This window comes from Saccostrea echinata, unplaced genomic scaffold (assembly GCF_033153115.1).
Source record: "Saccostrea echinata isolate AGI-Se365-2 ecotype Australia unplaced genomic scaffold, CSIRO_AGI_Sech_v1 ptg000033l, whole genome shotgun sequence".
Lineage (NCBI taxonomy): Eukaryota > Metazoa > Mollusca > Bivalvia > Ostreida > Ostreidae > Saccostrea > Saccostrea echinata.
This window is the reverse complement of record NW_026889782.1, coordinates 4,188,652-4,260,740: the sequence shown is the minus strand read 5'-3', so window position 1 is coordinate 4,260,740 and position 72,089 is coordinate 4,188,652. Positions and strand designations below refer to the sequence as shown.

General features: G+C 34.0%; 1 protein-coding gene across 1 annotated transcript; it reads right to left on the bottom strand.

The window, feature by feature from the left end:
• Positions 1-27,210: 27,210 nt before the first annotated feature.
• Positions 27,211-53,048, bottom strand: LOC133198034 (sushi, nidogen and EGF-like domain-containing protein 1). Its single transcript, XM_061334189.1, has 16 exons — positions 52,842-53,048; positions 52,335-52,467; positions 51,503-51,625; positions 51,068-51,162; positions 49,577-49,701; positions 49,033-49,190; positions 45,813-45,929; positions 44,012-44,109; positions 43,438-43,582; positions 42,720-42,919; positions 39,739-39,808; positions 36,553-36,675; positions 33,363-33,479; positions 32,972-33,100; positions 27,814-27,893; positions 27,211-27,378 (listed from the first exon to the last, which is right to left on the bottom strand). Exons 1-16 carry the CDS (start codon positions 53,046-53,048, stop codon positions 27,211-27,213), a joined length of 2,088 nt encoding a protein of 695 aa, XP_061190173.1.
• Positions 53,049-72,089: the final 19,041 nt, after the last annotated feature.

Below are 72,089 nucleotides of genomic sequence, written 5' to 3'. Positions count from 1 at the left end.
CATCTGCAATATCCCTGAAAACTTGCTAAGATACTTAAAATGTTTGTAGCATGCTTTAACTACTTTAATTTTATTTTTGGAAGTTTAGAATAATAGAAAAGCAAGTTCATATATAAAAATGAAATGTAAAAGATCTTAATAATGAAGATTCATTTACACAATGTGATAACACATTGAAGTCAATTCCTCGCCTGACTTGCTTGTAATTTATCTTCATAATGGAGTTGATTCTATGATGATCACTTTCAATCATTTAAAAAAACTTCTTCATCTCAAACTATCTGAAGGTCATCCATCTTCCCAACTGCCATTCACCCAAAGTGTACCGAAACTTCTGACCTGTATAATATCCAAATTCAAGATTAAAATAAAAAAAAATCTCTTCACAATATTGGTCTCTTTAAAAAATGTGAGAAAATAATTTTAAATACTTTTCTAAAGATGGAATAATGTAGTGAGTACCTAACAATGTTTAAAAACATTTTGATCTCTGTACAGTGATAACATATGAAAAAGTCATGTCCCTTGTAATTGAAAAAAACTTCCATTCTTAAGGACATTACCCAACATAGAAATAATGTACATTTGTCTCTGGCACAACCAATCCACAAGAGACATTTCCATACTTAGCACCATGCATTAGCTCTCCACTCTTTGTTTCTACAAAAGATAAATTATGAAAAGGTAATTTTTTGACTGTTAAGTCAGATTAATTATTTTCCAGCCAGTGAGGAATAGAATATTTGATTTCCTTAATAATCAGGGACATATTATTCATGTTTACAGTACCGACCAGACACAACCTAACAGAAAGCGAACCCAAAGCGCACCCCGGGTTCGCTGCCTGGGTTCGCTTCGGGTTCGCTTGGGGTTCGCTATAGCGGACCCCGAGCGAACCCGGAACGCACCCCGAGCGAACCCGCAGCGGACCCAGAGCGAACGCCGAAAGCGAACCCCAAATTCAGTAGCGAACCCAGCAAGCGAACGCGCGTTCGGTGTTGCGTAACTGATCTGTCAATCAGGATTAGCGATAAGACGTGTTAACCAATCAGCGCGTCGACCGATCAACATACCAGTTTGTCATTCGATGTAAATAAAACATTCTACAAGCAAAGCGTGTTTATGTACAGTGTGAAATTATTAAAAACACGATTAAAAAAATATTTATATTTATAAATTAATATCTAGGTAGCATGTTATATTCACACATTTATTTTCTTTATTTTTTATTTTCAAAATCCATTTATTTATATTGCGTAAATTTATCAGACAAAAAGTTCTTTAATGTATAAAAGAAAATAATGGTTATCACAATTGTTACTAAAAAAAAAAACAAAAAGAAAAAAAGTATTTTGACAAATTATAACATTTCATTATCTCAAGATACTGCACAAGAGTATGTATATGTACATGCTTTCATTCAATTATTTTATTTTAATAATGTTTAAATCCAGATCAACATCAACATTATTAATCTTCTTAATTGAAAAAAAAGTAAAAAAAAAATAAAAAAAAAAAAATAATAAAAATAAATAAATAAATAAAAAATAAAGAAAGAAATAAAGAACAGCATAAATGTACATGTACAGTGTGTCCAATCGTAAACTACTATGGTATTATTTTGATTTATCTTTTACAAAAAAATAATGTAAAGCTTGATTTACCTTTTTTTCTTCTTTTTTTTTTATTATTTTTATTATTATTGAAATAAAAATAAAAAAAAAAAAAACAACGTGCGATTTACATGTACATTATTGAACGAACTAATTATCGGTAGTAAATAAGCAATATAATAAGTCGTACAGTATTGTATTCTTATAAATAGCGTAACTTGAAATGATAAAGCATATTTAAGGTGTTTAACGATTTCTTTTTTCTGATGATGGGTCCCATTAACTGCTTATTGTGGTCAAGATTTTTTATACCAATACACCAGAAATGTACATTTTTACAAAAAAATAATTAATTCCCAATACTTACATAAATAATTAGTCGACAAATGTACACGACATGATTGTCGGGGTTACTTCTTATCCCTGATACTTATTATTATTTTAATTTCTGCAGATGAATGAATTTAAAAATAAAATGCTGATTTTTGAATTCATAGATGGAAAGATGAATATAAGTATTCATTCATTATTTAGGTCACTTTTAAAATTTTTTTTTACCCCCATACTGCATATTATAAAATCCAATAGAATCAAAACGCACAGTCAACCTATATCATATGATAGAACATGCTGCATTCGATCATAAATTACATTTTTACGTATCAAAAAGATAAAAAAAAAAATTCTAAGTCGGAGAATTACATTAATAATTATTTGTTATCTAAAATACCTATTAAACCTTATTTACATGTAGTTTCAAAAATATTTTTTCCTATAATTTTTTTGTCACTTATCCGAAGTCGATTAATTGCAGCAGTAAATATTTTAAATCTAAAATATCTATTAATAAGTTTTTTGTTGTTTTTTTTTAAATATCCACTCCTAAATATTTTTAACTATTTTGTGTAAAACCTGGTCGTTCGTGTATGTTGTCAACAATAACATTGCAGCCAATGCACATGCACTTGTATCGATCGCCACAAAAACAACAATGATCGATTTCACTGCTGTATTTGGAATAAACAAGGGGCGGAGCTTACTGGCGGCAAGATTAAAGCGGGGTCCGCTTCGCGCATGAGTGCGTAAAGCGAACGCCGGGTTCGCTCTAGCGGACCCAGAGCTGACCCCGAGCGAACGCAGAGCGAACCCGAAGCGAACCCAGAGCGTACCCAAAATTTCTGAAAGCGGACCCGTAGCGGACCCCGAGCGAACCCAGAAAGCGAACCCGGGGTGCGCTTTGGGTTCGCTCTGGTGTTAGGTTGTGTCTGGTCGGTACTGTATCTCAAATGAACAAAGTTTGATCCCCCCCCCCCATCGCCACTACAAAAGGAAATAAACTGACTCAGAAACTCTTAATTCAGTGAGGTAAAGGAAATAATGGCATCAGAAAAAGGAAAGATTATTAATCATTTTTAGCCGGGCTCATTGCTCGAAGAGCAATAGCCGGCTTTTGGTACGGTGTTCAACCGGAAATGCTGCTTCCTCACCGCCAAATCAAATACGAGTAAGAATATAGTACGTATGCTCAACCACCTTTGAAGCAATACAAACACTAAAATAAATAAATTTAAGTTAACTACAAAATTCTCTAAACCCAAAAACATTAATGGTAATATACAATCTCCCCTCTTCTTCAATTAAGTATTTGTTCAAAATATGCGAAAGGTTTTCATCAAGTCTCTGTCAACGTCACATTCTATAAATAAAGAACCTTGTGTTATCAGGCTAACACTAAAGCGGGGAGCACGTGACCCGATGCGCACCTTTATGCAAAACTCCCCGCTGAGGACCCGTCTGTGTATAAACGTTTGACCTTGCTGCATCAATGTTTATTTACTTCTGTAAGTGATATCGATGTTAGACCCCGAAACGATATATGTGATAAATTGTTTACGCTGTTAAATTCAAACTGCATTTTATTTAATTTTTTAAACATTTTTCTTATTTATACTATATGCCATAAATATATTTTTGCGTTACATATTCTTCCAGTGTCTTGTTGTTATTCATCTGTTATTATAATGTATGTTTCATGTAAAACGGATTTGTTCACTTTTCCGTAAATGAGCCCGGCTCTCTGTACTTCTGAGTACTTTGATTTCAGTTGAGATGAGATTATATCTTTTAAACATTTTTGAGGTTAATATATTTTTAATCCCCCCTCCCCCGCATCAAACAAAAAATAGTCGCCCCTTTATTTAGCTGTCCTAAATCTATAAAAAAAAATTTAATGATTTTTTTCATTTTAATTTATTATATCTTGACACTTTACACAGTGGTAGTAGATGCAATAAATTAAGAGGTGAACCCCCCCCCCCCCCCCCCAGATGTTACGTCTGAAATGTTAAACGACTGTTGTTCAATATCTTGAAAGACAGAAAACAGTTATATACAACAATTAAGCACATTTTCATTACCTTGCAGTCAGTGTCGAGTGACACACGTAAACAACATCCCGCAATTTCTTTGTTTATTCTTGGCGGAATTTTGTGGCCTTGTAGACTGGTTCCCATACATTGCAAGTGCCCTGAATAAGTCATACGCTTATTGGTTTTGTTTATAAGAGGTAATATCAGTAATATGTCCCGTTCATTTGACAGCCTTTACTTTAAAATACTGAAATATATATTATCATATTATACCGATGTTTTCTACCTCAGTATTATGTAATCCTCTTCATTCAAGTCTTCTCGAATACAAAACGAACGATTTACTTTTAACAGTAACCCAAATATGGCACTGTGTATTCGGTTGAATAGCCAATCATTTCAAATCAAGTTGAGCGGGTCTCATCGAATTTTCTGGTATTTTTGACGAAAATATGCAACCAGTGATCAGTTCATTTAATACCTTTTCATCGACCGGTAGATTTAAGGAGGTTATTGCTTGGAAAACTGCTCGAGCTCCCGGGCTGGCAATTGGCATGCACTGCAGTGCAGGTTTGTTTACGTTTTCCATCTGTTTTCAGCATACATTGTGGAACATTGAAACTGATGAAAGTCAGGAAAAACTACGCTAAATATGTATTTTAGATAAGTAACTTGATAAATTGGGGATAATATTCCATTTTTTTCTGTAAAGGATCATGGGTTAAACAAGATCAAGAAAAAACAATTCTAGGTCACAGTTTTAGAATGTTTATCTGTTTACATTAATGCTAGAAAAAAAAAAATAGAAGCCATGGGGCAATGTTCTTAATAGAGGGCAAGTTAGGTTATATTTTATAGATATTATTTTGTATTCTAAACCATGTCCATTTTTCAAAAACAGGTACAGTGAAATCAATAATGCAGGTTCTTGAAGGAAAAAAGTCATGGATGACAACAATGTATGATTTACCAGACCAAGGGATATCAATGATTTTTGACGGTACTTGTACATATTAGTTTTAAAAAAAATCAATAAATGGTATCATTAAAATGTTACTTAAACAATTATTTACATTATCAATTGCTTGACTTGTTCGGGAGTCAGTATAATTATACATTTCTGTTTTCAAAAAATGTGTTACTACTTTTTCCAGGCTCCATCTACTCAGCTTACTGTGAGAGAGTTAACACCTTATTGACAGATCTTTCAAGAAGAAGAAACACTTGAGAAGGGTTCAATAGTTTAATTTTATAGATGGCAAGTATTGCTTAGACCTAAAGTATTCTTTAATTGTGAAGAAAACAAACATAAGGGTGTTTGGCAATTCATAACTATTAACTGTGATTGTATTGTGTATTTTTAAAATCATTCTTTGGTATGCTTCAAACTCCAAAGTATTTATGAAAACATTGACTATATTTATCCAGATGTATGAAATGTTTATCAAAGTATGAATTCCATTTTAGCATGTTATCTTCAAAATGAGGGACCTGTCGACTTTTACAATTCCAAGATCAGGAAATAATTCATGAGCAGCAACATGCTACTGGGAGAAAGGTACATATATCCTAAACCATAACTAGAGTATCATACTATAACTCGATAAGCAGCAGCTATTGGTCCTTTTGTTACCTGATTACTAAGAAGGAAAATGGAGTTAATTATATGTGTTCAGTAATTATCCATAGATACTGATGCCAGTACTTTTTCACAAATTATCTTGCAAGTAAGACAAACATTTCCAATTCTGCAAAAGTATCTTAGCTAGATAGGTCACGAGAAATCTTATATTACTCTTACATTAGTATATTTTGTAAATAATCCTTTCAAAAGAAAAATTAGGTAATGATAAACAAAGAAATTACAGAGTTATTAAATTTTAATCTTAGGGGTAAGATAAGGGCTAGTGGCCCAGTCCATTTATATTATAAAATAAGTTAATAACAACATGTTCATCTGTTTGTATCTGTCTTATTTAATAAGATTAGCATCGTTTTTTTTGGTAAAAATAAAGGCTGACATTAATGGTTCAAAATATTTTCTTTTTGAGGTTAAAGGTCATGTATGAAATTTTTATTTATTAATATGGTTGCATCTTGTTTCAATTTTCATTAGTCATGATACTGTGAATACTGATATCACAGTTTATTTGAATTTATAACACAGATGCCTATGAAAATATTCATATTCATGTCACTGAAAATATATATATATTTTTTTCTTTGAAGGAAAACAATAGAAGACTGCCTGCATAAGAATAAAAGTTTTGGACTCTGAAAAGGAAGATGTGACAAAATATATATTTGGACAGTTGTTGATTTCCACAGAAATGCATGTTCAGTAACAAGAAAGCAGAGCACAGTTTCATGTCAATTCAAATCTTTAAATTCAAGGATGAACAATTGGTTCTTTATACAAAACAAAATGACATGTTTGAAAAGGATTTTGGTGAAATGTACTCTGTCCTGGATACTTATTTATGTGTATTGGATTTGCAGGATAGACTATGAACAACAGATACTGTCAAGAAATTTGATGTTTTTGATTATATGTTTGTATAAAAATGTTTGGTATAGTAATAAAGAAAGTTTAAGTCAATCTGTTGTTACTTTGTATATTAAGTATGATGTCCAGACTTCTTTTGCAGTTTGAATTTGGAAGGAAAAGCTTATTTATAATATGCACAAGCTTTATTCAGAGGAATGGAAAAAGTAATTATTAACTTTTGTGGCTATTAAAGATGGTATTTAATTAAATTTAAGATTTGTAATTATCAGCTTTAATGAACCCCAAATACTTGGTTTAATGTTTGTAAATATTAACTTTACTTTTTTGTAAAGTCAAGAAAAAGTGGGACATTACATCATATTTAAGTGCATGTAAAGTTAATGTAAAGGTTACCTTTTCCAACTTTGACTTTTTTCAGAAAAGCCAATTAAAGGCATTGTAAATAATAAATTTACATTATCTTTACTTGTTTTGTAAAGCCAAATTTTCATGCAGTGACATTTGAATTAGTTGATTTTTTCACCCTAGCAAAATTAAACTATACCCGGTATATGGGTAGAAAGGCATACTGGACTACTGGAGCGATTACATTTTGAACATTAAATCATTTCAGGCACATGACCTTCAATCTTCATGACTGAAATTAGCTTATATTTATCCTGAATGTCACAAAGATGCATGATTTGAATATTTGTTTAACCAGAAGTTTTTTTTGAGACTGTAGCTCTACTGGTTTGTACTTCTAATAAAGGACAACATAAGTAGCAGTTGGACTTGAAACTTTGCAACAGCAACAAATAGAATAATGATCCTTGATTTGGTCTCTTTTCATGGAACTGTGACTAAAACTAAAGGAGGAGTAGATTTTAAAAGAATTTTACAGAAATTTCTATATTAGTAACCATGGCAACACTGTTCATCAAAATCAAAATCCGATAAAAAAAATTATGTATCTCAGTGTAGTCTACTTGTGTGCCAAGTAACATTGAAATCAGACCAAAACTGTAGGAGGAGTAGCTTTTGTTGACAGACAGACAGACGACCAACACCTTACTATCGCATAAGCTCTTCTGGTCTCTAACCAGTAGAGCTAAAAATCATGAGTTTTTGACAAGGCTTAATGTATTATAGCAATGAACTGGCTGTACATGTAGCTATGGGGCTCATTTTACAGGATCCCTTAGCATGAAAATGCACATTGCAAAAACTGCAAATACATAAAATTGCAAGTTTAACAGAGAGAGTGTTCAAAAGTGTGAACACATCAGTAAATAAAATCCACTTTTTCACAGTGTTGTCCAAATTTCATACAGTTCTTCACTGCAAAAGTTGTTTTTAAACATGCAACACATTTTATACAAATGCTGATTTTGTTTGCCCTAAAATTATACAAATGAATGAACATAACAAAGTTTATGTCTTTTTTAATACCATAAAGTCATAAAAACACAACCAGTATTTAAATGAAGTATTTGACAATGCTCAATTAAGTTCCTTCAACTGCATTTGAAAAATACCAAATGTATCATGTACATGTTACTTTTACAAGAAAATTTAAAGACAGCAACATTATAAAAATTTTTATTAATAAGATGATCTCTAATTTTAAATTGTCAAAAAAACAAAAACAAAAAATAAAAACATGTTTGAAGCTACTACACTGAAAGAAAGCAAAATATATGAAACATTAATTAGTGTCTAGGAAAATCAAGGAGTCCCAAAACTGTCATGAAAAAAACAAGAGGCCCAGGGGCCACATCGCTCACCTGAGCACTCAGGCTAGGAAAAAGCAGAAATCAGTTCAGTCTTGAAAAGTTTTGATATAAAAGTGGTTTGAGGGGGGTGGGGGGGGGGGGTGTTGATTTGAACTTGAATCTATACTTCAAAGGGATGCTTTTGAATTAATTTGACAAATAATAGCTATGCTGTTCTTAAGAAGACAATTTTTATTGATATATCATTTGTATATAAAAATGACCAATCATGGCTTTTTTGTTCTTGAAAAGAAGATTTTTAAAGATTTTTCCAATATATTCCTATGAAAAACTTTGATTGCCCATTGTGGCCCCACCCTACCCCTGGGGGTCATGATTTGAACAAACTTGAATTGACGCTACCTGATGATGCTTTCATATAAATATGACCAATCATGGCTTTGTTGTTCTTGAGAAGAAGATTTTTAAAGAGTTTTCCTATATATTCCTATGTAAAACTTTGATCGCCCATTGTGGCCCCACCTTACCCCCGGGGGTCATGATTTGAACAAACTTGAATCTACACTACCTGAGGATGCTTCCTTATAAGTTTCATATTTTCAAGCACTGTGGTTCTTGAGAAGAAGATTTTTAAATGATGCCATCAATTTTTCACAAATTCATGATTATCTCCCCTTGGAAGATGTTGTGGCCCTTCATTTGAAGAAACTTGAATTCCCTTTACCCAAGGATACTTTGTGGCAAGTTCGGTTGAAATTGGCCCAGTGGTTCTTGTAAAGAAGATGAAAATGTGAAAAGTCTACAACGACGACGACAACGACGACGATAGACAACAGACAAATTTCGATCAGAAAAGTTCACTTGAGCCTTCAGCTCAGGTGAGCTAAAAAACCGTTTGATCCTTTTCCTTTGGAATGCTGTCGACAGCTTGAAGCATCAACTCTGTACCTTGGCATGGTGCAACAGGCCCTATTGTTAAATGTGCTGACATATGTAAAATATTCCTGTACAGTATTGCAAATAGTCCAGTTTCTGAGATACTTGACACTTTAAGGGAGGGTAATCTCCATTTGACAGGATATGTTTTGCATGATTGAACAATTTATGCTGAGATCTTTCATCTTTTGACCAATTTAGATGCACTGATGATATGAATTCAAAATCTGTAAAAGCAATGACAAATTGATGTTTGAATTACAGTTTATAATTGATACTGCAATAATCATAATAATCAAAGAAGACATTTTAGTACAGTAAATTTTCATTTATATCCAAAAGCAAAAGAGCATGTATTTTGATGTTCTAAATGACATTGGGAATTAGGGAATAATTTCAATTTTACAACAAAGGGACCTTGGCAATGCTAGCCTGAATCACCTTTATTTCCTATTTTGTAAGAGATCCAAATGCCTTAAATGGCTACTTCAGTTTAATGCAAACCTGCAAATGATCCAAATATAAAACAAGCTAATTCAGAAAATTGTGGCCCCCACTTATGGAAAAAGATGAGGATGGAAGAACTGGACAAAAAAAAAAACATGTAGATGTTCCCAAATTAAAGTGTTATAGTACATACATGTATAGACAGAATGACAAACGGACAGACCAAAATTAATATCCCCACTTACAGTACAACAAAAAAGGGACAACAAAATAAACTGTTTACATAAAAACACACATACTTGCCTGTACAAGTTATTTATAAATAATTGAAAAACATTTATTGGGGGGGGGGTTGTTGTTGTTACCTACAGGTATTAGGTCATATGTTTTCTGGTCCATGACTTCTTCCATTTTCCTCCACTCTTTGCTCTGTAAAATAATTGAAAAAGCCATGAAGTATATATACCCTTATACATTACAATTAATGCTTAAATGCTAATGCTGAAACATTATGAATGAATCATAATTAAATAATTTGAAAGCTCAAATCTTGAACTATATGGACTGGACTTTTCAGTATATCAGTAAAATATTCAGGCATCTTCACCATTTGGACCTAACTTCACATAAATTGTTCTTTGTTATTTTACTTATCAATATTGTGAATGAGCAGTTACATGTATAGTATCATGATTACAGTAACTTGTATGTATACATTATAAAATGTTAACCACATGTACAAACTCTGGTTCATGTCATTGAACTGCATGATAACAATGTCCACTTAGTTATAGCGAGCGGCGCGAAGCGCCGCTCGTCACTGCGAGCTCTAACGACAACGCCTGGGCGAAGAGAAAATTCGGACTACTGCACATTCATTCAATAGAATTTTTTTCCGCAGTAATTCTGACCCACAATGCATCGCTTCTTGTTCTCGCTGCTAACTTCATTCACGCGGTAACAACAACTAAAATTTCACAAAAAATAAACTCACCTTAATTTAATGGATATTGCATGCAGATAGTAGATTAAACGTTCTTTGTTAAATTATGTGCACTTTTAAACTTTGTTTATGGAAATGCAGCTAACATACGTCATGTGACGTCACAGTCTAGACGTTCCAAATGTCTCGTGCGGTTTGAAGAGGCGGATCTTAAAATGAAGTGAACAATGCGCTCGCCCCAACGGTCGCACCGTCAACATATTATTTTTCAGTGTGGACAGGATACGTATTTGTTAATTTTATTTTTTGAGATATTAAACATTGACATTATCTTTATCATTATGTAGTACCTTAAAAATATTATATTATATTACAGTAAGTGATCACCTGTTTGGTTTGATTCATTTGTTGCCTTGTCAATAGGAACACATTTCTGCTAAAGAATAACATTAATTTTAATATTAACTATATACAATACTTAATAATCCTCATAGTTACATGAATACTTATAACCAGTTATGTACACATAAAATAAAACAGAAATCACACTTGAGATTTTATTTTTAGAACTAATTCAAAATAATATGCAATTGAAATTTTATTTCCAAACAGGATTGGATCATTTACATGTGAAATCTATCAATATGATGAAACTATTGAGTGTAAAAGCCATTCATCAACATTTACTGTAGAATCCTTAATTTATGTGAGTACTAAATATAATTGAATGAGATTTAGAACAAGAATTAACAAGTGGACTGCTGCTCAAGAGTTTTCACTTTTTGCATGTATTTCAGCTATAAAATAATAAAAGCAGGTAATTTTGCTTCATAAGTGAAACTTGATGTATAAGCTACTGAGTGAATTTTAGAAATAATTTGATAAAACTTTTACATATAATTATAAACACACAGTATATGTATATGTACCTTTAAGCTCTTCCTTCAGCTTTACTTCCATACTGATTTTTTAGTGTGTGTTTCTATACATCTTTTGCATATACCTGTAACAATTAGGAATCAAATAAGTTGATAAATATAAATCATTATAGATTGGACATGTAAGTTGTATAAACTTGATATCAATAGGTTTTCACAAACTATAAAGACAAAGTCAGTAAATATTTCCAATTATGATATAACTTTGTGATATTATATTTACATGTATAGGGTTGTCCTTAAGACCTGTGGGGCTGGGGAATTTCTTCACCTATAATGACATAATTCCCCAATTACTCTGGTATTGCCCTCTCAACCCTCGTTAAGGGGAGGAACCCCCAACATGCTTTTTTAAAAAAATCTGTTTCATTTCTTATGGACAACCCAAATATCATGTACATGTACAGTGTCTCTCTGAAAACTTTAAGGTCAGAAATTAAGTTAATTTCAATGGTTTAACAAAATTCCTTAAGTTTTTAATTCCTTGAGGGACACACAAAAACTGCATAATGTTCTTACCAGTTCCAACAGGCAAAACCTCATTCAGCTTGACCCTCTCGGTTAACGGGTTTGCATAATTGCGTCTCCCCTATCAGGTATGGGTGACAACATGTTCTTTTTTTTTCATTTTCCAGTGTAGACCAAGTATATTTCTGTGTTTGACACATACATGTACATGTACACTGATGTAGGTATGTTTACAGAAATTAGACGGTCCAAGTCCCATAACAGCTGCATGGTTCAAGATGGTTAACGATAAGAAGTGTTTCAGGGACAGAAATGTCTTCTGTGCTGCATTTAAAATACCTTGTATATTCAGCTGAATCTATTCAACAAAGCTAGAGATCTTTCATCATAATATTGTCCTCAAATCAACACTTCATCTTTTCGTCTGCCATTAAGACACCATACTTTTAATTCCTTTAAATAAGGAGAGTTCCACTAAGGGAGATAATTTTTCTAATAGTTTCAGCCAACTTCAATCTATTTTTAAATTAGCATAATGTCATTTGCAACCAAATTCCTTTTAACTATATATTGATTTTGAAGGATTTTTGCAATTAAACTGATATTTATAATGTTTTAAGCGTTTCTTGGGTTTTTACAGCATTCTAAAGATACTGGTATTTTAAACACATTGATTAAATCTAATTTTAGACCCCACTTTTACAGAATCAGTGTTGATAAATGAAATTAAATAAAATATTTCTAGTTAGAGCACTTCCTTTAAATGTATTTAATATGTAACATTTGAATAAAAGTGCATTTTTTCCTGCAATTTTTTTCTCTTACTCTATAGGTGTTTTTCACAAATATTTTCATAAAATGTGCTAAAAATAGAATATAGGGCTATAATAGGGATCCCCAAAGGTACCTGACAGTTTTGATACTGGGATTTATTAGAGGACACATGATGCTAATCAGAAACAATAAAATCAGTCAAAATGATCGCAATGCATTTCATAATAAAATTTGGATTTTGCATGGTTTTCTCATAGACACGCATTTATGAAGTTAAATAACCTCGAGATAATGAATTAAGCCTCAATCTATGACATTCAAATTGCTTTCGTTATAAAGAGAAAAGAAAACCATGTTCACAAACTTACAATTAAAAAAATTATATAAAGTTAAATAAATTTTAAAACTGGACAAAAAAGCATTAAATCAACTTAACCTGCTTGACATATTTTAATATTTTTGAAAGTTGGCATGTCATTTGCAATGTTATCCTGCAAAAATGTCAGGACATAAAACTATTAAGGGGAAAATGTATCTTCTTATATTATAATGAATGCAATTATTCAAAATTAGCCTTGTCTAAATCAATCGGACGATATTCTGTCAATATGACAAAATTTGCATACATTGACTGTGCTTTCCCTTATCAGTATAATGGTTTCTGGATTTCCGCGTACATCCCATCCTTTTAGAGAAAAAAAGATGCATAAAATACAGTAAAAATGCATTTAACTCTATAAAAGAGCAGCGCAGCCAAATATACAGAATGCCATGCAGGTTTTTGAAATGAAATATGGAGATTCAAGCTCTGAAGTCAAATCAGAAGCATAGCAAACACGGACTTCTAAAACATCAGAGATAGGATCAGGTGCATGGAAAAGTAAGCATCTCATTTCGACCGGTCACACCTGAAGTGTGCTCCTTGTCATGATTGGGCAAAGGGAGAGTATCCCCAACAATTCAATTTGTTAATAATTATGTTTTTTAACAACTGGTATTTGAGCGTTATAGTCAGCATTTTACTAGATGGTAGATTGAACTTGCTGACAAAGTCATAGTACCGATCATTGAACTTGCGAAATGTGACTTCAAACGAGACTGTTATCCTTGTTTCATCAACGTGTTTGTCAATATCTTGCCTTGTTTTAGAAATTGTTCGTACGTAGAGCATGCTTTTGCGTATCGAATCAACTTTGAGACAAAAACCCATATGTAAATGATAGGGTATATTGTTACACAAGTAAGGGGAGTTGATGATAAAACAATCGAAATCATCGCGTTTCTCATAAAGTTTCGATGTTAGATTACCATTAACCTGTTTCTGGCATCTTTCATATCGAGTTAGAGATGATATATACTTTGTCAAATGTCCTTTCAATCTATTTACACAGAGTAATCTGCGAGGAATCGATGGGTAGAGGCTTCTGACTTTGAATTTTGTGATCCCAGTATAGATGTCGTGAATCTCGCGGAAGAGGTCATTCCTACTCCCGATCCTCCCCACTGGCGTCTGAAATTTCCCTTTAATTAACAGCCATGGGTTTTCAATAATATTAAGATCCGGGCTCTGTGCTGGCTAACTCATGGTAGTAATATTATTTCTGTGAAGGAATTGTTGAGTGCTTCTAGCCCGATGTACGGAAGCATTGTCGTGTGTTGAAATATGTAATTTTCGGTAGGGAAATAACGGACTGTAACTGGCCATAAATTCTCATCAAGGATCTTCTGATACTTCTCAGCATTAATTTTGCCATTTACAAAAGTTCTAGTTCCCACACCGTCCCATGTTACACATCCCCGGATCACCACGTAGTAATATGGCTCGTAGAGCGCTCGCTCCATGATCAGGAGGTCGCAATTTCGAATCTCGGCCGCGACCGACCTAGTCGATAAGAAAATGGGTAGCAACTGTTCCTTCGCCATGCGCTCAGCGGTTTGAATTGAAAGTTGCGGGTCCTTTGGATGAGACCTTAAAAACCGAGGCCTCGTGTCACGGCAGGCATTGGGACGATAAAGATCCCTCACTGCTCAATGGCCCTGAGTGCGGAGTAAAGGTCCAAATTTGAAGCCCTTCACCAGTATGGTGACGTCTCTACACGAGTGAAAAATTCTCGAATGGGATGTAAAAGAACATACAATCAATCAATCATAATATGGCACCGTCTTGGTGGCTCATCAGTCGGTAGTCCATATGAATGAAAAATTCTCGAGAGGGACGTTAAACAATAAACGAACAAACAATCTACACCTGTTTTTTCATACTTAGATCGGTCATGGTAACCTAGTGGTAGGGTGTTCGCTTCGAGATCGGAAGATCCGGTTTCGATTCTCGTTCGCCTCGACGCGTTAAGACACAAGACGTAAACATAGGTAGTGACTGTTTCTTCGTCAAACGCCGGCATTAAAAGTGAAAGTCACAGTTCTTTCGGATGAGACCTTAAAAAACGAGGTCACAGTAAGCGTTGGCACGATAAAGAACCCACACTGCTTAATGGCCCTGAGTGCTGAGTAAAGGTCAAAATTTGGAGCCCTTCACCGGTATATGGTGACGTCTCTGTATGAGTAAAAAAATTCTCGAGCGGGACGTAAAACAATATAAATCAATTAATCCATACTTGGACTCTAAGAAAAAAACTTTTTATAGGAAATGAAAGTATTAGGTCTCTACTTTATATTGATGTTAGAAATGGGACACTGGGACTTGGTCAGTTAATTTGTATATCGGCAGGGCCATTTTACGGATAAAGAAAACCTAGCTATTTGAAGGTTTTAATTACAGTAAAAATAGGCAAACCAATCTCGTCATTTTTTTGTTTGTTAGATATAGTTGATTGAAAAAAATGACGAATAACTGACGAAAATCAATCGATGTCACTTGCCACTTGACTTTATTTGTTTACTGTTCATTATCTTAATCTTTTTAGGTCACCTGAGTCACTCAGGTGACCTATTGCTATCTGTTTACGTCCGTCGTCGTCCGTCGTGCGTTAACTTTTGAACATTTTAAACTTCTTCTCTAGAACCCCTCAACCATTTTCAACCAAATTTGGTATATAGCATTTATGGGTGAAGGGAAACAAAAATTGTGAATTTCAAGGTCCCTGCTCCCCTGGGGCCTGAGGGGTGGGGCTAAAACCACCAAAAATAATGCAATCTTTAAAAATCTTCTTCTTTACTCCTGGACATCAAGCAGTCAAACTGTTGTCATCATTGTAATAAGCATTGAGCCCTCTACCAAAATTGTGAAATTCATGGCCCCAGGGTCAGGGGTTCTGGCCCCAGGGTGGGGCTTTATATAGATCATATAGTGAAAGTGCATTATTTCTTTGAAAATCTTCTCTGCTCCTGGATATTAAAATAAAGTTACTAAGTACATAGTTATGATGACCAAGAGTGCCTCTTCCAAAATTGTGAAATTCATGGCCCCAGGGTCAGGGGTTCTGGTGTTAGGACGAGGCTCTATAGATTATACAGTGAAAAAGCATTATTCTTTGAAAATCTTCCTCTTTGCTCATGGGTATTAAATAAAGTAACGAAGTACATAGTTATGATGAGCAAAAGTGCCTTTTCAAAAATTGTGAAATTCATGGCCCCAGAGTCAGGGGTTCTGGTGTTAGGGCGGGGCTCTATTGATTATATAGTGAAAATGCATTAATTCTTTGAAAATCTTCTTCTCTGCTTCTGGATATTTAATAAAGTAACGAAGTACATAGTTATGATGAGCAAGAGTACCTCTTCCAAAATTGTGAATTTCATGGCCCGAGGGTGAGGGGTTCTGGTGATAGGGCGGGGCTCTATCGACTATATAGTGAAAATGCATTAATTCTTTGAAAATCTCCTCTGCTCCTGGACATTAAGATGATAAACTAAGTACATAGTTATGATGAGGAGGTGGGCCTCTTCCAGAATTTTGAAATTCATGGCCCCAGGGTCAGGGGTTCTGGTGTTAGGGCGGGGCTCTATCGACGATATAGTGAAAATGCATTAATTCTTTGAAAATCGTCTCCTCTGCTCCTGGCCATTAAGGTGATAAACTAAGTACATAGTTATGATGAGGATGTGGGCCTCTTCCAGAATTGTGAAATTCATGGCCCCTGGGTCAAGGGATCTGGTGTTAGTACGGGGCTCTATTGATTATATAGTGAAAATGCATTGATTCTTTGAAAATCTTCTTCTCTGCTACTGGAGATTATTTAAACAAACTAAGTGCTTGGTTATGATGCTTAAGGATGCCTCTTCAAAAATTGTGAATTTCATGGCCCCAGGGTCAGGGGTTCTGGTGTTAGGGCAGGGCTCTATTGATTATATAGTTAAAATGCATTGATTCTTTGAAAATCTTCTTCTCTGCTACTGGAGATTATTTAAACAAACTAAGTGCATGATTATGATAGACAAGGATGCCTCTTCTAAAATTTTTAAATAGATGGCCTCAGTTTTTGGGATTCTTGAGGAGGGGGGGGGGAGGCTCTATTGATTATATCGTGAAAAAGCATTATTTCTATTAATTAATCATTAATTAATCCTGTCTGCTCCTTAGTGTTGAGCTGATAAATAAATTGCTAAGCTATAATGAAAATGGGAGCTTCGTACAGAATTTTTAAATCTTGTGGTCCTAGGGTCAGGGGTTCTGGCATAACGAGGGGGGGGGGGGGGGCTTTTGATAAAAGTGGAAAAGTGTTAATTCTTTAAGTCCATAGTTATGATGATGAGGGTAACTCTTCCAAATTTGTAAATTTCTTGACCCTTGGTCTTGGGTTCTGGTGTTAGGGTAAAGCTTTGCTGAATCTGTTGTGAAAATGCATTGTACCTGTGAAATTCTTCTCTGCTTCTGGGCATATTGGAAGCAAACTGAGTAAAAGTTTAAATGATATGAGTAAGCGTATTTCTACCAGATTTTTAAACATCTGGACCATTCGTCTAAGCATTTTGGTCCTGGGCAGGGCTCTATTAATTTGTATTCTACTGAGAGACGTTATTCCCCTTTTCCATTCACCTTTGATAATTAATCACTGTAAATAATGTATTTGAAAGGTTAATAGAATAAGATAATTATGCAAGAATGTATATCGTATAATTAAAAAAGTACTTTCTTACTTTTAATAATCAGGTAGACCTGTAAGTAATAGATAAATAAAAATGAGACAAAAATAACTTATCTTATTAAAAGTTCTTCAAAGACCATAAGAGAGGTCAAAGCTAGAGGTCTTAATATGGGTTTAAAAATAGTACAGAAGCACTAATAGTTTGTTAATAGTCTGCATGGTGATAGTGTTAAGTGGGGGACAGATTAGAACTTAATTTATGAGTTGATACTGAATACTAGACTAATTATTGTGTTGCTCCTGATCTTCCTACTTCTCTTGCTTTAGGGCAACAATGCTTCATCTATCAGTTGTATTATACTCAGGTGACCTTTAAGGCCCTTGGGCCTCTTGTTTAGTTATTCAAACATACAAGACTAAATGGTAGCATGAATTTTACATTTCCGTTTTTCTCTGTTTTAGCATGTTCACAATCTAGTCCTGACGGAGGGAATGAACAACCAATGAACGTTTTCAGAAATTCTCTAGATTGCAGTTGAGACGTATCCTTTTATGTGTGTATTTAAAAAAGGAACATTAATATGAAGAGAGAAGAACAAGAAAGAAGAGTGTATCTGTGATATATGTTCTTGTATCCGTTCACGAGTTCATTGTTCAGTATTGGACATCTTAGTGTTCCAAAGGCAAAGATAAAGAATCTAAAGTTAGGGACGCCATTATAAAAATCTATTTTTATGGATTTATTGTATTCAAGAAATATACTAGATTCTTCCCTCCAGTCAACAAACTGTTTTAAAATTAGGCTGGTTTATTTTAATCAATAATTAGTCTTTTTTTATAATTGCAGCCAAAACAATAAAATTTAGTCAAACCTGTGTTTAATGAAAATAATGAATTTCAGAAAAAATAGATTTTTTATTGTAAATGCCAAAGTTGTTTCGAATGGTGAAAAAAACTAAGCAATATTAAGCAATGTGTACAGAATTTGTGCAAAAGGTAAATTCATTATATATTCATTAAATTAACAGACGTCAACGCAGAAAACATTTAACATTCTAATATAGCGTATTAATTTATAATCGATTGTGCCATTATACGTTTATGGAAGTATCACACAATTAATATTGATAGTTTATGTACATTAAAGACTATGTTATCTGTGGAATTGCGTAACATGAAGGGTGTCAGCATCTTTCTCTTCATTTATTTTTCATGAATTTTTCATAATATATTTTTCATTTTTTTCACTTTATTTTATAGATTTTAATCCTTTCTTCTCTGTTATAAAATGCTCATTTTTTCCATTAAAAGACTTAGTTGCATGTTTCTCAATTGCTTAAAATGAAAAGCGATTTTGTTTTGCGTTATAGCCGACCAAATCACTGATTTTGTCGATATAAGGTTGGTTTCCAACTTCAGGCGCTTAATTTGTTAGCAAAAAGGAAACCTGCGAAATCTCTTGTCATGGTAATTAACCTGTTACTGGCAAAGACTTCATCGAAAATAAAAAAAAAATAGTGTACTATTTTATTTCTAGTTTATTTCGACTAAAGCGTCTCTAGAACTGTGTCTTTATACCTTATTGAGAGGACAGATCGATTGCAAAGATTTTCTCATAGCGACGATCACATTCTTAATCGGGTTTGGTTAATATAACACTAATTTTAAATAATTTTGCATGCGAACAATTATTATACAGAGCTGGCTGAAAGTACTTTCTTTAACTTTGTGGCAATAAAAAGTGGGTTGAAACACTTACGATAGCTTTTCTCTCTAGGGTCTAGGATGTAAACTTGTACACGTAATTACAATAGCATTATTTGTTCACAAGCAGTTTTCATATTAGATATTACATGCGTGTCAATTGTAAGAATTAGTAAAACAAAACTACAAATTAAACAATTGTAATTTTTGAACTGTTGAGTTTCATTCGGAAATATTTAAGGAAAACGATTTATTGATGAATAGCGTACTAATACCTTCATTTCATGACAAAATGTAATTTGACTGAGCAAACTCTTACTTATTCAGCAGTATCATGCGTAGAACTGTGTCCACGATACAATTTTCAACTATATGAATTCAAGTCGGAAGATGTTTTGTATATTGATAATTATTACTTTTACAAAGTGATGAATAAGGCGAAATGACATTATTCCAATACAATTTCTAAATATGCAACATTATAACATCAAGATGCCTAACCAGACCAACAAAATAAATAAATGTCCACATCTTCAAAAATAATATCGAGACAAGACCATCGTCAGGTATAGTGTTGATTCAATTTTGCTCAAATCATGATCATGGGGTAGGGTAGCGCTCAAACAGGGAGTAAGGATTATACATGGAACCCTATTAGAAATATCGTAATATCTTCTTCTCAAGCAGAGGAAAGCCAAGATTAGCCATAAATACAAAAACATCCAGAGATAGTGTTGATTCAATTTTGTTAAAAGCATGATCATGGGATAGGATGCTGCTAAACTGAAAAATTAATTTTTTACATATAAATAATAAGGGGGAAAATGTTCTGAAGCCATGACGAATGAAAAAAAATAGAAGCATCCTAATGCATGTAGGTTTAAGTTCTTTCAAATCATGACCCTCCTGGGGATGTAGATTGAAACCAATTATATACTAAAAGCTTTCAATATCAAACTGGTATTTACTTTTCTCGAGTCAAAGTGGGACGTTGCCCATGCCACAATTTTGTTTTGAAAAATGTTATTTCACAATTATATGAAAGTGTTATTAAGTGAGGTAAAAACATTTCTAAATCTTTAAAATTAATAGAAATGTCATAATAATCTGTTCTTATTTATATTTTTAAAAAAAGAAAAGATTGCACGGTTCTTGTTAGTATTGCATGAAAGAATACAAGGTTATGAATTTTCTCTACTGTTTTGATGGAAAATTTCTCCAAATAATTCAGACAATTTCAAAATAAATGGTTTACATTCCACATGAAATATTGAGGTTTTTATGGATCGATTGTGTTCAGGCACATCTGCTCTTATCCAACATCTTTAAGATTGGGTATAATAACTTTTCATACAGAATTCATGAGGTTGAAATCAGCTCAGAAACATAATTTGAGTCGAAATGAATCTTATCTAGATATACCTTGATTCAAGCAGTAGCAGTACAAATGACAAAGTTAGACCATGTTCAGCGCTCGCTCAATTATTGGAAGGTCACATGTTCGAAACACGGCCGCGACTAACCTAAATCGATTTTAAGAAAAAAATAGGTAGCAACTGTTCCTTCGCAAAGTGCTCGGCACTTTGAAGTGAAAGTTGCGGGTCCTTCGGATGAGATCTTAAAAACCGAGTGAAGGTAGGCGTTGGCACGATAAAGATCCCTCACTGCTCAATGGCCCTGAGTGCCGAGGAAAGGTCTAAATTTGAAGCCCTTCACCGGTATACGTGGTTACGTCTCCATATGATTGACAAAATCTCGAACGGGACGTAAAACAAGGTACAATCAATCAATAGACCATGTTAATCCTAAAGCAGCCATCTTTCGTTACATTCTAGCATAATATTTGTTGCTTCCTCGTTGTGTATTTCCATGAAATTCTGCTGAAGCTCATGCATTTTCTTACTGGTGAAGACTTCGCCACTGAGTTACTAAAGGACATTTGTTTTCTGCTTCCCGACAACCATTGGGCATACTCGTCTATGATTTAACCATCTTAAACCTCCCTCACGATCTTTAAATTATCCTGCCTGGCAATTTCCTTGTCATTTCTTTACTCATCTGCATGTGCAAGGTGTAATTAAGTACCTGCTTTTTAACTTCATATTTTGTTATGGATATAATATTGAAACTAGCAAATCCTGCTGTACTCTGACATAAGAGGGTGTTGCAGTTCTTTTGTTATTTTCCCTTAAGCTGTAGCAGTTTAAAAGAAAAATTTTAAGTAACAGAAAACGGTCTTAATTTTTTTCAGATACAACAGTATATACAGCACAGTGTAGAACAATATTTGCAAAATGCATATCGACTACCAATTTGCCATTAAAAGAAGTGTAAATTAGTCACATAGCAAAATAAGTCAATTTTTCTGTTTTTCAAATAGGGAATCCCCATTGTTCTGAAAAACTGCCTCCTTGAAACAGAATGAATTTGATATACGCATAAAGAGACAGGAATTTTCTACAAAACTGCCATTTCCGATTTTTGTTTCAAAGAGGCATATTTTTGAAAATCACAAAAATCGAAGAAAAAATATTATCCACCCGAAATGAAAAATGTGTACATAAAATAGCACTCTATACTTCAGTGTCAGAGCTGGTCTAGTGGTAAAGCGTGTGGACTCTATGCCAAGATTCTTTTTACCTGAGAATGGGTTCGAATCCTGGAATGGCTGGTATATTCATTTTTTTCTTGTACACTATAATGGACATACAACGTAACAACTCTCTTATGAGAGAGGGAGAGAATGTCAGAAAGTTGATGGGTAATATTTTAAATAAATGCAGAATTAAAATGTTTTCTTTGATGTTTTGTCTAAAACTAATAAAACAAAGATTGAATGTTATTATTTAGTGGCAATGTCTTAAAAAATCAAGTACTATCATTTAAAATAATTTAATTTATTCATATTCATTTCGTTTTATTATTGTTCTGTTAATTAGTGGCTCAGATTTGACTTGAAACAATAAATTGAAATGACTCAATGGAATTTCTTGGATTTTCCATCAATAGCGTAATTCAATAATAATATGTAATTATTGTACACATTTGTATATATTGAAAAAATATTAACGCACGCTTTTTACAGTACATCTTTCAAAATGATGTGCGAGTCTATTTAGGAAAAACTATCATAATGCATGATATTAACATAAAATGTGAAATGTTTCGTTATAACAAGCTGGGCATACCCGCTGTATAAATAAAGCCATCTACGTAGCATTATGTATATTTAGAGATAACTCTTCATGCGTCGTGGGTATTTAAATGACTTTCTCGATTTAGGGAATAATCACGAGTTTCTGCAACACCCTCTTTGCATGAAAATGGAGGGTAAGAAAATTTGTTTGAAATGTTTCCTTCATATATGGATATTTTACCAGAAAAAGACGTCAATGGTAAGCTAACAACAAAGCTTGATAAACGCAATGACTTCAACTTTTATATCGTCAACTTCCATTACGTATGTAGCAAAATACCATTATCACCTGCATATGGAGTTGATTCTCTCAGTTGATTCAATACGGAAGAGCATGCCTTTCGTACAAACAATTTCTTAAACGAAGTTACTGACAAACAAGTTGATGAAACAAGAATATCAAAAATCTCGTTAAAAGTCATCTTTTCGCAAGTTCTATGGTCGATACAATAACCTTGTTAGCAAATTTAATTTATCATTTAGTCAAATTCCGATGGACGTTTTCCATATGAATCGTTTGGCCATTTTTTATACACTGAATTGTCTACGGATTCTGTCGTTTTTCTTTCTCGACCACGACAAGGAGCTCACGGCGGGTGTGACCGGCTGGCAGGGGATGCTCACTCCTCCATGGCACCTGATCACACCTCTGATGTTTTTCGAGGTCCGTGTTTGCTCTGCTCCCAATTTATATTGTTTAAATGGACTTTGATCTTGAATACTGTTCGTTATCTCCATATTTTACTTTAGAATCTGGCAAAGCTACTGGATATATTCAGATTTTTATTTTGTGTTTATCAAGTTTGCCTGGTAGGCATCAAGATTTAACTAGAAGCTTTGAATGTGCAATTAATAAATGTAAGAATGCACAATAGTTTAATTTTAAAATTTAAGCGGACACCATACATTATTCTCAAGATAAGTATTCTACGGTTTTCCCTGCACTAAGAATGTCTCCAAACATAGAAGTTGAATGTCCCTTGTGTAAAGAAATCCATTGTAAAGAAATCCATTATGGACTGCTCTGCTGTAATCCCGTTTTCATCTCCACAAAGAAGTTTCACTGAGAAGTTGCAAAATGCTTACTGAAATGTGTTAGAATACTGACGACCATTTTAATTGCATGTATTGTCTTTTCGACATTTAGTTTAAGAAATCGATGGTCAAATTGAGTGATCAGAACGAATATTTCACTTCGAGATTCTGAAATACCTAACACCCTTTGCAAATCAGACTCCAAAGGATTTATAGACGCAGATGCTGTAATTTCTTTCACTGCAGTGATTGACGATATCTCAAGAATGTCCAATATGCACGTCATAGCTGAGCACAAGAAAAATAAAAAAGAATATGATTTTTGTTTTCAAAAATTGCATCCAACCCCTCTACTAACCACTATCTCGAAAATTTTCTTAAAGCTTGGTTCGAATCCATATTTATCAAATTTTAATATGCATTATTTTGTCACCCAAGACTTCACATCTTCCAATCTAAAATATATTGTTTTAAAGGACCCTTCAAACATCAAAGAAAAGTTGATTATTGAAATTTATAACAATATATTGTCAAACATTTCCAGTGAAACACTCCTCATGTGAAGTTTAATCATTCCTTTTGAGTTCGTCAAGTGATTGTGAATTAGAGTTGTTTACCCTGTCTTTAAAGAACCTTCATAGGAAAAAGGCCAAAGAGTTAGATCTGGAGAATACCGAGTCTATATTCTTTCCCTTCTTTAAGATATTAATCTGTCCCCAAATATTTCCCCAAACCAGTTTAAAACAAGTGAGATGTTGCTCCAAACAGTTTGTAGATCATCTTCTTCGATAGTTTTCTTGGCAAAGAAGACAGAAATTTGGTAGGACGGGATTTACTGTAGATTTTCAAAATTTTCTTAAAATAAGAGGTTTAATAACTCCTTGACTACCTAATGCAGCCAATACTGTCACCTTTATGGATGAAGAGGTCTTTCTTGGATAAAATCCGGCTTTTCTAATGACAAGTATCGCACATTTTGCTTATTCACTTCACTGTTTAAGTAAAAATGTGCCTCATCCGAGAACCTTTTCTTAAATCGACATTCCCATGCTGAAACATCCATCATGCAGATTCAAGTCAATGTTGTTTGTCTGGACTGAGTTGTTCAAAACAATATTTTGGCCACTGGATAAGTTATCTAATAATTTATTTCTTAATCCAGTGATCAACAACCCACTACTTTTAATATCTATAGCCTTTGCTTACCGAACAAGTGGTTGTTAGCTTCTCTCCAACCCCACCCCCTTCTCTCCTTTAAATTTTATTGACATATTCCGGTAATTTAGCATAGCAAGAAGAGCGTTTACATAGCTTTCACTAAACATTCGATACCAAACCCTCAATACCCAAGTTGTACAGAAAATGTTTATGTGTCTGTATTTATAACTATAAATATATGTACTATATGAATGGACAAGATGAATGCCCACATATTCCGCTCCCATGCCAACCCTCACGTAATGGCGAAGCGATCAACCAACGTTTAAGCGAAGCCGTTGAGAAATGTCACTGCTACTGTTCTTCAACAAACCAAACGTACGTTAACATTAACAATATCTGAGCTCGTGTCCTGTTTACAAAATCAGATTTTGAAGTGATGGTAAAAGAATGTCATTGTCGTTGATTTATAAGAATATTCATGCAAGTTCAAATTATATACATGTAACTGGTTTTATTTTTTGAATAATCAAAGAAATTAAAAATATGAACAATGCAGCTGTGTCTTAGCCCCTTTAATGTCCCTCTCGAGAATTTTCCACTCATATGGAGATGCCAACACTTGCCAGTGAAATTAAGAAAACAAAGTAAACAATGTTTTGTTGAAAACATTTTAATCACTAATACAAGTGGTTTAAAAGAATTTCATAAAAATGACACCTTATCAAGCCAAGAAAACATATGATGCAACAGAAGCGTGTACATGATTATCTATAAAGAAACTGAAAAGAAAGTTCTACATAGAGCTCACAAAGGATTATTTTGTTTGCTAGCTGCACATATGTGTTTTACTTTGTTTTCTTCCAGAAACACATCCTTTTCGTAGCTTGAATTCTCAAAAATAGACTGTCGTAAAAAAATAAAAATTTGGACAATAGTTCATCTCCGATTCTCTGATGTTCAGAAATCCAGGGCAGCTGTTTATCCTATGGGCATGGATAGGGCCACAGCCTTACATTGTCTATGGCGATATCTCCACGATAACCTGATCCTGTCATCCCGTAAATAATCAACTGGTAAGGAAATCCAATTAAAATAAATTAAAATAATGTTTTAACCTTAAGTTAATATTTTCACTCAATTTAAAATTACGGCAATTGATTTAAACTGTCTCAACTGGGATACGTTGTGGTACTAGCAATGATATTTTTTAAAAGGATTTTATTTATTTATTTTTTTTTAGTATGTTATTATACTTAATATCGATTAAAAGTAGGCGAGATATGCACAACATAGCTGTTTATAGATACAACAGTAACATTGAGATGGTGACCATCTCAAACGACCCCGATTTTAGATACTACCGTAACATTAAGAAGGTGACCATCTCAAAGGGCCCCGCTTTTATTATGTTATTCTCACTGAGATAAAGAGGATAAGCAGATGAATGTCTTTGGAGCTCGACTTTAGTTTTTGATTTAGTTTCTACATGTTAGTACTTTCTGGGCGGGGTTTGAGCCAGATTTTAAACAGCTCTGCTAAAACAGTCAGTGTTTCCCTTAAAACGTTGACTTTCAATTATGAAACTTGTGCAGGGTAAACCATATCCACTGAGCATTCGATCAGTAAAAACTACTCAGATTGGGCCAATAAGAAAGAAAACGAGCCTAAGAAAAGGATTTTGCCGATTCTTTTAACACCTCGATAATAAATCGTAAATAATTCGGTTTTAGTTACTATAAACCCACTCTAGTGCTTGGCAGTTATTTGTGGTGGAGTTTAAGGAAAGCCTTGGCCTTGAATTGAGAAGATAAGCTGAGGTCACTAAATACCATTCCTTTTTATACGTAAAATTTGAAAAAGTTTGAGACACTAGGTGAGAAAATTACAGCAGGACAACGATTTACACAAGTGTTCTTTTTCAATTACCTTTTATATATGTAGAATTGGTAAAGGGTACATATAATTTGCAATATAGAAAAATAATAATTAATCCAAAGTGTGAAAAAATAATTTCTCCTTACGTAGGTTGTAGCGTTGAGATTTACATTCGTTTCGAGGTACAGCCATTCTCCCGATAGCTGCTGCCCGATTTTTCTGGCTTTAATATTATTGGTCCAGTTCAAGCGGTCAAACTCGTAAACAGCTAGTTCCCCCATGTCCTCACCAATCAAGGAATAATGCATTTGTAGGCAATATATTTTAACTACAATAAATTTCTATTTCGTGGTGTACGCATAAATATAAATACGCAATCCCTTCGAAACATATCTATTAATGAACCTCATAAGATATTTTGCTTTTTTAACAACTGTACTAATTTTTTTCAAGAAAGAGAAGTTGATACAACTGATTACTGCATTTTAAAAGAACAAAATGTTATTGGGTCTAACAAGCAAACCTTTTTCATGGTGTGGAATGAAATAAAGCCGCGAGTAGGCATTTGGTTTAGCATTAGTTGCTTCCAAATAAAGATAAAACCGACCCTCTGCTGCCTTCATCGGACCCGTACTTGGGCTGGGAGTGGGACCCTGGAAGTGAACACGAAAATCGTAAATTTAGCTACCTGGAATATAGAGCTTGTCCATATCTAAGGCTGTGAGGATGACCTTAGAAAAGACTGAAATATTTAGTCAGATTAAAGAAGTATCTTAGTGTGCTTTTAATAGACCAAATGGAGTAACTTCGGATCAGGACATTCTTTAAAATTATAGAAATGTTAACGTTGTTTTTTTTTACGACCACTCTTTAGTCTAAAGAAATCGAAATATGACCTTCCTATTTTTTATAATATATTACAGCCATATTATCAAACATCAGCTGACCTATTTCCAATTCTCCGACAACAAAGGATATTGCTTTGAACTAACGCAAATTAAAAAAGATCACAAAACGTATGGATGCAAGACACTACAAACAGCTGCATAATAAGACAAAAGAGGTTTTCAAAGCTGTTCGTAAAATACCTCTTGTCGTTCCCACTGCAGGGATCCGTACTCTTTGTTGAGGAAACAACGTTTTTCAGTCTCGAAGGTACAGGAATACCCTTCAAATTGCAGAGAGAATGATGTAATAGATGCATTTTAAATTTCAGTTAAACCCTACCAAAAAAAATACTATAGTAAACTATAGTTAACTATAGTTTACCATAGTTAACTATAGTAAATCAAAGTTCCAAAGTTTTTACTATAGTAAATCAAAGTTCCAAAGTTTTCACTATAGTAAATCAAAGTTCCAAAGTTTTTACTATAGTTAATTAAAGTATCAAAGTTTTCCCTATGCTTAATCAAAGTTTCAAAGTTTTTTCATTAGTTTAAAGACTTATGTATTTCTATTAATTTTTTTTATTATTTAGCCGTTTTAGGGGAAGGGTAGATATGGGGTTGGTTGGGGCTGGTTTTTGTTGTACATCTTTATTTAAATATACAAAGTAGTTAATTCAAATGCAATATTTACATTTATAAATAAAAAAAATACATGTTGACTGAAGTTGATGAAGCAGATATTTTGATTCTAAATGACACAATAATATATTATTTTTTCTCCATAAATAAGACTTACGTTACATCTGCATAACATTAAAATTAAATGCATTGAAATAAATATTGCTTATTTATCGGCGCAAGCGACAACCTTTACATTAAAATTCATATCTTGTACATTATTCTTTTAGGGTAGGGGTCGGGTTTTAAAAATGTTCTCTAAACCTTTTATGAATCTTAAACTTGAAATATCATAAAATGTAAAGAATGGGAATCAAAAACATAATTCCACAGGATTTATCGTACTTAATCAAAGTTTCAAAGTTTTTACTATAGTAAATCAAAGTTCCAAAGTTTTCACTGAAGTAAATCAAAGTTCCAAAGTTTTCACTACAGTAGATCAAAGTTCCAGAGTTTTCACTATAATAAATCAAAGTTCCAAAGTTTTTACTATAGTAAATCAAAGTTCCAAAGTTTTCACTATAGTAAATCAAAGTTCCAAAGTTTTAACTATAGTAAATCAAAGTTCCAAAGTTTTTACTTTGGTACTATAGTTAACTATAGTTTACTATAGTATTTTTTTGTCAGGGAAGTCTTATCATATTTTATAAGGATGTAGGTATATATGTTTTTCATTTCATTCATAGAAAGAGAAGAAAAATAAATATTGCATACATATTAAACGATTCCTTGACTTCTAAATGGCAGAAAGGTAACACTGTAAAAACCAGCCCGAGTGTTTGATTTTGGCTGGGACCTAGAAGGTGCGAGCCAATTCTAAACGGGGACTGGTCCCGATACGAGAGCAAAACATTGTTGTGATTTTTAGCTCACCTGAGCTGAAAGCTCAAGTGAGCTTTTCTGATCACCCATTGTCCGTCGTCCGTACGTCTGTCTGTCTGTCCGTCCGTCCGTCTGTAAACTTTTCACATTTTCAACTTCTTCTCAAGAACCACTGGGCCAATTTTTACCAAACTTAGCATAAAGTATCCTTGGGTAAAGGGAAGTTTAAATTGTTAAAATAAAGGCCCAAGTCCCCCTACAAGGGGAGATAATCAAAAAAAGACAAAAATAGGGTGGGGTCATTAAAAAATCTTCTTCTAAAGAACCACTGGGTCAAAAAAGCTAAAACTTATATGGAAGCATCCTGGGATAGTGTAGATTCTAAATTGTTAAAATCATGATCCCTGGGGGGAGGGTGGGGCCGCAATAGGGAATCCAAGTTTTACATTGAAATATATAAGGAAAATCTTTAAAAGTCTTCTTCTCAAGAACCACTGGGCCAGAAAAGCTGAAACTTATGTGGAAGCATCCTGAGGTAGTGTAGATTCTAAATTGTTAAAATCATGACCTCCGGGGGTAGGGCAGGGCCACAATAGGGAATCCAAGTTTTACATTGAAATATATAGGAAAAATCTTCTTCTCAAGAACCACTGGGCCAGAAAAGCTGAAACTTATGTGGAAGCATCCTGAGGTAGTGTAGATTCTAAATTGTTCAAATCATGACCCCCATGGGTAGGGCGGGGCCACAACAGGAAATCCAAGTTTTACATTGAAATATATAGGACAAATCTTTAAAAATCTTCTTCTCAAGAATCACTGGGCCAGAAAAGCTGAAACTTATGTGGAAGCATCCTGGGGTAGTGTAGATACTAAATTTTTTAAATCATGACCCCCGGGGGTAGGGCGGGGCCACAACAGGGAATCCAAGTTTTACATTGAAAAAAATAGGATAAATCTTTAAAAATCTTCTTTTCTAGAACCACTGGGCCAGAAAAGCTGAAACTTATGTGGAAGCATCCTAGGGTAGTGTAGATTTTAAATTGTTCAAATCATGACCCCCGGGGGTAGGGCGGGGCCACAATAGGGAATCCAATTTTTACAGTGTAATATATATATATATATATAAGAAAAATCTTTAAAAATCTTCTTCTCAAGAACCACTGGGCCAGAAAAGCTGAAACTTATGTTGAAGCATCCTGGGGTAGTGTAGATTCTAAATTGTTCAAATCATGACCCCCAAGGGTAGGGCAGGGCCACAATAGGGAATTCAAGTTTTACATTGAAATATATAGGAAAAATCTTTAAAAATCTTCTTCTCAAGAACCACTGGGCCAGAAAAGCTGAAACTTACGTGGAGGCATCCTGGGGTAATGTAGATTCTAAATTGTTCAAATCATGACCACTGGGGGTAGGGCAGGGCCACAATAGGGAATCCAAGTTTTACATTGAAATATATAGGAAAAATCTTTAAAAATCTTCTCAAGAACCACTGGACCAGAAAAGCTGAATCTTATGTGGAATCATCCTGGGGTAGTAAAGATTCTAAATTGTTCAAATCGTGACCCCTGGGGGTAGGGCGGGGCCACAACAGGGAATCCAAGTTTTACATTGAAATATATAGGAAAAATCTTTAAAAATCTTCTTTTCTAGAACCACTGGGCCAGAAAAAGCTGAAACTTATATGGAAGCATCCTGGGGTAGTGTAGATTCTAAATTGTTCAAATCATAACCCCCGGGGGTAGGGCAGGGCACAATAGGGAATCCAAGTTTTACATTGAATTATATAGGAAAAATCTTTAAAAATCTTCTTCTCAAGAACCACTGGGCCAGAAAAGCTGAAACTTATGTGGAAACATCCTGAGGTACTGTAGATTCTAAATTGTTCAAATCATGACCCCCGGGGGTTGGGCGGGGCCACAATAGGCATTACAATGGGGAAATCTGATAAAGAACAGCATGGCCAAAGTTACTCAGGTGAGCGATGTGGCCCATGGGCCTCTTGTTTTTTTAATCTGATCTAAAACCAAAGAGAATTCAAATTTCATGAAACAAAATGCCAGGGTTTATTTTTTAATACGACAACTGAAGTTATTATTTTTCAGTTTAACAGAGGTGGAAAATCGGCCGTGATTGAGGTTGTGTCGGCTGGACATCAGGTTAATTTTGGTTAAATACATAAGAAGTGTTTTAAGATGTATAATTGCCTTTTTTATTTCCACAAAAACTGATGCCATTTCGTTGCCCAGTGGTACAAGTAGGTTCGCAGTGTCAAGGCATTACCAAACGCACTACGTATAATAGGTTTACTTTATGGATAGACGGGTTCTATGGTTCTTTTTTGTTATTTCTAATTGCTATCCAACGTTAACCATAGAATCATAAATTAAACAGAAAATTGAATTCAAAGAACTGAAACATAGATGTTGCTGTTTGCATAATGTTTAATTCTTGGATCGTCTTCATTTTCCAGATGTTTAATTTATCTTTTATTATCTCAAAACAAGCTTTACAGACCATGATTTAAAATAATTTAACAAACTCGCACCTGCATTAAGTACATACAATTCTCATTTTAAAAAAAAATACATCTTTTTGGAAGAAATGCAGAGGTATTGAATTTTCAAAAAAGGAAATTGAATTATTGTTTAACAAGATGTGTTTGTGAAACACTGATGCCCCCGTATGGCAGCTTATGGCGAAATTTAAAGTTTCTCAAAAGCAAGTCAAACTCCAGGTCAAGAAATCAAGTAAGAAAAACGGCAAGGTAAGGTCAAATGGTGCCCAAGGGAAGGTCTTGTCACAAGTGATACACATGATTGTGAAATGTGAAAGCCCTAGAACCAAACATTCAAATGTTATGGCCAAGGTTTAAATATTTTAAAAGTAGGTCAAACTCCAAGGTCAAGGTCAATGCCAAAATTGTTGGTATCCAAAGAAAGGTCTTGTCACAAGAAATACACATGCAAAGTATGAACGACCTAGCACAAACTGTTCAAAAATTATGGCCAAGGTTAAAGTTTTTTTCAACAGTAGGTCAAGGTCTAAGGGTCAAAGTTATTGGTATCTAAGGAACGTCTTGTCACAAGGAATGCATATGTGAAATATGAAAGACCTAACACCAGCTATAACAAAGTTATGGCCAAGGTTAAAGTTTTTCAAAAGTAGGTCAAACTCCAAAGTCAAAGGATCAAAGTTGTGGGTATCGTAAGGAAGGTCTTCCACAAGCAATGCATATGTGAAGTATGAAAACACTAGCACTAACTGTTCAAAAGTTATGGCAAAGGTTAAAATTTATCAACGTTGAAGTTTGTCAAACTCCTAGGTCAAGGTCAAAAGTTCAAAATTGTTGGTATCCGAAGAAAGGTATTGTCACAAGGAATACACATGTGAAGAATAAAAGACCTAGCACAAATTGTTCAAAAGTTATGCCCAAGGTTAAAGTTTTTTTCAAACAGTAGGTCAAACTCCAAGGTCAAGGTCAAAGATGTTGGTACCCAAAGGAAGGTCTTGTCACAAGAAATACGCATGTGAAGTTTGAAAGCCTAAGCTCCAACTGTTCAAAAGTTATGGCCAAGGTTAAAGTTTTTGCGGACAAACAGATAGACGGACGGACAGGGCAAAAACTATATACACGGGGGCATAAAAAGGAAATTGAATTATGGTTAAAAATTAATAACGTTCTCCTAAAAAAAACAAATGTAATGTTTACAGCTGACTAGGAATTTTTTTTTGGCTTTATTAAATCCTTCTTTTGTCATCGGTTGTACATGTTAATGCCATACAAAATTCCAATGAAACTGACGTCATATAAATCTGTATACTGTATCATTTGTTATGATATTTCTTTATATGTACTTACCTTCACACGTGTCCCCAGTATAACCGGGTTGGCAGGTACATGTAAACGGAACGCCGTCTCTCGCCCGGGCTGCTTTACAAGCGCCATTATTTTGACATGGGTAGGACAAGCATGGATCTATCTTATTTTCTTTAGAAATGAAAGTAAAAACTCGTAACTATATAACATTTGTTTCGTTGCCTTGTCTTAATATTTTAAAAGCTTGGATTATTATCTTTGAGTTTGGTATTTGTCGTCAAGTGAAACTTTTTTTAATAGTATATAAAATGTCATCACTGACACATCAGTTTTATAAATATATCAAAAAGTATTTCCTTTCACATTTTCCGATTTTTATATCTTATTTATAAACGTTCATTTCTCTGTTTTACTTTCACTTCTGATTATTTACTTTCACATATATCTCCATAGAAACCAAAAGGACAGTGACACAGGAAGTCGGAGCCACTTCCTGTTGCTGTGCACGTCCCACCATATCTACAAGGATTTGGATGACAGGCTGTATGTTCTAGGATAAAATCAGAAACTTTCATTGCATAGGTCATCTTTAGCGAAACAATATTAAAATAAAAACAGCAAACACATACCGGTATTAACTCATATTAAATTTCTTTCCTTCTGCATACATTGTATAAAATACATAAACATGTGACTGAAATTAAACCAATCGCGGTAGCCGTGAAGTTGGGCCTGTTTCAGGGGGGGGGGGCGATTCTTATCTCAAACCCGACTGTTTTTATGCCATATATCCGGCACTGAAAGTGAAGGTCACAGTTTTTTTTAGCTAAGACCCTAAAAACCTAGACTTCCGGTTCTGTTACGGTTGGTGTTAGCACGCGTAAAGATCCTCATAGCACAAAGACCATGAGTGACAGGTAAAGGTCTAATTTTGAAGCCCTATACCGGTATATGTTTACTGTGACGATTGTATTCGAGAAAATTCTCTTATGTGACGTAAATCAGTCACTGGATTTAGCTGAAATTGGCGTTTAAATGATATCAAAAACTAATATCCATGTTGTGCATATAGTAAGGGTTTTTATTATTAACTATACATCATTTTGCATATTTGCAATTTTTTTCTTTCTATGCTTTTTTGCACAAATTGAATATCCAATAAAGCTTGTTTAATATATTGATCCAAGAAAATACTTATCTACCAAATTAAAAAGAAACAAGAGGCACAAGGGCCTTAACAGTCACCTGAGTATAATACAACAATTTGGAGGATCTATAAAGTACAAAATAAACTGATAGATGGAAGTTTTGTTGCCTAAAAGCAAGAGAAATAGAATGATGAGGATCAATGAAATAATAAGTCTAGTATTCAGTAACAACTCATAGATTAAAGTTCTATTCTACCCCCCATTTATCAACATGCAGACTTTTAACAGACTATTAGTTCTGTACTATTTTAACTCCATTTCGTGACCTCTCATATTGACCTCTCTTGGTCTTTGATGAACAATTCATCAGATATGTTAATTTTGCCTCAGTTTTATTTATTTATTATTCATACGTCTACCTGATCATTAAATCTACAAAAGTACTTTTTGCATTATACAATAAAATTTTTTCCCAATTCTCTTATTCATTTTTTTTTAAATATATCAATTACAGTTATTAATTATCAAAAGTGAGTGACAAAGGGGATCGAATAATTTCTCTCAGTAGAATAAAAATTAATAAAGCCCTCGCCAGGACCGACCACTTAACCAAATGGTCCTGATGTTAAAAAATCTGGGGAAAAATATCTTTGCTTATTAGAACTTTTATTATGTTTGCCTTCGATATGCCAAAGGGCAGAGAAGATTTTCAAAGATTGCTAAAATAATGGATTATCACTGCATATTCAACACACATATTCAACACAGCCCTACCCTAACACCAAAACCCAAGACGCAGAGTCATGATACTCACAATTTTGGAAGACATACCCTCATCATTTTAACTATGCACTTTTCTGAAGATTTTCAAAGAATTAACATATTTTCACTATATTATCAATTTAGCCCCCCCCCCCCCCCCCGGACCACACATTTAAAGAAAAATTGTAGTAAACATTGTTCATCATAACCATGCACTTTCTTTATCTGCTCACCATTAAGGAGCAGACGGAATTATGTAGATGAATTTTCATGTATTTTCACTAAATTATCAATAAAGCCCATCCCTTACACCAGAACATCCGACCCAGAGGCCACGAAACTCTCAATTCTGGAAGAAGCACACTTGTTCATCATAAGTATACACTAAGTCTGTTCGCCTTATAACCAGGAGTAGAAAAGAATATTTACAAAGAATTTATGTATATTCACTATATAATCAATAGAGCCCCCCCCCCCCCCTAACCCTGGGGCCATCTCACGATTTTGGAAAGGGATCCTTGCTTATCACAACCATACCTTAAGCTTGTTTGAATAATACTCTGGAGCAGAGAAGAAGATTTCAAAGAATTTATGTATATTCACTATAAAATCAATAGAGCCCCCCCCCCCCCTTTCCTAACCCTGGGGCCATTTCACGATTTTGGAAAAGGATCCTTGCTTATCATTACCATGCACTAAGCTTGTTTGAAAAATACTCTGGAGCAGAGAAGAAGATTTCAAAGAATTTATGTATATTCACTATAAAATCATAGAGCCCCGCCCTAACACCAGAATCCTTCACCCAGGGGGCCATAAAATCCACATTTTTGGAAAAGACAGTCTTGCTTATCATAACCATGCATATGTTTGTTTAAATAATAACCAGAGGCAGGGACGAATATTATTTTAAAAAATAAAGCACTTTCACTAAATGATCTAAATAGCCCCGCCCAAGCACAAGAACCCCTGACCCTGGGTTCATGAGTTTCACAGTTTTTTTAGAGGGCTCAATGCTAATTATAATCATTTCAACAGTTTTACCGCTTGATGTCCAGGAGTAAAGAAGATTTTTTTTAAATTTTATTAATTTTGCTGGTTTTAGCCTAACCCCTCAGGCCCTAGGGGGGCAGGGACCATGAAATTCACAATTTCTTGTTCCCCTTCACTCATAGATGCTACATGTATATGCCAAAATAGGTTGAAAATGGTTCAGCGGTTCCAGAGAAGTAGTTGAAATTGTTATCGCACAAAGGATAACTGACGACGACTGACAGAAATAAATAGAATAGGTCACCTGAGTGACTCATGTGACCTAAAAGATTAAATAATGCATCGGGAATGCCCCCATTGAAACACTATTTCGAAATTTTATCTTTAAATCCTAAACAAAAGTTAATTTATTGATAGCTTGTTATAACTTAAAAACTTTGACAAAAATTCTGAAATAAATTGTACGGTGCAGAAAGCTTGCAATTAATTTTAGAAAATCTAAAGTAAACATGCTTTTTTAAAATTATTATTATTAATATGATTTTTCTGCGAAGTTGGCACTTCAGACAATGAAAATTCATAATTTTCTCACAAATTGTAATTAAAATCAATGCTACTGATTTGTATCTACATTCATTTTTTTATATAAAAACTGAATTTGACAACAGCAAAACTTATCTTTAAACTTCAAAGACTGGAAAAGTAAACAACCAAGTTTCTTACTTTCGCAATTTATTCCTGTGTATCCGGTTGGGCATGTGCAGGAGTAATGCGTTGCTGGACTTCCTTTTGATTGACAGGTTCCGCCATTGATACAAGGATTAGGATTACAGACAGTTTCAGAACCTGTACAGATTACCAGAAATAACAGTCACAACTTCTCGGGCCTTTCCGGCAAGCTCGGAAATCACCTCGAGTGTTTTAACATCACTTGATGTTAAAATTTTATTCAACATGGAGACGCTTCATAGTTATATAGTATTGGATAGACAGAGTTGCGGTACCTTCCTGGGTATATTTAAGATAAAATCTTTACTTTGAATAAAGACACATGTACATGTAGGCTTTAGATTTCAAAGATAAGAGGTCCTCATGCATATACTGAAACGCAAAAGTAACACAACATTCTATTTTACGGGAGGAACTTGCATATAATATATAGCTTTGTACTTGAAAAGAAAAGGATATCTGCAACTTATCGGTAATTCAACGATTGAACAATTTTCATCCCATTACCGGAAGTAAAGTTTGAGCCAGACTTCGCGGAACTCGAAAATTGATTTGAAAAATGGCAATGATTTTAATTTTCAAGAGTTTGTATCTGTTATAAGTACTGCAGCAATATTCTGAATAAAGTTCCCGAAATTCCTCAAAATGACTGAAAGCACGTATTTCATACAATTAGAACTAGCTGGAAATACTCAAAATAAAGGTGAAAGAGAATTGCAGATGCTAATTTGCACTATATTACGCTTCGTCATACGTAAACATATCATTAGCATAAATGACAGTCCATGGACTGGAAGTCCAAAGGTTACTAGACTGCGCCCAGTTCGAGAAAATCCGACTTTAGCTTGAGAAACGGGCATTATAAAAAGCTGAAGAATATGTTTTTCGCTCAGATCAAGAGATTAATAAACTTATTGCATAGTAGAATCCGACCTGCAATTGTTGTGCACGGAGGACTTGAACGCTGTAATTGAATGGCGGAAGAGGGGGTTGTTTTAACATTTATAAATATAGGGAACCCCGATCCTTCAACTGGCGTCGGAATTTCATAAATATTATGGATTCTGTAGAGGATTACCGGTACGCCAGGCGATGGGCCAGACATGAAAAAAAAGACCTTGACACTTTGTCAGAATAGATTTAAATGTATTAGATGTATGTTAAAATCGCGCGTTAAAATATTGAGGGGCAATATGAGAACCATCTATCCTTCTGTATTCAATAATCCAGAAGTGAAAAAAGAATTAGATAGATAACATGATCAGTACGTACTGGTCCCTGCTGACAAAGCAGGTAACAACATTGTCTTTGTTTGTAAGGCTCATTATATTAAATGTATTTTAGAGGCACTTGGATTTAATTCTACAAGTGGTAATCCAACTTATACTCATAGTTCTCTTTCTAAGGAAGAAATTCTTCAAAATCATATGTCAGTTTTGAATATTTTTAATATTCCCAAAAACCAAAATGAATTTGAATTACCATATCTATATTGGATTCCGAAACTTCATAAAAATCGTTACAAAGAAAGATACATAGCGGGTTCCAGTAAATGTTCAACCAAGCCTCTTTCTTTACTCCTCACTAAGATATTAACAATAGTGAAGGGGAAACTTCAAGAGTACTGTGCCACAATATATTCGAGAAGTGGTGTAAATCAGATGTGCTACTTAAAACTTCCAAGGAACTTTTGGAAAATTTGAAATCAAGATTTTACCAAAATCAACAGCTTAAAAACTTACGACTTTTCAACTTTATACACAACCATTCCCCACGATAAATTAAAATCCAGGCTTTTTGATATCTGACAGCTGCTCTTTCAATAAAAATGGAACTCGTAAATTTATTTACCTTGTCATTGGTCATTTGCAAAATTATTTTGTTAAAAAACATTCTGATTGTACACACAAGTACTCTGAAGTTGACATTAAAAAGATGCTCGAGTTTCTGATTGACAATATCTATGTGGTTTTTGGAGACCAGGTCTTCCAACAATCTATTGGAATTCCCATGGGTACCATTTGTGCCCCGTTATTAGCAGACCTTTTTTGTATTCATTTGAAGCAGAATTTGTCCAAAATCTTATAGGTGAAAAGAAGAAAACACTTGCTGTGGCCTTCAATTCGACATTTAGATATATCGACGACGTATTGTCAATTAACAATGGTTATTTCCATTCTTATGTCGATACGATATATCCCGGTGAGCTTGAGATAAAAGATACTACAGAGTCTGACACATTTGTTTCATATTTGGATATTTTACTTGAGAAAGACGTTAATGGTAATCAAACAACCAAGCTTTATGATAAACATGATGACTTTAACTTTTCAATCGTCAACTTCCCTTCCGTATGCAGCAGTATACCTTCATCACCTGCATACCGGGTTTATATCTCTCAATTGATTCGGTACAATTTCTAAAACGAGGTAAATTATTGACAAACAAGTTGATGAAACAAGAATATCAGCAGTCTCCTTTAAAGTCATCATTTCGTAAGTTCTACGGTCTATACAATGACTTTGTCAGCGAATACAATTTATCATTGAGTCAAATGCTGACTGACGTTTTTCAAGCTAATTGTTAGGCCATTATTTACACACTGAATTGTCGACGGATTTTTCCGTTATTTCCAGATCATGACAAGGAGGACACGGCGGGTGTTACCGGTCGGCAGGGGATGCTCACTCCTCCATGGCACCTGATCCCACCTCTGATGTTTTGGAGGTCCGTGTTTGCTCTGCACCTATTTTGTAATGTTTACTGGACTTTTGAGCTTGAATACTGTTCGTTATCTCCATATATTTCATGTTCTCCTTTCTGAAGTTAAAAGGTAACATTCAACGTTTCAAGCAAATCTGTGATGTTTGTTTACCTTACTCTTATAATCTGTTCTCATTTGTCAACATTATTGTATAAAAATTCAGATATTTTTAGTTAACTACTTCTTGTGTATCTTATACGTGACGGTATTATTTCAATGTTTATGAAGTGATGGGGTTGTCATGGACGCTTACATAACACATTCGAGATTGCTTTTTAGCTTGTCGGAAAGGCATGAAAAGTTGCTTTGCTAAAGATATTGACCTATTAAAGCAAAATACGACTGAAATTTCGATGCGTTATCTATACATGTATAATACTATTCATGTTCCTTTTCCAACAGTTTTAAAGACTTACACAACCCTGGGCGAAGTAGCATATTGTCAATTCCTAGCTCCTGGGAACCCATTATAGCTTTAATTACAATCTAAAACGAAAAAAACCCAGAGATTTATGTAAGGTTACATGAATTCTGCCACAAAGCATACAATCTATACTTGTCTAAATATACATTAATGTCTTACTACCTTTCTTAACTAAATATGTCTTTTCGTGAAAGAGTCCGAGACATAATGATTCGAACATTGGATTGATTGATTGTATGTTGTTTGAAATCGCGTTAGGGAATTTTTAACCCATTAAGAGACGTCAACATATGCCAGTGAAGGGATATAAATTTGAAGGTGCTTGGACACAGATTTGAAGTTAATATTTTTTCATATTTTCTGTATAATTTCATGACTTGTATGTTGCTATAGCATTTCATACTAAAATATAATAAAAATCTTATTTCATCTCGAAGTTATCAAAACTTCTATTTTCTGGGCGCGTTGGATTGACACATCCTTGTGCTTTCATATATTTTAATTTTATTCTGAAAACTTAAGAAAAGTGGCGATTTTATTGCGTATTAATGAAAAATATTAAAACTATAACCCAGAAAATTCAGAGTAGAAATGTTCGAAAGCAAAATCCACTCACAGTATTGTAAGTCCGTGCTCAGTGGTGTATGCAGAGTTTAACAATTGAACACACCCGGTGAATCGTATATATTAACAATAACAGAGTTCGTGCCCTGTTTACAAAAAGTTTACGTTTCACGGGTGTGTTCAATTTGTTAAACTCTGTACACAACATAGAGCACGGACTGACAATGCTGGTGAGATGGTTTTGCTTTCGAACATTTCTACTCTGAATTTTCTGCATTATAGATGTAATATTTTTCATTTATACGTAAGAAAATCGCTTCTTTTCTTAAATATTAAGGATAAAGTTAAAATGTGTGTAAGTGCAAAGATATGTTAATCAAACGCGTCCCGGAATTCGTAGTTCCAATAATATTCAGATAAAATAAGTTTTTAATTATATTTCGTGTGAAATGTTATTGCAATATATAAGTCGTGATATTATACAGAAAATTTGAGAAAATATTAAGTTCAAATCTGTGTCTTAGCACCTTTAAACCTTTACTCGCAACTCAGGGCCATTAAGCACTGAGGGTTCTTTATCGTGCCAACGCCTACCGTGACACGGGGTCTCGGTTTTTAAGGTCTCATTCGAAGTACCCGCAACTTTCACTTCAAAGTGCCTAGTTCTTGGCGAAGGAACAGTTGCTACCTATTTGTATCGATTTATGTCAGTCGCGGCCGTGATTCGAACACACGACCTTCCGATCACAGAGCGAGCGCTTGAACATTGGAAGTTTACAGAAAAAGTTAAGGAAGTATATGAAACGTTATTTGCACAAAGTATGAAACAGTTTTAGTCTGCTACACATTAAGTTAAATTTATAACACGTGTTTATAAATATTGTTAGTGTGTTCTCCGTAGAGAATATTTTAAAATTTTGAAGTGAAAGCATGTTTTAAAAGTTTTATCATTAATATACACGTGACAGCGATATAATTTGTTATCATTTTTTTTTTTTAAACCAGTTAATATTATTATTTTGAGCATACTCGATTTTAGTGATCCGACGTACCAGGTAAGAACAGAAATGACCGGAACGACACTTAATTATATACCAATATTGCGATCTTACAACACCTGGTGAACAAAATGAATCGAAAAGATTGGATTAGTGCAAGGTGGAGCCGTGGTTTGTTTATTTGTTGTTTAACGCCCCTCAAGAATTTTTCACTCATAGGGAGATGCCGCCACTTTCCAGTAGAGGGCTCCAAATTTAGACCTATACTCGGGACTCAGGGCCATTGAGTAGTGAGGGATCTTTTTCGTGACAATTGAGCAGTTAGAGATAGATATTTTTCATGCATGCAGTTACTGCGACACAGGACCTCGGTTTATACGGTCTTATCCGAAGGACTGCGGTCTCCACGTCTTATGGCGCAACTCTACTAGTGTTCCATAATAAAAGTACAATATTTCTATCGTTTTTGTTTGTTCTGTTTGATATTTAACGTCCCTCTCGATAATTTTTCAGTCATATGAAAACGTCACCACTTCCCGGGGGAGGGCCGCAAATTTATACCAGGACCATTGAACAGTGAGGGATCTTTTCCATGCCAATATCTACAGCGACTTGGGAGCTCGGTTTATACGGTCTTATCCGTATGACCGGTCTCCCCGTCACGCAGTGGATTCAAACCGCGACGTAAGGATCTGCCCCTTACTCCACGACTATAGAGAAGACGCTCTAACCACTGCGTAACGCTGGCGACTATTTCTATCGTACACCACTACCTAGCAAAAAAGAAAATGTAGCTCACCAAGATACCATTCTATCAAAGGAAGCAATATTGAAGCCACCTATTTAAATGTCCAGCTCATTTCGGATGAGCCATGCTTTTTCACACTGAATGTATTCTACGGATTTTTTTCGTTTACCCGAGTATGACAAGGAGATCATGGCGGGTGTAACCGGTCGACAGAGAATGTTTACTTCTCAATGGCACATGATCCCACTTATGATGTTTTAACAGGTATGTGATTGCTCTGCTTCTGATTTGTATTGTTTCAATGGACTATGAACATGATTTCTGTTCGTCATGTTCATATTTCATGCCCTAATCTGGCTTACAGTGACTATCGTCAGTCATCGCCGGTGATTTACCATGAATCAATAAGATTTGTGGTACTGAAAGCGGTTTAATAGAAGATCTGAATGATTTTGTCAATGTATGGTGACGAAATGAAAACAATGATATTTTCGATGGACCATGTTGTTTTACCCATTTTTTGGCTCATTTTATTTCGGCACTATTCGTAGACAAGTAGGTTAGAAGCTGTTTTGTTATGTAATGTACAGACGTAAAAATCAAGCTCCCTGGATAGTTTATGTGTCAACATTATAATCATTAAGCTCCATTGACAGATGTTACCTTCAATTTCTTCATTTTACGGATACTAATGGCGGCCTTCATCCATGTATAGTTGGTGTTCGAAGAAAGTTCCCAGAGTAGTTCCCTGTTTACTCCTTCCGTAGTTTCCCCCTGCCTGTAAACTCTGACCATGGTCTGGGATCCGTCTCCTCTTGAGTAGGTTCCCATGTTGTAATCGAAAGTCAAACAGCGATCTTTTTCTGAAGAAAGCAATATTACTTTTTTAAAAAAAATCGAAAAATTCTTTTTTAAAAAATATACGAAATTCATATGTCATTAAAATTTTATTTAAATAAATTATTAAAATGTCTTATTTGTTTCAATTTCGAAATTGGGCTGGAGAGGGGTGTGTGAAACGTCTAGTTATGGTCGTTCTTGATTTTGAAGGCTTAGAAAAAATAGTCATAATTGTATATACAAAGTTTAAGTGATGATAAAGATATCTTTTCATAAGAAATTACTGTTTTCTTTGGGCAAGCTTTTCGTGGCTTAACGAAAAAGAATATCGCTGAAGGGTGCTGAGATATATGTTTGAAATTTTAAGTTTCGTTATAGACATGAATTTTTTTGTATTTTTATACCACGACACTTATTTCCCCAAAGATAGGAAGTGTTTTCACAGTTATGTAACAATGTAAGAAATAGTGTAAATATTACAAAATAATACGCCCTAAAAATGGACCTACGAATGTAAGGGGACAAGAATTTTAAACTGAACCTGTAAAATTGGCGGTCGTTACGAGAACTGACGATTTCCTGGCTAGTGCACTGTTTTTGTAACCTGGGTCGATTGTCAAAAACTGGTTTCCTCTACCTTGATATGTGTATACCCCTTTTTTACAAGCAGAGTCATAGCAGATAAACTGAAACAAAAAAGTAACCACTGAAAGCTACTAGAACAGAAAGTAACCACTGAAAGCTATCTTTTAAAAAAATTAGTTTGTCCTCTCTGACCGACTGTCTAAAAATGGCCCGACTCTTCACTTTTTTTAACTTCAAGGAAATGGTTATTTTTTTTTTTTCATTTATTCCGGAATTTTCTCATTCTGTTAACATTTATTTAATTGTTTAAATACCAATTTTAACAATTTTTTTCAAAATTCAGCATTGGCTTTGAATATGCTTTGGGAAATCTTTTTCCACCTACCCACCTATCCTAAGTCTGAAGAGGGCAAGATACACTCTAAATTTGGCCTTATCTAAACAATTATCACTGAAAACACTCGTAAATGTTCGAAATGCATCTGATAGAGAAAGGAATGAATGATTCATTAGATATTATAGAATCTTACTGCGGCAAATGTCCATATGAAGTCCGATTCCTGCAGGTCCTGACTTAGAATGCAGGTTTTAAGGTCCTTGGAAAAGTCGCAGAAGTTATGTCCATTGTCTGTAATAAACAGGAAAGACAGCGGATTATTAAAGAGAATAAATACTACCTAAATTACGTCTTAAAATGTTGAAAATGTCATTATTAACAATAAAAAAAGGGATAGAATTACATGTGACAAAATTTGAATACTAAAGGTATCTATTTTCTAGTAAATTACAGTATTCCTGTTTTTATAAGCAGCATACTACAGTAATATTTCATACGCATCATACTTTTTGTAATGTTTGAAAACTTTTGTCCACTTTTGGAAATACTGAGTGTTAGATAATATTTTCCCTGTTATATATTAACACTTAAGTAATTCCACCCTCCTGTGATGTCATAGGTTTTTGCATAACTGTTATTAATTTAAATTCATACACATTTGGAAGAATGCTTTTTAATAGGTGGTAATGAAAAGAAAAGTAAAAGAATTTTAAAAAAGTATATTTTTTTTTTATTAAATCAATTATTAAATCTTTGAAAAATGTTGCTAGAGGCAATAACTCTTTCTCATATATCCTCATTCAGACATTTTCTTTATTGTCCTTCTAATGAAAAATAGTTTTCCTGATAACCACAATTCAAACATACTAATAAACTAGCAATTATTTTGGAACTTTCCGCATCAGAATTATGTATTTGAACCAGTTTTTACATAATTTCTATAATACTGTTTACTTAAATTGTACTATTTGTCTTTATCGTGACATACACCTTTGTTTATACATGTCTAACATTTTAAAAAATATGGCAACGAAAACATTTTTTGCAATTATTAGTTAATTAAACTATATTCTGTGAAAATAAAAGCAGTTTTTCTACTTTGAACCATTAAAATACCAACAGTTCCGTTTAGTGGTAGAAATTGTTATCTTGAATACCATTTGGTAGACAGAAACAAGGAGCAGCGAAGAAGATTTTCAGAGAAATAATGTATTTTTACTATAAAATCCGTCGTGTCTTCTGAATCCCTGACACTAGGGCACAGGCACTTGTTTCGGTAATAAATTTTTAACGCATAGTATAATAATAACACAAGGTATCAAACTCCGAATTACATCGAGTACGCCCCTCCTTAGAATCGCACTCATTTACACTTTCACAGAAAAAGCACTTGCAAACTGTTTATTGCCATTGTCTCCTAAGATCATTTATCTACACACCATATATGGCAACTTATCTTTATTTTCTTCCATTTCGTAAACAGCGTCAAAACTCTGCTCGCCGAGTAGAAAGTCGACTTAACACCATCAAATGGTATGTGCTAATACCGGACAAAAAGCGAATTTAAAAATGAGTGTGTTTAAAAATTGAATTCAAATGTTCAAATATTAAAGTGAAGAAACAGAATTTATTTGCGTTTTATTTTCTATAAAAAGAGTACGATATTTTTTGACGTAATTCTAGAAACGGAATTTTAGCCAATCAAAATCTACAAACATATTCCCTCAGAGATTAGCAAATACTATTTCATGGGGTACGTCGACTTTTCCACTCAGCAAGATTTTTAAGGAATGCACTAATAGTGATGAATCAAGTCCACTCGGTAGAAATGTTTCTTGTCAAAATGGTTAAACTGGTTCAGAAGATCCAGAAAAGTTTATGAAAATTTTCAAATGTTAAAGCAATATAGGCGACGCACAACAAGTTAAAAACGGATAGCAAAAGATCACAAGGGTGACCTTAAAAGAGAGGGGGTGGATTATTCATAAAATTACCTGCAAACTCATCGCAATTTTTTCCTGAGAATCCATTTTCACAGTAGCAGACATAGGACCAATCAACAGGATCTTCCTGGCACTCTGCGCCATTTTTACACGGAGAAGAAACACAAACTAGTCAAGGTAAAAGAAATATGTCTTTTTTTCATGTTTATAATGATTATCCTTTATAACTGATCTCTCAAGGGTCCTGTTATATTCCTTTATTAGGAAGGATGAAAGTTGCGCATGGAACTGAACTGAATTTTAAAAAGATTGAACAAAACAATCAAAACTATACATCCAAGGAAATCCTACAAGTAGGTATTGCAATTCAAATGATAAGAGAAACTTGACTATTTCATAATTACCGTTCACGGTAGCTAAGTCGGTAGAGCACTCGTTCGGTGATCGGGAAGTAGTGAGTTCGAATCTCGGCCGCAAGTGACCCAAGTCGATTAAAAAAGGGTAGCAACTGTTCCTTCGCCATGCGTTCGGCACTTTGAAGTGAAAGTTGCGGGTCCTTCGGATGAGATCTTAAAGACCGAGGCCCCGTGTCACGTCAGGCGTTGGCACGATAAAGATCCCTCACTGCTCAATGGCCCTGAGTGCCGAGTAAAGGTCAAAATTTGAAGCCCTTCACCGGTATATGGTGACGTCTCTATATGAGTGAAAAATTCTCGAATGGGACGTAAAACAAACAATCAATCATGTATCATAGTTGTCTAGTCTATCCAAGCCTTGTAATATCTACAACTGGAGTTCTAGAAAAGAATAAATGTGTAGGAACTGTTTTCTGCTAAACATCCGATTTCACTATGCCTTTAAAAATTGTTGCCTACATAAAATCTATTTAAAAATGCGCAAATTTCCAATGTTAGACCGCTGAGTGCATGATGTATTTGAACTGTCGATGTGAAATTGAAGCTATATGACATTTGTGTGTCACATGGTAGGCGAAACAGCTACATGGTATTGTTCAACAGCTGAATTGAATGATTAATATCCGCAGTGGTTAAATAATCTTTTATTATCATTTATCGCAAAAATGGAAGCCAGCATTTGTCAAAAGAAAGAATAAAGGTTATCATAAAACATTTATTGATCCTTAAGTCGCGAGTTCGAATCCATTGCGGGAGGTGGGGACCGGTCCTTCGAATGAGACCGTATAAACCGAGGTCCCATGTCGCAGTAGGTTTTGACACGAAAAAATGCTCAATGGCCCTGAATGCCGAGTATAGGTATAAATTTGCAGCCCTCCATCAGCAAGAGTTGGCATCTCCATATGAGTGAACAATTTTCGAGAGGGGCGTTAAACAACAAGAAACAAACACAAAAGAATGTAAAGCGTACGATAAATTTTAAACCGAGAAATGTTACTGAGAATTAAGTCGATGTTATATAAATAAATAAGGTGAAACTGTATGCATTGCGTTTTTATATTACTAACTTGTACCTAGTAGTGGCATTTTACTTAATGAGTGTTTCTGATTGTCGATAACAGTCCATTACAACAACAATATCGAGTCATCCTCAACAATGAAAAAAAAAACAACACTTTTTGTAAGTGCTTATATATTCCTATACATTAGTAAAGGGTATTTTTCAAACTAAAATGAACTCTCTTGCCTATCCTTTTTCCGAATCCAAATTTCAGTGAAAAATGAATTTGTTAAGATCAATTTAAGTGATACAATCACAGGTTACAGGTTGTACAAAATAATCTCTCTTTGCAAAACGGAGGCGTTGTCGTCGGCCGCAATTACGATGCTGACAGTGTGACAAATGTGAAACTAAGCCCTAGGAATAAAGAGGCGGCAGATTCTGTGTTGTCTTTGTTGTCCAAAGGCGAACGCGCTGAAATACTACTCAAGTATGTCGGTAGAAAATAATACATTTGATTTTATTAACGCCTGCCGAGAAAATCTCTAGACGACCGTCGTGGTATTTATCCAATTAGTACCTGAAAATTTTAACTAAGACCATAAAATTTCAAAAGTAGATCAAGGTGACCTACGTTTCAGTTGACGTTCTTCGAGGACCCAAGATGCATCAAAAATTGACAAAGTTTAATGATTCTAAACCGATTACTACCTGAATTATTTAAATAGAGCCATAACATATCAAGAGTAGGTCACGGTGATCTACTTTTCATTTGACATTCTCTGATGACCTATGATGCATCAACTGACAAAATTTGATGATTCTGATTCTAAGCTAATTTGTACCTCTAATATATTCAAATATAGCCGTAGAAAATCAAATGTAGGTCACGGTGACCTACTTTTCAGTTGACATTCTCGGAGGACCCATGATGCATCAACTAAGTTTGATAATAATAGGCCTTAAAGTGTCCAAAATATGCCTCTGAAACTATCTGAAAACTAATGCCTGCAAAAGTAAAAAAAAAAAAAGGTCACCGTGACCTTCTTTTGAGTCAACATGATATGAGGTCTTAAGGTGGATCAACTGACAAGATTTGATTATTCTAGTCCATATAGTAAGCAAAACATCAACGTTTTAACAAAACCTCATTTTGGTCAACTTTGAAGTGACCTTGAGACCACGCCCTTTGCTGCAGGGTGATGCCTTTAACAATTTTCAATCTACAACATATCTTCATCTTTGTATGTAAGGTTGATAATAATCTGGCCAGTGGTTCTTTAGAAGAAGATATTTTAGCAACCAAAATTTTTGTTGTTTTTTTCCCCTAATTATACCACCTTGTTTAAGGGTCACATCCTATGTTTTTGAATAAATGAGAGCCCTCACAAAAAATCGACTAAGGGGTTCTTGAGATATAGCCCATTTTCTAAAAAGTATACGCACACCGCGCAAATGGCCGCAGTAAAATAAATAAATAACCATTATACGAACACCCCACCCCACCCCACCCCCAAAATGAATAAATAAAAAAAGAAACAAACAAACAAAATGTGATTCAATAAACATTAACTTCATGTTTACAAGCATTTGTATCAGTATTATGACAATAATTAATTGATAAAAATAATTAAAAAGGGAGAAGTTGATGCATTGAGTACGACCGGATTATGACGTTTTGTCACCACCTTCATGGCGCCAAGTCGCGTGATCAAAACATGGCGGCGCTCACAAATGAGGTCAGAGCATTGTTACAAAACCTACCTGATGTCAAATGTTAACCCTACCTGACGCCAAATGTAAAGCTTAATTGACACCATAAGTAAACCTACCTGACTCCAAACTGGGAACCTACCTGACGCCAAAGCCTTGACGTTTACTGTGAAGTATCTGTCTGCGGTGGAAGGAATCTGGTTCTTTGTATTGAACCTCATCATCATTATTGCTGGATTCCCAACCAGATATTTTTTGTATGACTTCATGTCACTCGTTTCCTGAATGCTGCCACACAACCTTAGGAAAACGGTAGAAAAACAATTTTCACAGAAAAAGTATTTACCATTGTATAAACCTTTAGCCTAATTGTTGGCTTATTGCTTTCGTTATTAACGTCGTATATACTAAGGATTTTAACTTTTTATCGTTTAGAAAAGACTCAGTGTTCTTCAAATAAGTATTGTTTAATAGTTTTCTTTACATACTGATCTTCTTTTTTTGAAACTGTAAATTAATTACCCTTTGATTCAGAAAAGACAATAATGAGAGAAAGATTTTAGAATACAAGGACTAAGATGTTACACATAGATTAAAATAAATAACTTCACCAGGTACGTTTTTCCCCAAACGATGTAAAGACATTGAATAACTTTCTCAATTTTTTAAAAATATATTTTTCTTACTTTTTGCCCGGGGTTCCGATGTGGTAGTCCCGGAACTCTAACCAGTGTTCACACGTATTGTGATCTTTTTTGTACGGCAGCGACATTGACGTCACAATGGCGCGCATTCTGGAGCCAGGATTTCCCTGTTAAAATGAGTACAAGTCTTCATTTCGTTCATTGTTATTTATTTCAGTTATATTTCATTTTTTTAGGCTGACTTGTTTTATACTAATTGTTAGGCCTTTGTTTTATATTGAATAAAGTACTGAAAGTTTCCTCTATGGTCTACCTCATCAATGCATAGGACTCACAGCGGGTTTGACTGATTTACAGGGGATACTTACTCCGCTTTGGCACCTGATCCCACCTCTGTAAGTCCCCAATGTCCATGTTGTATGCCACATATTTGCATTGTTTATATATTTTATGAGATATATATAATATATCTTATAAATATATAAAGTCGTACTAAACATAAATCAGACAAGCTATACATGTATATCTTATATCAAATAATTTCTTCTTTTTATACCACACGTTTTAATACATGTATTTCAATCAAAAAATGAATAAAAATGTATGTTATTGTTTATCTTTCTGTTTTGTTTTCTAAAAATCTATCAAATCTCCATATGTTAAATCAATCAGTTATTTCCTATATTAGTCCCACGATTGATGTACATGTGTTTCAATCAAAGATAAGGACTAAATTACGCGTCATCATAGCTTAATATATTTATTTCAGTATCTAAACGCAGCAAATCTTAAACATTTCTAGCATTTGTGTTTTCAGCTGTGGTTTAACATGAAGAAAAAAAAAAGAAAATGAAAACGGTATATTGTTTACATTTTTGAGAATTGATTTACATTTACAGTTTTAAAAAACATATTTGAAAGTTACCTTTTTTATTTTCACTAGATAGTTCTGTCTTTTAATCCACGTGTGCATGACTTTTGTTTGATATATTTCTGTATATATTTGTGTGTTCTTATTTTGTGCTTTTTTAGTTCTTTAAAAGTGTTTATAAGTGTTTTGCACTTTAATGTGTTCAATGCGCGTTTTATATGTTTGTTCTCTCTATAAATATATGTGCGTGTCAGCTTACAGTTTTCATCTCTTATATACATGTACATTTTGTGTGCGAAGTGTTTAATGTTACGAGTCGGTTAAAGAGCTTAAAAACTAACTTTTTTCTCATTGTATATTAATCATATTCAGTACCAATTTTGATGCACCAGATTTTCATTTCGACAAACGTTGGAAATCCGAATATTGATATAAAAAAATTGAAAGAGCCGAGAAAAAGGGCGCCAAAGACTGTAGCCAAAAATGTCGTCGGATACAATTGGACAATAAATAAAACTTACTATTATTACTCTACTACTACTAAACAAAATAAATTCGTTTATACAGTTTTCTGTATCAAGTTGTACTATATTCATTACCTCCATTCAGTACTTCCAGTACTTTGATTGAATCAAATTGCAATACAATTTATAAGGTCTCACCATTATTATCCACGTACACTCTCTGCCCTGTTGATAATTACTAATCTGTATATTCTGATCCTTCCCGGGTTGTAAGTGAATTACTTCACCACAATCTTTTAAAAAGATTTAGTAAACCATATATAATTTTCTATATTGCCTGGATTTTCTAACTGAATAACACAGACGCGAAATACTAGTGTCTTTCTACTTTTCGTAGAAGATTCGCTATTAAGTTAAATATTTATTTTAAGATGCAATGTATGCAATCCCTCTAGACACACAAAATATTCCTTCAATGCTTTTATATATTTTTAAAAACGGATTAATTATTTGCTTTCCAACAATTTTAAAATATCATACGGAGCAATATTTGATAGGCGTGGTCAGCAACTTAAAGAGAAATAGACATGAATCCGAGAAAGAGTTATCTCTCTTATATGAAGTAAAACTTACTTAGGCTGTTTTCCACCCCTGTACAGTCCTCTCCTGTAAGTCCTGACGGACAATGACATTTACAGCTGGCTCCCACGGGCTTGATAGGAAACCCGCCATTATGGCATTTAATTGTACAACTCTCTGTAAACATGAAAGATCATTAAACTGTAAAATTTGAAAGGGTTAGAGTGAGAACATATATATCAATGCATGAATTAACGTACATTTATAGACAGGGATCGAGGGCAACATGCGTTTTGTCGGACCCAAGAATCAACCTGTTTGCCTGAGGCCGTTAGACCGAAGCAAACCGTTTGGTTCGAGGGATCGACAAAGCGCATTTTGCCCGAGAACACAGTCAATAACTGTTTTGCTATACCTTTTAATTTTTTTTCACATACTTGCGTCCTGTGCTGGCTTTCATTATACCCGCATTGCGGTTAAATTCGGTCAATCCCGTCACTGTCGAACACCAACGAATGCAAGTAAAATTTAGCAGATCACGCCCACAATATGACATAAGCGGTCCAATATCTCATCGGCAGGTCCAATATCTCACTCTGCTGTCAAACATCGGTTTTTTTTTTTTGGTGACCACTCAGTCAAACATTGGAAATGATAGACTTTTTTAAGTATAGATTTATATAGGAACCAGGTTTGAAAGGTATAACAATAAATATTGGTGAATAACAGAATTGGAATAATGAATACTTGTACTTCATTCATTTAATAGTTATAGTGAGATGAAAATGCTTTTAAATAGTCAAAACAAAAAGCATTACACGAGATATCAGATCAGACTCTTTCCTGATCACATCAAAATCACTGAAATTTAGCTGGGACTTCATACCTGTACATTGGTAAGCGTCATTTATTTCCGCTATGTCCAGAAAAGAGAAACCTTTTTTAGGTATTAGTGCCAAATAGTTCAAATCGGGGTCGGGCAGTTCAATGGTGATGTCATTCGGAAACGTGGGAAACGTCTGAGAGAAGGGGAAAACATTAATTATACTGCATTTATGTAGTTGTTTTGTATGATGAAAAATGAAATTCATTTTCTTATAAGCATATCATGAACTACTCAGTATTTAAGTACATTTCATTACTTTGAAAATGATAAATGAACCTTTTTTTCATTTTCATATAAATAGAACTATCCTTCTGCAAACACTCTTTCCACATAAGACTCTTTTAACTCTTTGCGCAATGAATGACATAACATAAGTTTGACAACAGGTAAAAATGATCTTTAAGACTTTTCTTATCATTTATCAGGTAAATAGCAGCCTGTTGCAATAAGGAAAATTATGTCTGAGAATGAAATTCAGTTAAAAAAAAAATAATTGGATTTTCTTACACTCAATCTGTACTGCATAACAGAGTGGTAGTCGTACGGGAACCTGTCTCTGGTATTTCCGCTGACAATATATTGATTCATATTAGCACCCCTGATTTTCTTCCATAGGATTGTCACGTGATCCGACCTGTCCAATCGCTGCACTTCATGAGTCCCGCCGATAACATGATACATTTCATGGATTACTGACTCTATCTGCCATATCATGTGTTAAATATTATTTTTAAGTTAGCAAATGTTCATTTTTATAAAGTAATATGGGCCTTGAAGAATTCACATCAATTATGTCTAAAAAATTTATTTGAAAAATTTGTCGAGAAAATGTAAATCAGTCCTTAATTACTGTTCGTTAACCCCATAGTTCATTCCATGCAAGATGAATCACGGCCATATACTTTAACCTATATAAAAATTACCTCTAAACAACCAGGAGCGAGATTGAGCTTTTTTCTGTTGGAATACTTATGATAACCAACTGTGGTATAACATCTGTAAAAGAAGAGAATTAAGGACAATTTGTGATAAGAACGGTAAAGCCTGGTGATATAATTAGATACCTAGTGATAGGAAAAATCTCCATATTATTTGATAACGAAATGTTTCAAAATAATTTTTAAAAAACACAACATATATGGTCAGGAGTCATTTGATAAATGGAAGGGATTCGGAAAACGGAAAAATAATTAAGTCATGATGGAATTAGGAAAGTCATCTTCCCGTGTGCTATTTCAATAAAGGATAACGAGACGACTTATACCCGTAATCATTTCCGACGAATCTAACGTAATGATCTTCTGATGTTCTAGGTACCCAGTTTACACAGGTATAGTCCTTAAACTGCTTCGCCGCCTCCTCGATTAACGCCTTGGCTTTCTTGTAGTTGTCTCCTGCTTTAAAAACATACCTTTTCTTTTACAACTATGCTGCATTAATGCCATCTTATTAAAACATAAATTTCATACACAAACTTTATCTATATACATTGTATCTCTCCAAATAAGTACCCATTCGTTTGATATTTTCAAATAAACATTTAAATGTACAGCAAAGGAGCGATACAATTGCGCTATTTCAATATTCACAAAGCCCTAGAGTTGAAGTGAATATTATCCTTCGAAGGTGCAGGTTCCTGCATCCTAACACCCAGATTCTGTGTGTGTCTGAATACTATGTTCAGCCATAGTACTTATGTATAAGGTTAAAGTTTGTTAAACCCACAGATCAAGGTCAAAGGGTAAAAATATTTAAATCCTTCTAAAGATCTTATCACAATGAATACGTATGTGAAGTATGAAAGCCCTAGGACTAACATTTCAGAAGTTATGGCCAAGGATATAGTTCGGTAGGTTTTTGCAAAATTGGGTCAAATTCCAAGTTAAAGAGTTCGAATATGTTGGTACCCAAAGAAAGGCCTCGTCACACGGAATACACATGTGAAATATGAGAACCATAGGTCAAACCAATCAAAAGTGAATGTATTGAGCAATATCAAAGTTTTCACCTATAAACAAACAAACAGACAGACAATCGGACGGACAGGAAAAAAAATATATATACTCACCAAACATAACAATTTTAAATGGTGCGGTGTAACATTTCTTTTAGTGTCAGAATTTTATTTGAGTAGTGCACTAAATTAAGGTTTCGTAGACTTTCAAGGCCTTGAATTGTGCAGTACTACTTATAATAATCTAACTGTGTCTCGGGACAAGCCCTCGCCACAGTTAGGATACGTCCCATATACTTGCAATGTAGCAAATCGGAGCGGATCCACTCCGAAATGATTTCAAAGAATACAAAAGGAGTTTCACTGAAAATAACTTACCAAATTAATCATAACAAACCTTCTTGAGATTGTACATGCCTTTTAACCTAAAAAATAATCCATTTAAATACGAAAATTCAACTCATTTTCTCTACGTTTTTTCCTCGCGTCAAATCTAACGCCATGTTGACATTCGGAATTCTCTGGAATGATCATAGAAAAAGCACAGAGTTCGAGTTATCGCCCGTGTTTATTTGCTACATTGCCAATACACGGAACGAATTCTATCGTTAAACTTGTTCCGTAGGACAATATCATTTTAACGATAGAACGTTCCATCTGGTGCAGTACGTACCCACTTTAGAAGATCATTCAAATGTAGCAACTATTCACATATTCTACTACAGTTATACAATAGTATCTTATCCTGATAAGTCAGGAAAAGATTGATAGATCACACATACTAAATAAGACACATGCAACAACTAACGGTTTATAGCATAAAAGAAGTCTGCTTTTATGGTTTCAATATTATTTAAAAAGCTAAATATGCGATCCTACAATTAAAATAAATCAAATTAAACTTACCAAAAGTTGCTTGTTCAATGATATAAGGAACTTTGTTATTCGGCCACAACTTCCTAATGAAATGGGCCTCAAAGTTTCTTTTCCGAATATGTGTTCCCTGTGTGTACAAATTGATAATTTTATGTGGAAAATACGCAACTAGAAAGGATAATTAAATTAGCTTTGAAAAAAAGCAGGGAATGTCCATAAGATCTGAAAGTCAAACGAACATCACGAGTCTTCAAGTTGTGCCTTGAAGTTGTCTGGAAACTCAAGGTCTCTTTATTCAAACAACTTTAATAAGATTTTTTTTCAGTTTACCTTCAAGAGAAAGAAATTATATGTATCTTTTTAAACTATGTATTTTAAAATATAAAAAAATTTAACTCTAACCTGATTCATGAACACGAGGGAAAAAAATTACGAAAATACAAAGAGCTTATTGTTATCACGCAAAATAAATTTTAACACTAGATATTCAATAGTAATTCAAAATATTTATAGAGATGTAAAAATCAGTCGGGTTAACTTTGATATAAGTAGCTTTGAAAACCTTATTTTTTTAAATTGATGTTTGTTTAATGGTATGAGAAGGCAAATACATATTATTAATAATATTGAGGATCTAGTATTTTGCAACGTAACTTCGATCTAACTTTAATGTGATCTATTAACGGACTCAATAGAGAAAAGTAGGACCAATAAGCGTGAGAAATACTGACCTGTACATCCCCTTCTTTTCCGTCAGTTTGCCTAAGTTCCAGTTCCATAGGGTTTTGGTTAAGAGTAATATTGGGCTGAAAAAAAATATTTTTAGGTCTGAGGATTTTCCAATGATATATAGCTAATCCAGAAATATTGCTATTCTACTTGGAAAACTAGTACAAAATTCCAAAAGGTTGCAGTTCTATTAAATACAATTTAATTGCCGATATCAACATTTATGGTACATGTCTATGTAAGTTTAAGATATAGATATATTTAAAAGGAATATCGCCCCACCTTGTATTCTTTTCCGTTGATAACAACAGTCTGTCCGTAAAGCTCTTCATCCTAAAAAATACAAAACAATTCAAACTCCCGACAGGAAACGACATATTATTACAAAGTTAACTATATTTTACTTGATTAGGAGTATATCATCAGTATTGATACCATAAAGTATAAAAGAAAAGTGCCGATTTTTTTTGTTTCGCTATCATGGTTTAAGATAACATTTTCCTAAAAAAAAAATTGAATGCTAGCGATGTCCTTTATCATTACCTTATTTGCTGTAAATTTCATCTTACGAAGAGAAATGCCAGTTTAATTTTTAACTAAATATTTTCCTTAAAAACTACATCTTGCATCGAAAATTGAAAATTAAGTGGACAAGTTATGTAATTTCAACTTTTTTGGTAAATCGATCAATGCAAAAACACGTAAAATTTTGACTACCTTTAATGTATACTTGCATAGATTTTTGGAGGGTGAGTATGTGTGCTAAAATTGGAACTATATCCAGTTCTGCAAATTACATATTCATCTCAAGTTTTGAGAGGTTCTTTAATGTTTTGGATCAAGTTTAAATGGGGAACAAAGGAAGAAGCTTGCGTACTGAAAACAATTTTGAGAGAAATTTCGTTTCAGGTTGACAATTCTTTAAGTACACAAAAGTCAAATTTTAATCTATTAAGGATCTTACTTAAACTATTGCTGTTTACATGAAACGAGAAAAGAAAAAATATTACAAATAAGCTAGTAAGTTTCTTATTCAAAGCCCTAAAATATGTAAAAGGTCGTAAAGATGAAATGTTTTACTAGTCTACTATTCATGAAAGGATAGGTATAATATTTTTAAATTCATTGACCTACTTCATACAAATATAAAATAGTAAACAATCGGGAGAGGAAAACATAATAAATCCTGCTTCCAAGGGTCATGTATTTCTTCTACCGTCATTCCCAAATTAACAAAGGAAGTATTTGATTAATTCATTAAAGCCGGGAGAGTTATCTCTCTTACTTTAGAGTCGATGATCCTTAATTACCTTTGGTGTCTCACTGCGTCGTTCCATTGACACATCGAACGGTTTAACATCGTTTACTTGTTTCTCTAAGCCCAACAGATCTAGATAAAACTTACGACGAGCATCACGCGAAAAGCCTGAAAAAAAGGCATCAAGATGTATAAATGATCATTTCATCAAAATATTACTATCCGAACTAAAATAATTAACGATGTCACCGTCTTCTTACAAAAATAAATTAAACAAAGTCTAAAATAGGTAGAGAACATTAACATTTCTTAAGGTGGTTACAGTGGAAGATTTTCTTTTCTCATTATTAAACTAGAAATATATCCATAGGACATGAATGCCCCGCCGAATGTTTATTAGTAGTGCAACATGAAAATTTGTATTAATGTGCGTATGAAGTTTGATGAGAATATCTTGAATAGTTTCTTAAAAATCAAAATCTAAAAAATTGGATATAGATAAATTCCCACCAAATCATACATAAGTGCATCATCTTACAAAAAAATATCTTGCATGATTTCTTTAAAATTATGCAAAATGCAAATTAAAGAAAAATGATATCAAGGTCACAGGAACGTGCAAGGTAAAAGGTTTTTGATGCAGTTGAATAGCTCTCACTAATACGTATCAGAACATTAAGTTTCACAAAAATATCTTGAATGGTTTATTTTTAAAACTGAGCTAAACAATAATTATACAAAGTGAGGTAAAGGTCAAAGGAAAGGTCGAGGTCAAAAAATTGTTGATGCAGTTGAAAAGCTAACACCAGTACGTATAAGCAGATGAAGATAGACAAAAATATCATGAATGATATATTTAAAACTGAGCTAAGCACAAGTTTAAGAAATGTGAGGCAAGGCCAAAAGAAAGTCAAGGTTAAAAATATATATATAAATGCAGTTGAATAGCTAACTTCAATATGGATCAGAATATGAAATTTGATAACAATATCCTGAATAATTTAGCTAAACACTTATTTACGAAAAGTGAGGTCAAGGTTAAAGTTAAAGTAAAAGTCAAGGTCAAAAAATGTTCGTGCAGTTGATAGCTCTTATTAGTATGTATCAGCATATGAATTTTGATAAAAAAAATATCTTAAATTGTTTCTTTTAAACTGAGATAAATACTAATTTAAGAAAAGTGAGATCAAGGTCAAAGGAAAGGTCAAGGTCTAAAAATTTTGATGCAGTTAAAAAGCTAACATCAGTATGTATCAGCATGTGAAATTTGATTACAATATCTTAAATGGTTCCTTTAAAACTGAGCTAAACACTTACTTAAGAAGTGAGGTCAAGGTCAAAGGAAAGACCAAGGTTCAATTATGTTCATGCAGTTGAATAGTTTACATCAGTATGTATAAGCATATGAAGTTTGATTACACTTTCTTGAATGTGGTTTCTTAAAAACTGAGCTAAACTAACTAATTAAAGATAAGGGAGGTCAAGGTCAGAGGCAAGGTCAAGGTCAATAAATGTTGATGCAGTTGAACAGCTCTCATCAATATCTATCAGCATATGAAATTTGATAAAAATATCTTGAACAGTTTCTTTGAAAAACTCTAAAGTCCCAGCCATTTTCATGGTGGGGAATAAAAAGAATCCGCTCTCTTTATAGTCAAAAAAACACATAAGTAAATTCACAGAATTATTCGATGTATTAATTTAAAATGTGGAATAATTTTTTAACATACAACGTAAAATTAGAACAGTATTATTAGACAAGAAAGAAAAGAAGAATAAAATTCATTAATTAGCCATTTCATTCAATGAATGGAGAAATTTTTTTTCTTTATGTGAATTAGAGTTTCCTCTACCCTTGACGACTCAACACGATTAGAAAAATAAAAAGAAAGTGTGAAATAGTCTCCATTTCCTTCAACGACTCAGTATGATCGGGGGGAAAAGTGAAGTTTAGTCCCCGTTACCCTAGACGACTCAGTATAATTAAAAAAAAATAAAAGAAATTCGAATTAAAATTACCAGTTTCATGAAAGCATCACTATGTTTGGCAAAAAAAAGTGTGAATTTACGTTGCCTTTACCTCCAACGGCTCATAATGATAAAAAGGGCGAAATTAAGTTACATTTACCTTCAACAACTCAGTGTGACTGGGAAAATGAAAAAGAAGGTTGAACTTAAATTAGCCTTACCTCCAACGACTTCTAAGGCTGAAAGCCAGCTGGTCACCGCTGCAAGAGCCAACGCAAATTGCATCTTTGCGTTATCTGAACAGGAGACAATCAACGGCTCTTTTATATTACCCTAAAAAAAACAAGCAATGAGCTTCATCAAAAGATGTTCTTTATCAAATTAACCGTGATGGATCAGTCATTCGTTACAATTCTAATTTTTTTGCTGATATCGTAATTTGAGTGTCACTTTGTAAGCTTACGTATTAAATTTAATGTACAAACGACTCGGTCAACCAGTAAAATAAATGTACATGTGTGTACTCGTAGCTCTTAATCAAACATGTATAATAACAAGTACATTTAGAGACTTTTAGGGCCCCCGCTCTCTGTGTCGTCTCTTGATATTTAAAAGGGTTTTAATGTAAGAGGTATATTAGTTTGCGAAAGTTTTTTTGTGAAAATTATATCTAAGTTTTCGAGACCAAAAGTCTCAAGACGGTCCTAGACTAACCCAAGGAAGCCAAAGTTGAGACACTACATCTAAGGAACCTATAATTATAAAACCTTTGGATAAACTTTATAAATTCTACGAGTCCTTAAAGACTCCAGAACAAAGTTATATTTGATTACTTATAGTAATTCCTTAACTTTCCGACAGTTCATTGTTTCCGAGATGACGGCAGTAGAGACAGGGATTTAAAGAACTCCGAAGAGTGTCTATCACGCTGCAATCAATGACGAGATGCTACTGACAAAGGCAAAGCAATTCGGAACACAGCTTTGCATCACTGACTTTGACCACTTAAGGTCAGACGACACGTTCCTTAATTAAATATAATTTTTCACAAGAATCTGTCATTGAAGTATTGCTACTTTAAGAAGTTTTCTCACAAAGAATTGAATGATTTGTGCAAGATACTAGAGGGGGCGTTTCCTATATCATTCTTTTAGTAAACTTTTGAATTGCCAATATTACAATTTCAGCTCATTATATTTATTTAATCAATGAAACTTAGGTTCAGTCTAATAAAACATGAATACTAATAATTACATTGTTTTTTTTTTCATTACATTGAAAATATGAATTGCAACTATCTGTCATCTTTGTGAGACATGACACTCTGCAAATTGATTCTTGAAAAAAAAATCATATTTAATTATACAAAATCAAATTAATCTCGATAACTTTATATCAAATTCATTTTAAAAATCAAAGGCTGGTCATCCAGTAACTATGTATTTTGACAGACTAAAAATTAAAATTAAGAGAGTTAGAGAACAGAGATCTTTATTTCTTTCTGCCCTATTCCCAGGAGATATAGATAACACCTGCTTCATCAGAGATGCTCTACCAGTTAGCTCCTCACACTAAACTCATCATTAACTGGATGCATATCCACTCATTACTCCCAAGGGACAAATGGATTTACGCTAACTGCTTTGTAATGCACTGTGTACAATAGAAAAGGCATATCTATGTCATTGTGATGAAAACAAAGAATTTTTTTTTAAATATACGCAGGGTAGCTGCAAAAATCTTTTATGATGTACATTCTCGTGGACTATATATCTTTTCAATAAATCTTGAAACTCAAAATCACGCGGCGGAAATATAATAAAAAATAGTAAGAAACAAAAGAAAGTCAATATGTTGAGGTCAGTGCAATAAAAAAGCTCCCTCTTAAAACAGCTTTCCTTTCGGACACTAGGTACACGAGGAGAGGTTTTTCTCCAGAACTCCAATTCTTTTTCCTGGCACTGTCGCTCATGATATTGCGCAATCGTCTGCTACTTTCGCTTTTCCTGCAGGATGTTCTATGCATGAGCAATTGTCGGAAACCAGAGGGAAAACTTTTACTTCAGACAATGTATCGATCTTACGACCACTTTTGTGACTAGCTCCTAATTTTAGTCTTAATATTATCGTAAATTTAGGTCGTTGTCGTAGAATAAAGATTTTTTGTAAGTAGATGTCCCTGTTGACTTAAAGTGTTTTTATCACGTATCTTTTTTTTTTTTTAAATGAAACACTATTATATTCTTGAAACATATAATTATCATTTAATTATGAAATAACTTTGAAAACAGTCATAATTAGGCGATGAAACGCCCGCAATATAGAGTTCTCGAAGTAAAAATCTCCACTAATTAGAAAGGGGTCACGTGGTACTGAAAAGTCATAGGCGTCAATGGTTAATTGATTGATTGTTTATTGTTTAACGCCGAGTCGGCAATATTTCAGCCATGTTTCGGCGGATAACTTATTTTAAATAAACGGTTTATAAAAGGTTTTTGGTTTCTCTGGCGGCCCCCAGTGAGCCTACTCTTTTTCGAAATCCAGAGAAACGATCTTTTACGTGCCAAGGGGGTTGTAATCCTGTAGTTCAAACCATTCTAAAGTTATGGCCAAGGTTAAAGTTTTTCAAAAGTAGGTCAAACTCCAAGGTCAAGGTCAAAGTTGTTGGTATCCGAAGGAAGGCCTTGTCACAAAGAATACACATGTGACGTTTGAAACCCCAAGCACCAACTGTTCATGATGTTATGGCCAAGGTTAAAGTCTCATAAAATTTTGCAAAAGTGGGTCAACCTCCAAGGTCAAGGTCAAATATGATGGTACCCAAACAAAGGTATTGTCACAAGGAATACACATGTGAAATATGAAAGTCATAGCTCCAACCAATCAAAAGTTATGGGCAAGGTTAAAGTTGACAACAGATAAACTGACAAACAGACAGACAGGACAAAAACAATATACCCCCGGGCTCTTTCGATCCAGGGGCATAAAAATATGTAAACTGTTAAAAATTAAATTGATCTATGTACATGTATTCCTCATCAAAATTGTTTTTCATTATTTTGTTCTAAATTTTACTGTAATAATCAGTTTCTTGTAGATATTCTAAAATTTTATAAACAACATTTGTAAAAAGTTCATACATCGTTCTCACATTACCAAAAAGTCTACTTCGAATAGGTGAAAAATCGGAACATTCTAAAAGCATGTGGTTTATAGTTATCGGACACTCACGGGATATACATTCTGGCTGAGACTCCAGATTCAATAAGTATTCGTGTGTAATTTTTGAATGACCAATACGTATTCTTGAAATAATTACTTGGTCTTGACGTTTCAGACCGAAGTCAGATGATCTGTTAACTTTGTTTTCAATAGCATAAAGCGTTGAAGTGCAGGCTTTGCGGCACTGTCGGCCTTAGTGTTTCCAGGGATGCTGATATGACTCGGAATCCAACAGAAGTTAACTGTTTTACCTTGTTGAGTGAAATGAAAATGCTAAATTAATATATCTAAAATGTAAGCTTGATCAATGTTCTTATTTTGTATAGATTGTAAGCAAGAGAGCGAGTCCGAAAATATTGTAAATATGTTTTCACTAGAAGATTTGATATATTTAAATGCAAGTTGAATGGCTTTTGCTTCTGCTGTAAAAATAGTTGCTTCATTTGGAAGCCGTGTAGAGAAAACACTGCCTTCCATCACTGCAGCTGATGCAACTCTATTTTTTTCCTTTGAACCATCCGTATAAACTTCGACTGTAGAACCCTTAGAATGTTTTATTTCGGCAAATTTTTGTTCAAAAACATGAGAATTCGTTTCTGATTTCATAAATTCGGTTAAAGATAAATCTACAATTGGATTTATTAATTTCCATGGCGGTATTTCGGATAAGTAAGTAAGCTTTATTATATCCAAAGGTAAATCGGAATCTCTGATATGTTTTTTCGATCTTAGACCAAGGGGTTTTACACATGATTTTCTTTTACAAGTCTCCGTACTGCGGATGAAAAACACAATTATAAGCAGGATTATCAATATTTGCTTTTAATTTCAAAATATATTGTAAGGTAAGTTTAATTCTTCTTAAATCGAGAGGTGGTTCGTTTGCCTCAACATATAAACTGTTAAGAGGAGAAGTTCGAAAAGCTCCTAAGCACAGTCGAAGGCCTTGATGATGTATTGCATCAAGAGCTTTTAAGAATGAAGTTCTTGCAGAGCCATATACAATACAGCCATAATCTAACTTGGATCTTACTAAAGAGCAATAGAGTTTTAATAGAGTATTTTTATCTGCCCCTCACTTTTTATTTGAAATAACTTTAATAATATCTAAACCCTCTGTACATTTTTCTTTTAACATTTTAATATGTGATACAAAAGAGACTTTACTATAAAAAATTATACCTACAATTTTATCTCTTTAGCTACTTTTATAGGATTTCAGCAGCAAACGTGGTTCGTCATGAGCTTTCCGTTTAGAGCAGAAATGTACACAAGCGGTTTTACATTTTGAGAACTTAAATCCATTTACATCAGCCCAATTTTGAATTTTGTTTAGACAAAACTGTAATTTTCGCTCAATATAATTCATATTTTTGGATTTATAACAAAGAACAAAATCATCGACTTTTTAAACTTATAAACTTCCATGCATATCATTTTTAAGCACTTCTGCTAAGCTGTTAATTTTTATACTAAATAAAGTGACTGATAAAATACTACCTTGTTGCACAGCCATTTCCTGTTCAAAGCTTTCCGAATAAGTAGACCCAAGCGCACTTTAAAATGTCAATCATTCAAAAAATTCTTGATAAAAATGGGCAAATGTCCTTTAAGGCCCAAATTGTTAAGATCTTCCAAAATGCCATGTCTCCATGTAGTATCGTATGCTTTTTCCAAATCAAAACATACAGATACAACATGCTCTTTTTTGATAAAGGCATCTCGAATAGAGGTTTCCAGTCTTACCAACTGGTCAATAGTACTTCGGTTTTTTCTAAAACCACATTGTACATTAGATAAAATATTATTGGTTTCAAGAAACCATATAAGGCCTTCATTAATCATCCTTTCCATGGTTTTACATAAGCAGCTTGTTAAAGCAATTGGTCGGTAATTATTAGGATCTGTATGGTCCTTTCCAGGTTTTGGAATAGGAATAATTGTAGCTTGGGCCCAGGAAGGTGGAAAATTACCTCGCTCCCAAACTGTATTAAAAATTTGCAGAAGGCATTCTTTACTGTTTATAGGAAGGTGTTTAATTATTTGATAATGGATTTGGTCCGGTCCTACAGCGACACGAGAACTTGGTATAAACCCTCTTATTATATATCTCCTCCCAACCCGCCTGTGTGTGTGCCTTAGTTAGATAGTTTGTCCTGTGTGCGAAACGTAATTTCCATCGGGATCGATGTCGAATGCTGCCTTGATTTATCAGTAAGCTCTTTGTGAGGGGATGGTCGGCTTCGCGGTGCCGTTGTTTATGTATTTCACTATCACCTACTTATGTTGTCTCCCAACTTACTCGCTACACAAAAGCATGCTCTGAGTACGATCAATTTTTAAACCTATGCAGGCTAATCATAATCTTGTTTCAAGTATGCATTTCGTAAATTTTATGGTCAATTTAATTACCATGTTAACAAATGTAACCTATCATCGTATTTTGGTCGACCATGTTCATTTCAAGTATAAACCTTTGTCTTCATCCTGAGTTTGACTACAGAATGTTCAGTCTACTTGATCAATGCATATGGCTCAAAGAATATGTGACCTGTCAACAGCAAGAATTGTAAAATGTTCCTCTACAGTTTCATTGAAAACAGAATTATTAAGCTATTAAAAAATGTAATCTCTACATAATTGCTGTAAATTTTATTACTGTTGTCGGCAGATGAATGCAGACATGGATGAAGTAGTGCGTTTATTGCGGATCCTGTTACGTATTCGACAGTAAAAATTAACTTAAAAGGGTTTAGTTGTCTAAGTAGAAACATTAAACTTATATCTTAGATTATGATTCGTCGTGATGCATCTATGAGAAAGTAATGTTAAAGCACTTTACCCATTCTTTACTATTCAGTTTATATCGGTTAATGTCTTACTGCATGATTTTCAAGGCTAATCTAATAAACAGTCTAATTAAAAAAATGTGTTGAATAAACAGATATGTAATAACTTGCTTCGCTTTGGGTATTTAAACCAATCCTAACGATGCAATGAATTAAATTACCCATGCAACTAGATGTAATGTTTATAATTTTCCTTGTGTTGGAATTTAGGTTCTTCAGAAAAGACTGCAATTGTTCAGCGTCTTGGCAATATGAAAAAAGTGCATACAAAAACAATTCATTCCTTTCAACAGTTTTGCATGAAAATTAATAAAAATGTCATACACGATAATTGAAAAATAGTAAAGATAACGAACAGTGATCGATCTCATAAAAATCAAAAACAATACAAATCGGTGAAGAAGGCATGGTTACAGATCTCTGGAAATTCCAGAACTGTGGTTAGTGTGCCTAGGAGGAGTAAGCATCCCCTGCTGACCGGTTACACCCGCCGTGAGCCCTATGTAAAAAAAAACAAGAATATAAATTGACAAAAACTTATGTTAGAAGGACTTTCGATGTTCAGAAAAGTATGAAATTACCTATTTCCCTCAAAACTTTCAACATACCGACTATAAAATGATTTTTAGATTTGTAGCGCATTTCGCCCGTTTGAAATATTGAAAGTGGTCACATATATACTTATAAATTAATAAATTTTGCAAATAAACTGCGAAACGCCTGCATTAGAGTTCAAACTTACTCCTCTAAGAATACACTAGGTTAGTCCGAAATATCTGATGTTTTCCAGGCTTTTTTCACGATTTTGATATTTTACGTGCCAGGAAAACGTCAGAACCGGCGCCATTACGAAAACTGGAAATTTCACCGTCTACAACCGGAGCTGATTTTCGATACTTGCGAACTGAATTAAATGCCGAACTTACTATTTATCAGTACCACAATGCGTCTAGTACTCACCAATATCGATGAAAAGAAAATATCACTCCACATTTCGATTTGGTCTTGCAAGATTTTAAAATGCACGAAATGAAAAGACCGTGTGATAAAATGTTTTCACCAGATTGTATATTTCATAAACAAACCCATATAAATGATGTTGGTGGGTACTAAAGGCATTGTACTATTGATAAGTTGTGAATTCAACATTTAATTCGGTTCGCAAGTATCGAAAATCAACCCGAGAATGCCGCCTCCAGTTGGAGGCGGCGAATTTCCAGTTTTTGTAATGGCGCCGGTTCTGACGTTTTCCTGGCATAAATAAAATATCAAAATCGTGAAAAAGCATGGAAAACGTCAGATATTTCGGACTAACACTAGGTATGAGGTGATGTCCGTAAACTATATTTAGATTTCACTCGCATAGTAATTGTTGTAAATTTTATTAAAAGTCTACTTTCATTTTCGACAAACAGCTCTGAAATAGCAAAAAAGAGAGTACGGTGGTGGTTCCTGTTTGCGGATCTAAGATACTGGCGATTTTAAATGAAAGTGACAACAAGCAATCCTTTATTGTATCATAAAACATCATCAGTGAATTATTCTATCAAAACTTGATTTAAGTGATACAAAAGAAATAATTTGTGTTCACTGATTAAAAAGCAAAATGTGCAAATCGTTTTCGTAATTCATCGATCTTGATCTTGATGGAAATTTCTAGAAAATGATATGGGCATCGAACTCTATGTTAAAAAAGAAAAAAAAGCGGTTCTTGCTATATGAATATAAAAACAAGCTTTAATGTGATTGGGCATGGAAATAATGATAAAGCAATTGATAACACTGTGCATTTTGAATATATTTATATATCGAAAGATTATTGGTAAAATGCACTAATAAATTTATCAGTAAAATGTGCATTTCCGCCGCTGCGAGCATCATGGCAACGAACCCGAAGTACAGTTTGTATTTCATAATAAACTTATTACATGTAAAGAGAAAATGTCAATGAATTTGGTATTGTTCAAATATAATTTGGGTCCCGCTCTGCGGGCGCCCTATAGTGATCAGTCCGTCCGTCCGTCCTTCCGAGATCTCTTGTCCGGAGCATATTTTCTCTCTCCTTAGCCCAATCTGGCTCTTACTTCACCCACAGAGTGCCACTGGTCAATGGATGTGCAGTGACCTTGTACAAAGTTTCGAGGTCAACGTCAAAAATAGCCTCTCTGTTTAAATTCTTGTCCGGAGCATATTTTCTCTCTCCTTGGCCCAATCTGGCTCATATTTCACCCACAGAGTGGCTTTGGGTAAAGGGTGTGCAGTGACCTTGAACCATGTTTCCAAGTCTAAGGTTAAGTTCATAGCAGAATTATATGAAAAATCCTTGCTCGGAGCATATCGTCTCTCCCCTTGGTCCAATGTGGCTCATACTTCCCTCACTGAGTGCCACTGGTCAATGGATTAAATCAGGTTACGATAAAAACATACATGTAGCGTATATACAATTGGTTTAAATCTAGTACTACATGCCGATGATTTTTTCACGTTGTTCATATTTGTGTCAAATAAATTCCGAATGTCAACACGTTGCTGAAATTCATGGCCGCAACTTTGTGAGAAAAAATTGAAACATTTGTGAATTCGAACGATATAATTTTTTACATCTGCATTTAGCTAAAGGCAGAAGTACATTTTAGGAATAACTAAATATTGTTTTTTTATATCAATAGTACATGTCTGAAAAATTTCAACATTTGCAAAGATGAACTTTATAGTCACTTTTAAAATTGTCGAAACGTTACAAGGAGAAATATGTGTCAATCTTCATTATAAATTCATGAACTTATTTTATTGAATTGAAAAATCATTGACCCGTTACGGTTACCAAATCGTTTGCTCAAATTGTACATCATTAAAATGATGATACCACTTATTCAAACTGTTCAATGTGGATCCTGTCACGATAAAGGTTTTAATGTATATTTCATCGTGAAGTCAGACGTAAGTGAATTCCAAACCACTTTAAGTTCAATATAATAGCTATCTTTTTTTATTTATCTAAATGGACGTTTCTTAAGTGCATCTCATTTTGTGACGTGTTCCATGAAACCCAGTAATTCAACTAACCTTGTCAATTCTATTTAATAAAATTAAGGTGAACGTGACACGTATGTCCTGAACCATTTAAATTCAACTTGTTTTCATCATTTTTTTTAATACGGCCAAGTCTATTAGAAATATGCTTCATAGTAATCTTCGATAAGCATACCCTAAAAATATTTTAACTCTAGTGTGTTCATCATAAGCTGGTGTCTTTGATAGAAAATATAAGCATATAAATATACACACGAACATATTTTCTGCACTGAAAAGTGAAATTTCATTGATTTACTTCATAATATTATAGCATTTCAATGAAGAATCGAGATTCTGCGATATAAGAAAGGGAAACATTTTACCGATAGTGTAATTTAATTTGTTAAACTTTTACGCCTGGTATGACTAGATGATTCTTTTTAGTGCAGAATGTAGGTTTTTAAACAAATGTACTTGGTTCTTGAAAACTGTAAAATAAATAAATAAATAAAACATAAACAAATTATGAAAATAATTTCGTAACATTCTTGAGTAAGTAGCAAGGGAAAACTAAAAGAATACAAATTAATCTATTGAATCTATTGAACAATTTCAAAAAAGTATACAGACATTGATTAAATCTCTTAAAAAAATTAGATTGTCATACCTATTCATTTAACGCATACACGAGGGTTGTTAGAAAAGTTTCCGGATAAATTCTAGTTTGAGCGCGCTATTTGCATGAAACCAGTAAAACTCTGCAGATAAAAACAATACAAATTTTCCAATACATATGCAAAAATATGGTGTTTTACGATAATTTTTAAGGAATATACAGCTAAATAATTTTATTTAAATATGCTTCACGGGGCTTAAATTGGAGGGGTTAGGACTGTTACATCGCTAATTATAGAAGATCAACGCGTAAAAAAAAAAAACTAGAAATATGTCCAAAGGACACGAATGCCCCGACGAGGGTATATAAGTAATGCAAAATGAAAATTTGTATTAGTGTATGAAATTTGATGAAAATATCTTGAATAGTTTCTTTAAAATTGGAATTGAAATCTAAAAAGTTGCATATAGATGATAAATTTCTACCAAGTTATGTATTAGTGCATCAGCTTACATAAATATATCTAAAATGATTTCTTTAAAATTAAGTAAAATGCAAATTTAAGAAAAGTGAGGTCAAGGTCACAGGAAAGTTCAAGGTCAACCGTTTTTGATGCAGTTGAATAGTTTTCACAAATACGTATCAGCATATTAAGTTTGATAAAAAAATTTTGAATGGTTTATTAAAAACTGAGCTAATTTAAAATAAATGAGGTTAAGGTCAAAGGAATGGTCAAAAAATGTTGATGCAGTTGAAAAGGTTACATCAGTATGTATTAGCGTATGAAATTTGATAAAAAAATATTATGAATGGTTTCTTTAATACTGAGTTAAACACAAACTGAGAAAAGTGAGGTCAAGGTCAAAGGAAAGGTCAATGTCAGAAAATATTGATGCAGTTGAAAAGCTTACACCAGTATGTATCAGCATATGAAGTTTGACACTAATTTTAAGAAAAGTGAGGTCAAGGTCAAAGGAAAGGTGAAAAAAAATTGATGCAGTTGAATAGCTCTCATCAGTATGTATAATCATATGAAGTTTGACAACACTATATTGAACGGTTTCTTTAAAATTGAGTTAAACATTAAATTAAAAAAAGTGAGGTCAACGTCAAAGGGAAAATCAAGGTCAAAAAATGTTGATGCAGTTGCATTGCCCTGATCAATATCTATCAGCAATAAAAATAAAAATATTTTGGATAGTTTCTTTGAAACTGAGCTTTGAACTGAGCTAAACGCGAAGCGTGACGGAAAGACAGACGGAAGGACGGAAGACGGACATGACAAACAACATATGCCCCGGCCATATTCATGGCGGGGCATAACAAAGTCGAGAATGACAAAGTAATTGATCGTCTTAGAGCACCGAGCTTTTAAAAAATTAATTCTGCGGACAGGAATATACCGAAAGAGACTAAAAAAAAATTACCGAAAGAGACTAAAATGTTTTAGATGCTTCGGGAACTGCACGTATTTAAGACAAAAGTGTTCAAATGGTTGTAGCTTTGTTAGAACGGAAAGAAACATTTTTGATGACCCATTCCATTCGATATCCCAGTACCCAGATTATCGCATGGACGTTGCGTTGATGGGTTTTCCATTCTTTCTATTCCTGGTCGTTTAACTGCGTAGACATCGATTTTAAAATTTCACTAATATCCGAAGCACCACGAAAGACATTTAAGAAAAAAACGAAATAGCAAGTCTTGCTCTAGCCCTTCAATTTTCATGTATGGAAAGATATGAAAAGTCTAAAGAACTAAAAGGTATTTAAAGCTAGACATGGAAAATCTATAGAACATATCAATACAACAAGAGGCCCAGGGGCCACAACGCTCAACCTGAGCACTATGGCTAGAAAAAAGCAGAAATCAGTCCAGTCTTGAAAGGTTGAAAAGTTTAAATATAAAAAGGGGGGGGGTGTCATGAATTGAACAAATTTAAATCTACATTGTCTGAGGATGATTCCATTTAAATATGACTAATTATGGCTTTGCTGTTGTTGAGTTGAAGATTTTTTTAAGATTTAACCTATGTATTCCTATGTAAAATTTTGATCACCCATTGTGGCCCCACCCAACCCCAGGGGTCATGTTTGAACAAACTTGAATGTACACTATCTAAGAATGCTTCCATATGAATATGCATATCATGGCTTTGCTGTTCTTAAGAAATAGTTTTTTTTAAAGATTTTTACTACGTGTTCCTATGTAAAACTTTGATCACCCATTGTGGCCCCACCCTATCCCCGGGGGTCATGATTTGAACAAATTTGAATCTACACTGTCTGAGGATGCTTCCTTGTAAATATGACCAATCATGGCTCTGCTGTTCTTGAGAAGATTTTTAAAGATTTTTCCTATATATTCATATGTAAAACTTTGATCGCCCATTGTGGCCCCACCCGACCCCCAGGGGTCATGATTTGAACAAATTTAAATCTACACTATCTGAGGATGCTTCCATTTAAATATGACCAATCATGGCTTTGCTGTTCTTCAGAAGAAGATTTTTAAAGATTTTTCCTATATATTCATATGTAAAACTTTGATCGCCCATTGTGGCCCCACCCGACCCCCAGGGGTCATGATTTGAACAAATTTAAATCTACACTATCTGAGGATGCTTCCATTTAAATATGACCAATCATGGCTTTGCTGTTCTTCAGAAGAAGATTTTTAAAGATTTTTCCTATATATTCATATGTAAAACTTTGATCGCCCATTGTGGCCCCACCCGACCCCCAGGGGTCATGATTTGAACAAACTTGAATCTACAATACCTGAGGATGCTTCCACATAAGTTTCATATTTTCAAGCACAGAGGTTCTTGAGAAAAGGATTTTTTAATGGTGCCATTAATTTTTCACAAATTCTTAATTATCTCCCATTGGAAGAAGGCGTGGCCCTTCATTTGAACAGACTTGAATTCCCTTTACCCAAGGATACTTTGTGGCAAGTTTGGTTGAAATTGGCCCAGCGGTTCTTGAGAAGAAGATGAAAATGTGAAAAGTTTACAACAACGACGACAGACAACGAACAAATTTTGATCAGAAAAGCTCACTTGAGCCTTTGATTCAGGTGCGCTAATACCCAGTAGCAGAGAAGAAGATTTTCAAAGAATCAATGTATTTCACTATATAATCAATAGAGCCCCACCCAAACACCAGAACCCCCGACTCTGGGGCCATGAAATTCACAATTTTTGAAGAGGCATCCTTATGCATCATAACCATGCATTTAGTTTGTTTAAATAATACCCAGGAGCAGA

Excerpts from the sequence above, each read along its gene's own strand:
- LOC133198034 (XM_061334189.1), bottom strand. The coding sequence starts at position 53,048 with ATGATATGGCAGATAGAGTCAGTAATCCATGAAATGTATCATGTTATC. Across the intron at positions 49,191-49,576 it reads ATCGGAACCCCGGGCAAAAA|GTTGTGTGGCAGCATTCAGG; the intron begins GTAAGAAAAATA and ends CGTTTTCCTAAG. Across the intron at positions 33,101-33,362 it reads CTATGGAGATATATGTGAAA|AAAATAAGATAGATCCATGC; the intron begins GTAAATAATCAG and ends TCATTTCTAAAG.